At 36.0% G+C, this 66,157-nt stretch overlaps 1 protein-coding gene and 1 long non-coding RNA gene across 4 annotated transcripts in view; both read left to right on the forward strand.

The window, feature by feature from the left end:
* Positions 1–6,409, forward strand: part of LOC121411606 — a 6,562-nt gene extending 153 nt beyond the window's left edge. The window contains exons 1-3 of the long non-coding RNA XR_005969504.1: positions 1–169; positions 4,368–4,460; positions 6,032–6,409. The exon at positions 1–169 is cut by the window's left edge and continues 153 nt beyond it. This is a non-coding gene — a long non-coding RNA (uncharacterized LOC121411606). The remainder of the gene's footprint in view (positions 170–4,367; positions 4,461–6,031) is intronic.
* Positions 6,410–36,567: 30,158 nt separating this feature from the next.
* On the forward strand, positions 36,568–60,710 carry LOC121411607 (F-box/LRR-repeat protein 7-like). 3 transcript variants are annotated; one of them, XM_041604409.1, is made up of 4 exons: positions 36,568–36,779; positions 43,717–44,038; positions 53,035–53,736; positions 59,182–60,710. In XM_041604409.1, the coding sequence occupies exons 2-4, from the start codon at positions 43,885–43,887 to the stop codon at positions 59,922–59,924; spliced, it is 1,599 nt and encodes a 532-aa protein (XP_041460343.1). In that variant the 5' UTR covers positions 36,568–36,779; positions 43,717–43,884; the 3' UTR covers positions 59,925–60,710. The 3 variants fall into 3 exon arrangements, with proteins under 3 accessions (XP_041460343.1, XP_041460342.1, XP_041460344.1); XM_041604408.1 differs by lacking the exon at positions 36,568–36,779 and adding an exon at positions 36,807–38,141; XM_041604410.1 differs by lacking the exons at positions 36,568–36,779; positions 43,717–44,038 and adding an exon at positions 47,149–47,671.
* Positions 60,711–66,157: the final 5,447 nt, after the last annotated feature.

The following is a 66,157-nucleotide window of genomic DNA, read 5'->3' on the forward strand; positions in this document are numbered from 1 at the left end:
GAGGTTGTTATTGGACTGGTAGTTCACGATTTCAAAAATTAAACCGATAGCGTCGCATCACACATTTTTTTTTATTGCGAGTAGCCTCCCGAGGAGATGCTGTTTGCGACGCCGTGGGATTCCCGTTATGAAGCTGTCAACACCCGTTGATTGTCCCGAGCCAGGCCAGGTATGGCTTCGTTTTGTTGTGTCTATGTGTACTTGGTCTTGGACGAGAAAACATTGTTTTTATTTGTTGCTGAAGAAAAACACCAGTGCCATAGTCCATACCATTTGTTTCCTGCCTTAATTTGCTTTGCATTGATTAATCATTTAATGTGCTAGAAATAAAGTTCATTGGTCATGCTGATTCATTGCTGGTGGTACATGATGTTGTAGTCAACAAAAAAATGATGTTCGTACCATAACCATGATCATGATGTCTGTGACTTTATTTGAATAGTCTAAAATTAAGTTAGTACTATGAGTATGACTTGTAAAACATGATTGATCATGCTAACTATGATTCATAGTTAGTTTGATTTTGATTTATTACAAAGTGACAAGTCCACAAAAGTTTGAAAATCACAGAGAATTCAGAAAATGAACCCCCCAAAAAAATTATGTGTTTTTTTGGTCGCGATCAATGAAAAATGAGTTCATGAGAGAGTTTAAACTTTAAGCCTGTTTTTTTACCCCTCCCCCTGCATGTGGCTATCGCGAATGTGTGAAGTTTTGTGTATTTCCTAGAACTTAGTTATGTTTGTTTTTGTGGTATGAAATTGAGACAGCCTGGTTTTATTATGTTATTTTGTCACAGCAAGATACAATTTTTATTGTGTCAGTGACAGGTCCATGACAACTAATAATTTTGCAACACATTTTAATCTTTTTTTTGAACTACTCAGATTTTGAATGTGCTGAAAATGTCAGATTATAACCTTTTTATATGTACATGTAGCTCTCTATAAGAGTTTGTAAGATTTCAGCATTTGTAAGGTCCGTTTAAAAAAAAAACAGTTCAGAGGGAGGAGGGTGCTACATGTACATCAGTGCGCAACACTGGCACCGGTCCGACGGTCCCAGACCAGTAAAAATTGCTGTTTGGCCAGTAACTTTTCAGAAAAAGCCACATTTACTGGTCCGACATGACCAGTAAGAATAAGATTATATCTAAGTGATACAAAATATATTTTCTTCTCTTATGTAAATTTTAAAATAGCTCTGGTGTCTCAAAATATGGCTCTCATGAATTATGTTGTGTGTGCGTACTGTTTTTTTTTTGTTGGGGGGGGTAACAATAAAAGTCTTTATCTTTTTCTTTATTTTGACGGACCAGTAAATTTTGGGTTTGGTCCAGTAAAATATTGAAAAACTGGGTATGAACTGGTCTGACATGATCAGGTCGGACCAGTAGAAAAAAAGGGTTAGTGTGGAGCCCTGGCTACATTTAAAAAAAATACCGGTAAACAAGAAATTTGAAAATCATATTTTCACAAAAATCATTCATAGCCACTTCACTCTGTAGAACGTTTTGTTTATACATGTATTTCAAATTTGAATAGTTACATATACCATAGAAATAGTGAGTGTGTGATGACATTGCCTACAGTATAGCATCCTGTATGAGCTGCCTAAGGGATTACTCCAGTCCAAGTATCAAGCCTCATTGCATAGTCAGCATCAAGAAAATATGAATTTTATGTCGGGAAGTAAAATAGTGAAATGCCGCATGGGATGGATTATGGTAGGAAACTTAATACCCCCATCTCACTAGATGGCGATTCCGCTGCGATCGTCAAAAATCGACAAAGCGTGGTATATCGTAGTTTGAACGTGGCTTGATCTTTTCAATCTTCTCCGTCGTACCTTGATCTTTTCTGAAGCGGCAAGGATCGCCACCATCTTCTGGTCGCCACATAATTTTGAACATGTTCAAAAACTTACGTAGCGAGATCGCGGAGGTGCTAAAGCGCATCATAATCGAGTCAAGAGCGTATTACAAACGACATATTCGTAGCTGTAACGAAGCTCCAACGCACAAAGCGTAGTAGAAGCGCATTTAAAAGCGGCACCGATCGCCCGTGTTTTTCAGGCCCGTTCCCAAGACAATTCTGCTACGGGCTTCCGTTTACGAGGCGACTGCCTTGCGCTCGACACGCTTCACACCGTTTCCACCACGACGCTTTCCCTTTGGGTGGCATGTGGCATACGTTCTCAGCCCGCTGCAGGCATTCGCGTTGCGCTTTTGCTGCGCCGCTGATGACTGGCCAGCGATTGAGCAGCAACCGTCTGCGCTGCTATGAAACAACGTGCCGATGGTAGCGGATTATCACATTTTCAACAGATTACGAGGCGACACCACGACGTTTTCAAATATACTTCCCAGAAAAAGGACCAAAAAGGGAAGCTGCCCAATCTGTTATGCCGGCGGTCCAAGAGGAATTGAGCGAACAAGAGGTTATGGTGGTGGTAGAGGAGGAGGAGGAAGAGAAGGAGGAGGTATAGTAGGAGGATGAAAATCTAACTGCTGAGCCAGCTTGAAAGAGAGAAAAAAAAGACGCTCGCATGTCTTGATGATGAAATGGGTTACCTCCGCAAATATATATAAATTGAATATGTTTTTAAAAATAGAATGAATTCTAACTACAGTGACAGTAAACAATATCAAAATTTTAATTATTCGATCACTGATGTATTGATTGGGAAAGCACACTTTATGGGGATTCTGGCATTGTGCCCCCCCCCCCCTTATGAGTGCTCTCACATCAGTAGACTACTTCTTGAAAGCAAATTTGAAAGGAATTTACCTAACAATTTTGAGTGAAAACTTTTGTGGAAAAAAATAAACAAAATATAAAACATTTTTATGCTCTTTTATGAAATTCTGGATGCATCCCTCATATTAACCATTAGGCTCATCGACATCTTTTGAGTGAAATTTTATATATATTGTATATTATGACTTAAGTGCCAGCCAGGATCGGACCCAGTATCTTTTTGGCCTCCTCCTTCTACTGTCCTCGTATCAGGTCCTCGTATTCAACTTCTAATTGAAGTTGTTGTATAATGCTATAATGTATAAGTCCAACCAAATTCTGGACATCCATCTTGGTCAGAGGTTGGCAATCGACTGAAAAATGTCTCATGTGCCGCGATCAATATGCCGATTGCTTGAAATCGTTTCAAGAGCCCATCATGAACGTAACACAATCGTTCCATTCGTAGCACCACCGTACCGAGGTCCTAATTAGCGTATGGGCCTCGTTGTACGGTCGCTTTGATCGCAGAAGCAGCGCATCACATCTGCCTCAAATCGTGGCAAGAGAGTGACAGCGTCGTACTACCAGCGTATTACCATCGCCTTCAGCGCAGGTCCGTCGCAGTGAAGTTGTAGTGCAATCGCCTCGCAGGCTAAAAATAGAATTCGAGGACGATTCTGCTACGCTTTGCGGGATTTAGACAGATCGCCATGGTCGCCATGATCGCCATCCTAGTGAGATGGGGGCCTAAGATATTATTTTTGACAATACAGGTAGTTTATATTTAAAATTACCGCATCTTATTGAAAAGTCATTAGATATAACAACATCAAGAACAGAAATGTGTGAACACCTGTTGCAATGGTTATAATTCTGTTTGCTTTAATTGGCTTTGATAATGGGAGGAATTTCACAATGTAGATGTTAGTAGGCATAAGGAATTGATGGTGTAGCTACTTTTGTGATTGCACTTTCCAAAACAAATTAGCTAATACATCCACCTTCTTCGAAGTTCAATCTTTGTGTGAATTGTATGCAATCATAAAGGATAACTAAAGCTCCAAATAAACCCACAATCCAAGACTTACAGAGTTGAAACTTTTAATTTCAGATGTAAATAGTAAGAAGAATACACCAGTTGGTGTACTGTACATGTACTTTAAAAAGTGAACAAATTGAAATTTTTTATAGTTTGACTCTTAAAAGGCCCAAGTTTGACACTTTTGAGTAAAAATCGATATGGATGTGTAATTAAGTATCAGTAATACTAGACAGGTGGATCCAGGATTTTCCAAAGGGGGGGGGGGGAATTGACGAGCAAAAAAAAAAAACAAAACAACCACAAATTAGGTTTTTTTTTGTACCAGAAAAGATTTGACAAGCAAACAAAAAAAGAGTCTTAAAGTTCAAAGGAGGAGGCACACCTCTGTTTTCATGGCATTTTTACATGACATATTTTTAATTTTGCTTCTCAAGGGGGGGGGGGGCACGTGCCCCATGTGGCCCCCCCCCCCCCGGATCCGTGCATGATACTAGAGTCCCTTTTGTTTCTCCCCTAATGTTGAAATGACTTTCCAATCCACACATGCTATTGATATTCATGATCTTGATGTCTTTTACCTTTAGAGGATGCGTGAGAGATGAAGGCTATCAAACACCATGTTCTCAAGACCTTTAGGGTTGGAGCCACTAATGGCAAGGACTATGAATCAGATGGTGGTAAGTGGCTCTCGGTTACATAAAAAAAATTATGTAAATTTATATGTTTGTAAATATTTTTTTCAGTCAGTTATTTAGTGACCAATGACATTTTTATCTTGCTCTTTGATGGGCATTAAATCAGTGATGCTATGCAGTATGCACAATATATTCACACATGTCGTGAAAAATTTGTTATAAGACTGATACTTTTCAGTTTGTCAACATTCGCACCTTTAGAGTTTCAAACATTTTATAGCCTCAGAACATGATGTACATGTATGGGGTGGTCAGAGTATGAGATATTTTGGAACCTGGAAGTTGATGTATATCTCTTGACAATGCATGCTACAACTTTGAGGTTATACAATTCTGAGTACTGTACATACTGGTACATGTACTAGAAAGCATTGATACACTTAAACTTATTGTAGGGTTTATTAAATTCTTGAGCACCCTACATGTACATGTAGGCTTGAAAATCCTATCATCTAAAGAAGAAAAATTAGAGTCAAAATCAAGTACCGGTAAGGAAAATATTAAATGTAATGCCTTCTGTTTGTTCTGTTTACTCTATGAACACAATTGAAGTACGGTAGCTAACATTTTAATTGAGGCCTAATTAGATTTGTTTATATCATCCATATATCATGTAAATAATATTAAGAAAACAAATCTTACCATTTGACATAAATTTACAGATTAATATTTAGACACTTGTATGACACAGTATGTTGGTAGTGTTGTTAAACCTCAAATCAATGAATCAGTTAATCCATCTTTGAACACAATTTTCATGTAAGAAATTATTACATTCCCAATAAGTTCTGTTCAATTTTGATTCTGAATCTATCAAATTTATCATGAGTAGTGGCATGCTGGCCATTTTCTAAACAGCAAACTGTTTTTTGTCTTTTTTTTATACTTGTACATGTTGGAGGTCATTTTGATAATCATCACTTATATGTACATCAGTGAAGTTAAATATACAGTTGATAGTTTATACTGTAGATATGGTTATTTAAGGGGGGGGGGGGGCAGGGGTCAGCTCCTCTCCTATTATCTGTAAAACATGCATAGAAATGTAAAAATTACCATCAAATTGTGATTTTCTACTTATCAAGCCTCCACTTTGACTCAGCCCGCACTTTCAAAGTTGTTTTGTGACCCTAATCTTACCTCATTAAGCAGTCCTCTTAATTCCATATCCTGTTCTCTCTCACTGTATTTTGCTACTTTTTTTCTTTCCAATGTGCTTAGAAACTGTTGTATTAAGTGCTATATAAATGTTATTATTATTATTTATTATTTACATGTATGCCTGCATGTATTAAGGTAATTGAAAAAAATATGGCAGGAAAAGAATGATTATCCCTCATTGGCAAAAGTATACATAATTTCCAAGAATATATTCATTGAAATTTACTTTAAAATATTTATAATCATTAATCAACAAAATAATTTGCCTACATGTATGCTAATCTGTTTATCACTGTGTAATATCCTATATGTATATCTCTATTCTAACAGATTTAGTATTATAAAGTTTTAATATCATGTCACTTTTTAATATTTTATTTTAAAATTTGTAGGCAAGACAAACTCTAGTTTGTCTCAATCTGATCTTAGCCTGAATGCAGAGGATATGACAAGTTTCAAATCAAACTCACCAAGAACAGTGGACACTGCATCAACCTCAGGTAAGGATCTGTAATGTGATTGTTAAAGAACTTAAACTTGCCCGAAAAGTCCCAATTGTAAAGATTTGAATAACACTCCCATTATGTTGTAGTGTATTTGGAATTTAAAGTTATCTTCTGCAAAGTGCCCATTTTACAAAAGGTTTTTTTGTGTGTGTCCTCTTTCCGTTATACATTTCCATTTCTTAAGTATCGATTAAGTTTTTCTTCTCACTCAACAGTATGTGGATTTGGGAATCCAACATTTTCATATGATTATTACCAGTAAAATGGTGGAAAAAATAGGTAATAAAAAATGAACTCAGCACAGTTTTGCTTGAATTTATTTGTAAATTATGTCCTCGTGTAACGTGTGAGCATAACAATCTTGTACAGGTTACTGTTGATTTTGAATTTGTGAACTTAATGGTAAAACAACCCAGTTGCTCCCTGCATAAAGTAGATGGAAATTACAGAATGAATTAATCAATATGGGAAATCAGTGAATAAATATGGAAATATTGCTAATGAATTTCAAAAATGGGGAAGTAATAAGCCGTGCTAACTTATAAAAGAAACAATACATCCACATGAATACATGCATATAGCTGCACTGTAGACTTTACCCCATTTGACTGTGTGCATAAAAAGTACAGCACAAATTTGCAAGGTGGTAGTTACATGTATATACATGAAGTATGTTTCTGAATTTCATGTTGGCATCAGGTACTCCTAGATATGTGGATGTAAACAGATGTTGAATAGATGCATGTGCCCAATGTCAAAGGTCATATAAATGATTGAAGCTTACTTGTTATCATAGTATTCAATGTGTTTTTACATCTTATTCAGTGGACTGCATCCAAGAAAATTTATACATTACACCTCTATGGACTAGTATAGTAGCTTCACACCAGGTGGGTGTTTCATAAAGCTGCTCATAAGTTAAGAGCGACTTTAAGAACGACTGGTGATCCCTTCTTGCGGTAAGTGGTATATTGAATTGGCGATGGTTTAGCGCGTAAGAAAGGTTCACCAGTCGTTCTTAAAGTCGCTCTTATCTACGAACAGCTTTATGAAACACCTACCAGGAGTGTTCCATACACTATAATCATCAAGGATTTAAAACAAATCAAGATCAGCTGTGAATAGTGACCAGCTGAATATTATATTTAGTTTTAAACATTGAAGATTTTTTTAATAAATAATAAAATCTAAAAGATTTGAATTGAAATCCTTTGAGATTTAAAAATTAATCCTACAGATTAAAATTAAATCCAACATTTGGCTGGTCACTATTAGCAGCCAATGTGGATTTCTTTTAAATCCTTTTTTAGAGTGTATAACAAAAAGCTGTTTATAAATTTAGGCATGATATATGTGAACAACTAATAGGAAGTGACAAAATGTGAGTGCTACCACGGACCTGTTGTTGGTCCATGGTGCTACTGTATCTCAACTATATCAATATCTGTGATCGAAAGTTTAAAGCTTGTCTTTAGTTTCGATAAATCCCTCAAAATCTGGATATCGCTATTCCATTCTGTGTATGCCATCAAACAGTATGGCTGCTGGCATGAAATTAAACCTTTTTAATAGGACAAATTTCGCAACTTACAATTACATGAGTTTTTCTTTTGATCGGGTGTCAGATTGAAATAAAATATCTGCATGGTTTTTCCATAAAAACTTATTCTGGGCTGAAAATTTCAGGATATTACATGTATCTGTGTCTTAAATTTGTATGATTAATACTCAAAGATCCCTTTTAAAGAAAAATATGTTTGATTTGAATATTAAATGTTCACACAGCATCAGCGGTTGAAAAAAGGATCGAATGGCCACTACAAGTTTTTAATTTTGGAAAGTTAAATGATCTACATGCACTCAACTTGTATTCTTAAAGTTGAGTGATGATATTTTCCAGTTTTGAGTTTGATACTCGGGGCCATTTCATAAAGCTGTTCGTAAGTTAAGAGCTACTTAAGAACGACTGGTGAACCTTCTTACACGCTAAACCTTTGCCAATTCAATATACCATTTACAACAAGAAAGGATCACCAGTCATTCTTAAAGTTGCTCTTAACTTAAAAACAGCTTTATGAAACACCAACTACATGTACTTGTAGGTATAATAAAAGTTGATGTGACAGCCGGACATTATTACACATAGATCTTCAATTGAAGCCACTATATAGAGAGTTTGTTATCAGATGAGAATAGACATGTTCATCACATGTAATAATCAATTCAGCGTTCTTGCTTCATTCAGACTAAAAATATTAATGTTTTGAATAATTTGGTGATGTTGCCCGAACTCATTTCAAATATTGGGAGGGGGGGGGGCAGGGCAGGGTTTGCTGTTGTTTGTATTGATCCATGATGAAATGATATTAGATGGTGTCATATCTGTAGATTAAATACCTTCTAACTGCAACTAAGTAAAACAAAGGAATGTTTTGGGTAAGAAATTGTAGCATAGCATTGATTTATATTTCAATACAAGGACAGTTTTCAATTTAAAACTTGAATTTGAAAGATATATTATTTGATAACATTGTCAAGTAGAAATCTAGTCGAACTAATCAATCAGTCTCTGTCAATTATTGCTACAATCAATAGAGCAATGTACTATATTATACAATATTAACAAATATTGACTGATTTGAGGTGCATAGTCAAAACTGTAATCTGTGCATAGTCAAGGGTGATGGGCTCTTCATAGTGCATGACAGATCAATTGGACTCGAAGCTTCTTGGAAGCAAAATTGATATTAATTCCAAGAAGCTTCCAACAGAAGCTCCTGATAAATTCAAAAGTGGTATGAAGACCAGGCATACATGTTATCTGGTGATCGTACTTTGCACTATTTATTTTAATTGCTTGCTTGATATTCATTTCATTATACTTCTCAGTGAATAGTAGCATTGAATTATTTTGCTTGCAGTTTTAAGCAAGAAAAGTCATAATTACTTCTCTAATGAAACAGCTACATGAACTGTAGATCAGATGTATCATACAAATCAGCATTTGAACTAATTGAAGGGGAATTCACCATTGAATGAATAGAAAACGTGCTGTATGGAATTGAAAATCCATGTTATGCTCAATGCAATCTTATTAGCAAATCAAAACCTATTTCAATCATTGTAAAAATTAATCAATCAATAGTTACAACAGTATGTATTTCAAGACTGAAATATTTCAACCATGGAGCTATTAACATGTTTAAACCAAAGAAGTGTGGTTGCACCACTAGTAGAAAAGGGCAAGAGTTCAAGTGCTATTGTAAATTTTCCCCTCTTATGTTAAAACTTGTAATGGTATCATCTTTGTGTTTGCAGATTTCGATGATAGATTTAACTGAAGTAAGACAGAATCAGAGAGTATGCTCTTTGGCACTGTTTCATTTGAATTTCTAGCAGTATTTTAATGTATATGTGTAAACATTCTATTTGAAGAAATCTATTTTCAACCATTCTGCTACCATTACTAACTCTTCTGCAGATACGCGTACAATCCGTACATGTATGCTAATTTTTCACTCATTTCTATGAAAACCAATGATCAAAGTACATTTCAATTTGCTGTGGCACAACCCTGAGAACACTTGGTTCATAAACGTGCAACATAAAGCAAAAACGTGTCCCTCTGTGCTTAGAAGAATTCCACATGAATTGTAACCTGATATTCAGAACCGTTGCATGTATTTTGGATATAGAGGCCATTTTCAACCTGACTTGATCAGAAATATGGATTTGTAGACCTTGACATAGTGTCCACATTTTCCAATCATGCCAATCAAATCAGAAGTATAGGTGAGAAATCAAGTATGGTTGTGGGACAATGAGTTTAATCAAATCTGGAAGAATGCGAAAGAAAACTGTAGTGTTATCAGTTATTTAGAGAAATTTTCCTTATTTCAGTCAACAATTTTGTACCTTGAGAATGTTCCAATGCAGGTGCTATAAAATGAAGTTATTCATTCATGACTCTGTAAATTCTACTCAAATTTTGTATGAAGGGAAAGAGCCAAATGACAATAAGGGCTAAGTTTCAACATGGACCTACTAGCAGGTCCATGGTTTCAAGTCCCACTGCTTCCCTAATTTCCTTTTGCATGTTGTGTAACACTCATTCTTATCTTCCAAAGGGTAGTAAAAATGGATACTTGTACAGATTGCACTCTCAAAACACAAAAGGTAAAAAGGATGGAAAAGTGCCAAGGAATGACCCCCATTTTCCACCTTTATTAAAAATGCTGTCACACCTCGGCCCTTTTAAAGGATGATTTACCCCTTTCTACCCATGATTTTTTAAAGTGCAGAATAATTAATTTTCTTGGCTGAACTTCATGTATTTACTCACTTGATTGTTTGTTGCTAGAAGCTTCCCAGGGAGTGGAGATTGTACGTATTACTATGTAAGCCTATACATTTTCCCTTGGTCACTTAAGCCAGAAATTGACTATCAAGTTCAATTATATCTGAAAGTCCTACAAAATATGATCAAAACAAATCTATAAAAGTTCAAAACATAATTTCCTATTCATCTTGTCCACAATACACAATGAGGTGAAATCTTTACTGGACTTCCGTGACATATTACAGTCTTATGAATATGGGCTCTAGCACTGTAAGACAATAAAAAGTAGAATGTCATCATTTTCATTATGAATGGAATTAACAATTCACTACTAGTTCGCAGCTCATTTTCATGGTACACATCATTTAATTCTAAAGACTTAATTTATTTTATTTTAGTTAGAATAGGCTTTTGGTCAGTATAGGGATTATGGTGATCCCTATAATACTTTATGACCTTTTAATGGGCTCGTGAATTACTTCCCACTAAGCACTTAATAGACTGATATCCTTAAAGTGTCATTAAGAGGAGGCAAATGGCTCATAAAATCAGACAGATAAAAAAAGATCTGCTGATACATGTAGCGCTAATAGATGTCAAATTCTTACATTTCGTGTGGACATTAAACGCTCCTGTAACTATACAGTATCTGTTCAATTCAAGGATAATAGTTGATCAAAATGAATAATAATCAAATTATTAGTGATTTCTTTCAGGTCACGACAGCACTACAAATTATAATATTTTGATAAATTCAAGAGTTTATTTTGTTTATTGTTTATTTACTATTACACCTGCTTACAGCGACTCACTTATCACATGTATTTGACAGTACTAACATTCACAAGATTCAACTTGGGCAAAAGTTATTTTCTAGAAAATAAGTTATTTTTGAAAAAAAAGGATTTGATGTCATACATGTATATTATAATAATTTCCAAAAGTTTCAACTTGTGCAAAATTTGTTTTTGGGCAGAAACTGAATTCTATAGAATTCTTTTGAAATTTTCAAACTTAAGCCTTGTCCATTTTTTCCTCATGAATTGCAAATCCAAGGCATGGTTAATTAAGTTAAATGAATGGTATTTTACCAAGGTCATAGCTGTATTTAAACAGGATTTGACAAACCATTTGCTACCTAATCCCCACGTTATAATTCACTGTCAGATTTCAGGCATCTCTGAACCATAGTTCAACAATAATTGTACGGAAAATGATTTTGTTTGATTATATTTTTTAATCTTTGAAATATGACATATTTTGATTGGGTGGGGATGTTTGGATCGATTTATTGGAAATGAACATTCCTGCAGGGGTCCGTTGCAGAAAGAGTTGCGCTTAAATGCAAGTCAAAAAATCAACCGCAAGTCCAAAATGCGCTCTGTTGATAGGTTGAAAATCAAGTTGCGCATGATTTTCAGAGTTGTGATTGATTGCAACTCTTTCTGCAACAGGCCCCTGGTCACTTATGTTGAACTTGGTTGACATTATTTGTTTTATTTTGTTTCTGATTGGGTGGTGGATCATCCAGTCCGTTGAATTGAATCAAATGAATAGTCAATGTTCATCACTATAATATGCATAAAATGAAATGTATCTCTGTACTGAAATAACTATTCATTTCAAATATTTTACATAAACTAAAAAGATTTTTTTAAAAGGTTATTTTTTATTTTCCCTGGTAAAAACTGGTACTGGCAGCATCTTCTTAAACTGCCCCTGTCAGTTGAAGCTGAAGGAATGCTTTCATTGTAAACCCTAATACCATGTTTTCACTTGTCTATTACACAATGTGTGCATACAAGCAGGTAGCTAGAAACCTCATCCCTACATTCTTTTTGTCTCCAATACTTTCTTCCTCTATAATCTCTTTCCAGTAATCTTTTTAGTTCAATCTAGGAGCTTCATCATGAAGGACCTAGATGTCTCCCTGGTGTTTCGTGAGCTTTATATGTCTCAATTCTACCTGGTTTTCATCAAATTTAACATGGAATTGATATTAAGCTTGATTCAATATGTCATTTACAAGGTAGCCTAATACCTCACAAATTTTTTTTGCATAAAATTTGCTAAATCCCCATCATTCTTCTTTATATAATTTCTGTTTTCTTCTCTCTTTTCTATTTACCCCCCCCCCTTGTAATATTCATTTTTATGCTGATTCAAAATCTATCATAATCTGGTCTGCTATGCAGACTCTGAATGCCTCGTGAGGTGGGATCTGCTATGCAGACTCCTTGAATCAGCTGTGGTACACACTGCAGATGTGGGTCTACATTTGTAGACTAATCACAATCCATTGACTAGGGCTGCGTTTATGCGACCTCGATCCAGAATCATGATTTGAATAACGATTTGAATCATGATTCAAAACAGCAGCATGAATCACGATCCGACAGAATCAGCGTTTATACGACCATCTTTCTAACGCTGTTTCTCCCTGAATTCGGGCCGATCCAGTGCGCATCACAGTGCGCAGTTTGACCCAGGAAGTATAGGTCAACATTTTCGAACGTGTTTCTAACTTCACGTCGGCTGCTAGATTTTTGCTGCCGCCGGAGCTAACGCACGATCGTTTGTGCAAGTGCAACGCTTACTCGGCTTCCGAAAAATAAATCTTTTACTTCCAGAATTCCGTGTATTGTACCTCGTATTGTTTTTGATCGGGAACCAGAAGGGGTCATCACCCTCCCTCCCACCTCCCGATCGATTTTTCTTGTCTATGATGGTCCTGTACTGGGCACGAATTCTGTTAATTTTGTCTCGACAGGCGGTGCCACATCTCCGTTGAAATCCCTCCCTCGCAAGCGCCGCTGAAAGGGATCGTCTTATTTCTGTGAATCCCGGTAAGGGATGCTCGTTTCTTCAGGCTGAGCCCAAAGCACAAGCAGAGCTTTGAGTTCATCGTCAGTCCAATTTGTGAATGATTGATGAAAACAATGAAATATACAATGACGCTACAGTACAACCCCGAAGGTACAATACACAGAGTGATAATTCCCGGGGATAATTCCTAAATGCTGGCAATACTGCTACACGAAAATTAACCTGCACGAAACACAGCGCGCGCCTTTGAGTCGAACCGGAAGAAGCACGACACAATGACGTCATAGAATCATGATTCAAATCACGATATCGTTTATACGACCGATTTCATTCGTGATTCTACAGAAACGTCTTTCCAAACGCCCCTTTTTTCGTGTTTCATGTTTGTGATTCTAATCATGATTATATTCAATTTCGACTAAACGCAATCGTGATTCTGCAGAATCGTGATTTGAATCATGATTCTGATCATGATTCTAGGGTAAAAAAGTGTCGAATAAGCGTAATCTATGTTCAACAATGCTTATATTGGTATTAACAAATATCAATGTGACATTTCAAAAATACATAAAACATGACAAGTTACTGAATTATCAAACATTGAGGAAGATTATCATGTCCAACAACATTGACCCGATATGTCCCGATATAAAGGTCATGTCCACCCCAGAAAGAGAAAATCAAAAATCAAACAAGCATAACGCTGATTTTTTTAATCAAAATCGGATGTAAAATACATGTAAGTGAACATGAGTATCTCAAACCGAGATAAAATACTTTAAACAAGATTTGGATTTTCATAGAGTAATTTCAGCCTCCATAACAGTCTCAAACATTTTCTATGGCCTCCAGGTATTAGTTGCGTGAGGCTCACTACTGCATACCAGCGAGCGCATCTTTTGAATTTGGTACCTATCCTCTCCGGCCAATCCTCCATTGAGGTTTAATCTTTAGAATCCATGACAAACTATGTTCTTATCAAAACCCCAGTAGAGACCCAGCGCCACACAGAGGCCCAGTGGTCGCCTTTGTAAACCGTCCCTGAGCAAATAGAACCTAAAGACTGTTTTCACTGACAACAGGCATGGTTACAGGTTAAGTGCTATTTACCTTCAATGAGTGTAATCCTGAATCTGCTGTTTCCAACCCATTTTGGCTTGTGATCTTTGTCTGCTTTGCTTGCCATTCTCTTTGTATTATGCTTTTCACACTGCGCATAATTTCCTTAACCCCGGGAAATTGGTGGGGCTAAGGGGGGGGGTCTTAGCCCCACCAATTTTGTGGGGTTAAGCTTAGCCCACAATTACCGTGTTTACACATTGACTCGGCTCGGGTGTTGAATCCGCGAAGAAGGGATCAGAGATCGCGTTTATACGTACATATAAAAAGGCGAGTTCAACACGGCTCGCGGATCTCGAACGGAAGAAGAATTATGACGTCGCAAATTAAACGCGGGAAATTCACCGCCGGAATTGAATCTTGTCCGTGCGAACAACAACAATGCCAAAAGTGAAAGCGCGCGCAGTGACCTGGTCAAGAGAGTTCGACACGGCTTTCTGTTTACACACGAAAAAATTGCCGAGTCTGACTCGGCTCGCGGGTTGAAACCTACGATTTTGGCGGATCAAAAAAAGCGTGTTCGACACAGCTGGCGGATCACACTGATCGCGTTTACACAGCATAAAATTGCCGTGTTGAGCACGGCTCGCGTGTCGAACCCCCGAGCCGTGTCACTGTGTAAACACGGTATTTGTTTTCACACTACATTTTAGCAAAGTGGGCTAGAAAGGTAAATAGTACAGTACCATGATCTGGCCCTGCAAAAAAGCGGGGTTAGCAGGATAATTGCGGTGCTAAGAGATGCAGTGTAAAATGAAACCGGGCTAAGGAAGTGTGGGGGTAAGCATTAGCCAATCACAGAAGTCGTAGTTCCACAGTAATCATGCTGTGTGTGGCAAAATAATCAATATTCATGAGCTGTGCGATAGTCTGGGGCTAACGCCTTAACCCAGGCTAAGCAAATAGTATAGGGTTAAGAAAGACAGTGTGAAACCAAAAAAGATAGTTAGGGGTTAAGGATAGTCCGTGGGTTAAGGAAATGCAGTGTGAAAAGCATATATGAGTGCCAGGATGAGATGCCTGGATGTATGTAAAAGCCCTTGTAAGCTGCGGTTTGGAAGTGAATAATCACGTTTGGTTTTGGGATTTATTGAAAGAGTTGAGGTAGAATTGGAGTGAAATTCTTCCATGATACTAGTATGATATTCCTCATTGGCAGAGAACCTAATGCTTAGTAAGAAAGAAAGGAAAGTTTGGTGTCAGAGTATCCCTTAATATTCTTGCATCTTGATATAGGAGGTATCTTCCCTTTTTGATGTGTTCTTTTTGAGTTCAGTTTGAAAACTGGCCAAGTGTAATTTGGAAAGAACATCAAGTAAAAGTGATAGTGGTGTGGAATTTGAAAAGCATTGATTAATTATTAAGAGCAGTGAGTAGTCATGATTCTTTGAATTACTGTGTGAAGAAGAATTATTTCAAATATTTGAAATGTTCATACATGTATATATTCTTGGTATTCTTTCATTTTAAACCAAAAATATAAAAGTAATTATATCTTTTCATAACAGATGAGATACATCTAAGGATTAAATTAAGTATCGTTTTAGTTTTCTTAAAAAATGCATGTATGGGTATTGTGTTTTAAAAATGGATGCCCCCCCCCCCCTGCCTCTCGATTTGTAGATGAAGCACAAGGAGATGTCTGGCATAGTGGCATTATATCTCTTCATGCTCAATAACAGGAATGGGTTCATATAGAATTTCCTAGTCACAAACTGCAAATGGTCATTATTCATTCCCTGTTTCATTCCACTCCATTGCATTTATTATGAATGGTCTTAATGGCCTTACAGAAGTTGATATTAAGGTCAAAGGCTAGACATTAAAATGGGTTCCTTTTGTAAAGTTTGTTCAATAAATGCATTAACCATGACTTTATGTCTGATGATTTGTATTGGTAGATTGATGCCTTTGAAGCAGTTGATGACACTAGGACATGGGTAGGGGGGACTTACAAGCGGATGCAGTGTATATTTCATGATATTATTGGATTGATCTCCCCTTTCCTTCAAGTTTAAGACTAAATGTGCAGCTTGTCCTACATAAATAATTTTCCAACAGTTAAATATTTGGAATAGTGGACTCAGGCATCTGTTAAGTTTATCTAAAAAACCAGTGAGCTTTATAGAGACATCATTTGATATGTTAAGTGTAAAAGCATAATATTGTTATTATTCATAACACATAAATACAGTGTTGGTGTAAGAGTATCAAATACTGTACCTGTCTGTACCTTGACAGGAGAACCCATGGAAGCCGAGATGGCTTTGAAATGGCGTCCTTGAGTGGAATCTTGGAGGAGATCATTCTTAACTGGCAATATTGTTTGCTAGATACTAATTTGCTGTGTCATACTTTTTTGTAAAATATGATACACAGATTTAGACATATTTTGATTCTATGGCTCATTCACTTTATCTGCCATGCATTCTTTCTAACAAAGAGACCAAATTATTTATCATGTAAAATTTAACTTCATCCACAACACAGTACATCAGTGTTTACTGAACTGTGAAATGTTTTGATATTTAGAGAAATAGTTTTTCAAAGCCAAAGTGGATAATTCTCATTTGAATTGTTTGGATTTTACATACTGTCCAATGTTGAAAAAAAAAAGTATTTTCATCTTCAGTGCTCTTGTATTTTAGTTAGAACATATCTAGGGAATGAAACATTAGGCCTCTAATACCATAACTCTGAAATCGTCCTTGGAATTGATTTGGGGTGCGTTTATTCGATACTTTTACCCTAGAATCATGATTAGAATCATGATTCAAATCACGATTCTGCAGAATCACGATTGCGTTTAGTCGAAATTGAATATAATCATGATTAGAATCACAAACATGAAACACGAAAAAAGGGGCGTTTGGAAAGACGTTTCTGTAGAATCACGAACGAAAAAGGTCGTATGAACGATATCGTGATTTGAATCATGATTCTATGACGTCATTGTGTCGTGCTTCTTCCGGGTTCGACTCAAAGGCGCGCGCTGTGTTTCGTGCAGGTTAATTTTCGTGTAGCAGTATTGCCAGCATTTAGGAATTATCATTCTGTGTATTGTACCCCCGGGGTTGTACTGTAGCGTCACTTGTATATTTCATTGTTTTCATCCATCATTTCTTCAAGTTCCAAAGGCACAAATTGGACTGACGTGAACTCAGGGCTCAGCTTGTGCTTTGGGCTCAGCCTGAAGCACAAGCATCCCTTACCGGGATTCACAGAAATAAGACGATCCCTTTCAGCGGTGCTTGCGAGGGAGGGATTTCAACGGAGATGTGGCACCGCCTGTCGAGACAAAATTAACAGAATTCGTGCCCAAAGTACAGGACCATCATAGACAAGAAAAATCGATCGGGAGGTGGGAGGGAGGATGATGACCCCTTCTGGTTCCCGATCAAAAACAATACGAGGTACAATACACGGAATTCTGGAAGTAAAAGATTTATTTTTCGGAAGCCGAGTAAGCGTTGCACTTGCACAAACGATCGCGCGTTAGCTCCGGCGGCAGCAAAAATCTAGCAGCCGACGTGAAGTTAGAAACACGTGCGAAAATGTTGACCTATACTTCCTGGGTCAAACTGCGCACTGTGATGCGCACTGGATCGGCCCGAATTCTAGGGAGAAACAGCGTTAGAAAGATGGTCGTATAAACGCTGATTCTGTCGTGATTCATGCTGCTGTTTTGAATCATGATTCAAATGGTGATTCAAATCATGATTCTGGGTCGAGGTCGCATAAACGCAGCCTTGGAAGGCCAAAATGTACCCAGTGCAAGGCTATTTGGGCTGGCCAAAAGTCTGTCATGGTTGCAAAAGCTTTTTAAAAAAAGGAAAAGGATGCCCCCCAAATGCTTATCCAAACTGGTCATGAAGGTGTTTCTGTATGACCCTGGGATTAATAGGCCAGCCAACACTTTGTACCCCTTCTCTTCTAGAGTTTGGGTTTGCTTTGATCATGATTGCCTTTGATTAGGAACTGTGGTTTGACTCTTATCAGCTATTGCCCATGTAGCAAAAAGGCAAGAAAGCCCCTCCCCCCAAACGTTTGACGTAATACAGTAGAAGAAAAATAAGGGTTGTCCATGGTTGGTACATGGGTCCATGGTTAGTCAGTTTTCTTTTTTATATACTAGTCCCGGATGGGGGGGGTTTGGACGCGGACCGTGTGTGCACTCGTTGAAGGGTATCAAAAACACCGATTTTAAAAAGGGGTAGTTTTGAAAGACTGGTCAATGGTCAATCGCAGAGTCAAACATATTAAGGGTATGTCTTTTCCATTTTTTTTTAAAGACTAGCCAAACGTGTTTAGGGTATTTTTTTCCCAAAGCTTCTTCCCCGTGGTCATAATCTGGCAACAACTTGTTTAGGGGCCAAAATGTGTAAATAAAGCCCGCTAAAAACTTGTTTATGGGGTTATTTTGCCCACAGAGAAAAGCTTGTTTAGGGGGTTCTTAGAAATAATTTGGCCATGCGTGTGTACAGCAATACATTTGACTGCCCCTCCCCCCTGCGAAAAACTTGTTTAGGGGGTTATTTGCACACAGAGAAAAACTCATTTCGGGGGTGTTTGGAAATAATTTGGCCAAGTGTGTGTACAGCAAAACATTTGACTGCCCCCCCCCAACCCTGCGAAATACTTGTTTAGGGGGTTATTTGCACACAGAGAAAAACTAATTTCGGGGGTGCTTGGAAATAATTTGGCCAAGTGTGTGTACAGCAATACATTTGACTGCCCCCCCTGGGACAGTAGTGAATGTGAAAGCTCATTTTCACTTTGCTCGTGCAGTGGGGATAGAGACAAGTGCATGTGCACTGTAAAGGTAAAGGTTTACACATAAAATGGAGATCGAGGGTTGTGTATAGACGATTGTCTGCCATTTTTTATGTTCTTGACAGATGAAATCCTCAACTATTCAGGGTCACTATGAAAATGAAATGTTATCTTCAGTCACTTCAGATTTCTTTACTTTTTGGCTATTTATTATCAGTAAATGAGTGCTGGAGTGCATGTTTGAGCAATTAGTCTTCTTCTCCGCAGTTGTCACCTTTAGAACTTAGTGACTTTTTGACTCTCTTGAAGTGTTTGTAGAAATGACGTCTGTTGTCAAACCAGACTCAGGTATGTGTCTGATTAACCTGTTGTCACCTGCGTGCCCTGATTTGAATAAAATCATAAATTTATGATTAATTAGTGTTGTACAGTATCAGTAAACCAGCTTGATACATTGTTTGGCTTTGATGGGCCATCGAATTCATTGGCTTTTCAGAACCAGGTCATTGCATGGAAAATCAACCATTTCTATTCATTTTATTGGCATGAGAGCAGAAAAGTGAGGAAAACAGAATTTATGAAGATGCAAAACAAATTGCCTGATTTTATCTCTCTCTCTCTCTTTCTCTTTAGATATAAAGTTGTTTAAGTTTATATTCCCTCTATTTTAAAGTCATTGATCGATACATAATTTAATGTACAAAAAGCAAAATAATTAGCTAATTATGTAGAAATTTAATTAAATCTTTTCACAGGTTTGGAGACAACTTATCTTAATCAATCATACATAATTAAGAATGTCAATATGTACTAAAATGAATTTGAAAATTGAAATTGCAAGTCAGTTTGATATTTTTTCATCTTTACATAAATTAGAATATGGTATGATGTCTATTTCTTATTGTATAGCAAGAAGATAATGGTGGCAGTCATCCTAAGGATCAAGTTTTATTAAAAAAAAAGATTTCCCAATGCTCATGATAATTCCTGCCTGAATATTTTTTTTCCTGCTTGAGCAATATCCCAAATGAAAGATTAGATCCTGTTTAATGTGCCCTAAACACTTGTATCAAATCTTACGTTTCATGAGATCTGTAAACAGAATAAATGAATGCAGGTTTTCTTTTCTATTGTTAATCAAAGTACAAGGTCCTACTTGATTCATTTGATTTTAATTCAAGTCCAAGTTTTCTTTGTTTATTATCTCAACCCTAAAAATAATAACTATGTATAAAAGTTGAAGTTGAAGTTCAATTTATTTACATTCTCAGCATAATGACAATGTGCAGTATGTACAGAAATGACAAAAAACATTTATGGAGAAAACACAGAAACCACAGGAAAGTTTACAAAACTTGTGAGGAGTAGTTCCTGGTCAATTAAGAATTAGAGAGGGTCTATATTCACACATACATACAGTACTCTAGGCCAGGGGTGGTATGGGGAGATGGAAAAAAGTTTGCATATTCAATAAAATATGTTTTATGTACAGTAAGTATGCTGTTATCTTTAATACCCCATAATCATTCAGTATTTTTTAATGATGTAGTTTTTATGATTGCTGTTAACCTAGATTTTCAACAACAAACATTATAATATGAGACGGTGTGACTCTACTTAAATCTTTGTGAAACACCCCCTGGTGTTTAAACTACACTAAACAGTGTTGTTGGAGCACCAGTTTACACCAATGTTGAATTTATGTTGTTAAATTAAGAAATTCAACACCCATTTTTTGTGTTATTGTAACACATCATACATGTTGTCATTTTGTTTGAAGTTTTAATCAAACCCTGTGGTGTATTTTACACTCTTTGATGCAATCCTCTCACAACTCAAATTGGTGTTTTTAACACCGTATTCTTACAGTAGATTTGTCCTACAGGTACATGTAGTCCCACATGGTGTATTTTGTGCGAGGCTGCATCCTAGTTTTAGGCTTATGTACCCTGACACAACAATAAGCACTCTCAAGACCATACATGTAGTGTTGGGTCCATGCTAAGACTGACGCTTGGGATCAAGTCTTTCTTTATAAGGCGTAACGTTCTTACAAGGATTCTTTCTTTTCCTCCAAATATTTCATCTGGATAGATCGCAATTAAAGCCTTGTAGCCTATTATTTGCTCTCCTTCAGGGGGAAAACATCTAACTGATGTTTCTCTCCTCTAGAGCTTGGCTCATTTTACCTCCATTAATTGCACGTTATTTGAGCTTTAGTTATATTCTTCATCATGGTCATCTCTTCTTGAGTATTCTGGTATTATCATCTACTGAGCCGTTAGAAGGGCAAAGACTAGATCTAGCATTAGTGTGTACATGGATACTGTAATAGAATAATAGTCAACTTTGCTCAAACATGATTTGAGACTGGTATCTCTGGGTATAAATGCATTCCAAATGGAAACATAAACAAAGTATAGTAAAAGTATAGTCACTAGTGGCTGTTGATTTGTTTTTAGCCACTGATTTTTTGTGAAAATTTTAAATTTCTAGAGCACTTCTCTGATTTTTGTTTTCTTTGGATAGGCTCCTTTGAGCATGTAATCTTAAAATTTAGCAATTGGATTTTGTAAAGCTACAGATGAAGATTACGGTACATCATGAATTTTTCAACCCATTTTATAGTTTATAAGTGGTTTTATACAGACTTTTACAGAGACAAAAAAAAAACTATGCAAGATATTTTATTTCTATGGGGTACTTTATGAAATGAATTTTCATGCAAGATAGCCAATCACAAAATTCATCCAATAGAACATTTTTTTAAAATTTCATATCCTCCACATCTAGGGCAGGCTTTTACACATTCTCACCATCTTAATTGGTGTTGGAAAATCAGAAAACTGTTCACTTGAAATAAGTGAGGTTGCTATCACAGCTGATATCTGCAAATTATAGAAATGAAGTGAAATGCCTGCTTGAGAAGAGAAAGAAAAGACTGTTTTTTTACAATATGCAAATTAGTAATATGAGTCTCACTAGCCAATGCTTTGTCCCAACAACCCAGATATATGACCCAGAATTATGTATGAGGCATCTGGTGCTTGTGCTGTGTATTGTAGCTGGTACTCCGAGCTACTCTGTACACATGTATGCTAATATCAATAATAATAGTGTAATTATAAAACAACCTCATGATACGTGTACATGTAGGTATTGTGCAATGCAGCTTTCTCATACAATTTTGTTAGTAAGTTGAAATGTAATGTGTTGAAACTAGGACATTTATTATTCTATTTTTGAACCACTTATTAATTCTAATTTGATTATTAATTTATTAATCCATTAATTAATTAATTAATTCATTCATTCAATTATATATGTTTTCTGTTTTCTCATTTGATTTAATATATGTTTTTGTTTTGTATTTGTTCAGTTTGTTTTTTATCCATTTATTTATGTAGGCTTACATGTATTGACTCATTGCATCTCAGTGTGTGATATTACACAATTTCAAATCACAAAATAAAGGAAAAAAACGAAGGCAACAGATACACTCACATTGAGATGTACACTTTGAAAGGTGTAGGCTATCATCTTTTTGTATCACACTAACCTTTCTAGCTCTGTGTTTGAGATATCTTTGGTTTAATATGATCCACATACTGAAATGTGTTCATGGATTAAGTCTCAATGGCATTTTTCGTGATAAGACACATTCACCACTTAACTATGTACTGAATTATCAGCTTTTGTAAAGAATATATGAAAAAAATCCCCGTTGAGAGGAGTGTGTTCCATATTGCATACATTTCACTCGCCTATTATGACAGGGAGACAGCAGCAATTTTTCTGCTTGAATTTCAAAATTCTTTCTTCATATTAATATGAAAGGCAGGGTCATAATGCCAAGTCTTCTCAATAAAGCTATTCAAGGAGGCTGCCATTAAGCTCATCACTATTGTATCTAGGATATAATAGATTAGATAGATTAGTCTACATAGCGCAACACCCATATGGAGTTTCAGGTGTAAATCCATACATACATGTATGCAGGTGTTGTGATGCTAGGTGGGGCAGGGGTAGTGGGCAGTCAATGAGTGAAAAATAAGAAGAAAATGGAGAGAAAGAAAAAAGGAGGAAGAAAAGGGAAAATAAGAATCGGTATTAAAAATGAAAGTTTTCATTCTTGTACATGACCCCCTGTATAAAGTCAATTTCAAAATAATTGTCACATTTTAGCCATCTTGCCCCACTATCAAAATACCCTGGCATATCACTCCTGTTACATTATGTTCTCTAACCATCTTGCTTTTCATCTCTCTCATTTCTGTTTTTTGTCCAAAGTATTTATTTTTGTTTAAGTAAATTAGAATCATATCAGTATTCCAATGAAAATGAAGATGGGGCTTTCTGTCACCTTTGTTTCTATACAATATAAGATAATCTGAAAGGTATTTGACAGATTATAAGTGATATTCAAATATCATAAGCAGCATTCAATTTTTAATGACCCCTCAATAGTATTCATATGATCTTTGATTCACGTATCATTTTCAAACTCAAGCAATAATGAAAAGACGACAAAGGAACGTTCATGGTAGATTGATCTTAAAAACAAGTAGGAGGTATTCACAGTGTTCACCTACGGTACTTGAATTCTTTTGTTAATGGGTTGTAACCTGAATTAATGATGACTATATTAAAGATAGCATGCTGTTATACAACAGGCATATATATAAAGTTCTCGCATTCTTTAGAGCATCTCAGTGGGTGAATTGAATACAAGCTCAAAAGAAACTTCCCCTGTAAATCCAAGAGGACAAAAGAAATGCGGATCAATATATCGACTGGGTTGACCAATGCACTTGCAGAACTCCGCTGCGTGCCCTTCCTTCCTCCTCCTTAGCTCAAACCCATCAAGCCAACATTCAACGGTAGCCCGCTGAATGTGAAGGGGTGTACGAAATCTGACACGTACAAAAGTGTGCATTTACATGTAATGTCTGCCGTGCTAATAATACAATGGGTACATTCGCACAAAGGATGATGCATGCAAATGTTTGCTGATTGTGCTTCGAATGAATTGGGGGGCCAAAGGGCGCATTTCTTGTGCCAGACATGGAGGGGGATGTGCTGAGCTTGTGTTTGCTTTTAAGAAATTTCTTTTTTCCTCAAGACATCATAAACGTATGTGCGCTGCATGTACATTAAACATTCAAGAAGTATATTTATTTTTGAAACAGTGAAGTGTTAATATATGTTACACAATGCTGGTCCAAATATAGTCAATTTTATTGGCATGTATCCAATCAAACCCAATGGATAAAATGGAGCACCTCCATTTTACTATCATTAAGTAGGACTGATTACTTATAAATCAAAAGTTACAAATCATTTGTTTATAAGAGGAATAGCATCACTCATTGCTGTAAATAGTAGTAAAATTCTTGTGTCAGACACTCATTGGAACTCGTTTACTTTTCAATAGATTTCAAATCTTCTAAAAATTCAATAATTTTGTGAGATTGGACTGATATCTGCACACCACAAAATATGTGATGAGAAAGATTAGGTTCTGACTTCAAGCCTTTATTTCCATTATAATAATTGTTCTTGATCATTGTGGTGTGTGAGACTAGGGCTGCGTTTATGTGACCTCAACCCAGAATCATGATTTGAATCATAATTCAAAACAGATACATGAATCACGATCCGACAGAATCAGCGTTTATACGACCATCTTTCTAACGCTGTTTCTCCCTGAATTCGGGCCGATCCAGTGCGCAGTTTGACCCAGGAAGTATAGGTCAACATTTTTCGCGCGTGTTTCTAATTTCAAGTCGGCTGCTAGATTTTTGCTGCCGCCCGAGCTAACGCGCGATCGTTTGTGAAACGTTTACTCGGCTTCCGAAAAATAAATCTTTTACTTCCAGAATTCTGTGTATTGTACCTCGTATTGTTTTTGTTTACTTGTATTAAATCTTGTCGGTTCATCGAAAATGGTGTTCGGTAGCCGTACTACTGGGCACGAATTCTGTTAATTTTGTCTCGACAGGCGGTGCCACATCTCCGTAGAAATCCCTCGCAAGCGCCGCCGGTAAGGGATGCTTTTGCTTCAGGCCAAAGCACAAGCAGAGCCCTGAGTTCGTCGTCAGTCCAATTTGTGCCTTTGGAACTTGAAGATATGATTGATGAAAACAATGAAATATACGAATGACGCTACAGTACAACCCCGGGGGTACAATACACAGAATGATAATTCCTAAATGTATGTGACAATTGGCATATACCGGTACTAGTACACTGGCAATACTGCTACACGAAAATTAACCTGCACGAAACACAGCGCGCGCCTTTGAGTCGAACCCGGAAGAAGCACGACACAATGACGTCATAGAATCATGATTCAAATCACGATATCGTTTATACGACCTTTTTCGTTCGTGATTCTACAGAAACGTCTTTCCAAACGCCCCTTTTTCCGTGTTTCATGTTTGTGATTTGAAAGACGTTTATTTCCACTTTCGACTAAACGCAATCGTGATTCTGCAGAATCGTGATTTGAATCATGATTCTAGGGTAAAAAAGTGTCGAATAAACGCACCCTCACTTGAACAGGGAATGAGGGTAGATTGATTACCGCAGGAATGTATACAGTGAGGTAACATTAGATCTTGAGGTCATTGAGCTTTGTGATTGGGAATGGTATTTTTAATGTATACATCTTTCAAGAACACAATGGATCACCCCAAGTCCAACACAAGAATTAATAGGAACCACCCCTTTTAAAACAAAAAATATAAAGAAATGAATTTGTAAATCTTTCATTATGATAAATTGAAATGAATGAAAACTAATGAAAATCTAAAATGAAAATGGAAAACAGCAATGTAGGTAAAGTAATGGTGAAATCAAGAAAAAGAAATACTGAATAATTAAGTGTTACCCTTTATTTTCACAGTACATGTAGATATAAGCCTCCGAGTAAATTTACATTAAGTATTTAAAGTCATAAAAACTATTTTATGAAACACTCAACAAATTGAATGCTGTAACATTCCAAAATATGTCAAATGAAATTAAAAATGTATTAATGAAATAAGAGAAATACATTATATAAATGAAAAATGAAATGTAAAGAATACAAACAAAAGTTAATAAATGAATAAAGAATGAATATATAAAAACAAATAAAAATAAATAAGTAAATAAATGAATGACTAAATAAATAAATAATTGAATAAATAAATGAATAAATAAAAATTAAGGATGAGTGAATAAAGAAGTAAAGAAATGAAAAAAAATGGTGTATGTCGCATATTTGTAAATGTTAGTGTTACTATACCTTTAAAGTCTGCTTGAATTCAAAACTAATCAACAGGTTGGGATTGTGTTTTTGCTCTCATCTTTGAACAAAAAAACAAGTCAATAATGCAGCAAGCATGCATGTCAGATTTCTAACCGACAAAGCATTTGAAAAGATGCCTTTTTGTCTAGGTATGAATATAAAATGTGTGGTATTTTTTTTGTACCACGCACCTCTCTTTGCATCGTTTGTTAATATTCCATTTGAAAATGCTTTATGGATTTTGTGAACATTCTTATGGTTCATCAGTGCAGAACAAGAGTAGAATTATTCACTCAAATAGGAAATGTTATTCTGTCACACCTACATAAAAATTACCATTTGGAAAGGTGAAATCGTTTTCAATTTTAATATATTTGGGCCTCTGAGTTGACAGTCGGGAGACTTCCTTTCCTCATAAGTTCATGGTTAAAATGTTACCAAGGAGATTTAATGGTAAGTCTTGTTTACTTGTATATCATCTGTTTGAATGTCATTATACCTTATATACATAGGAAAAGATATTAATTTTGTAAACCTTTGTTCACACTATATCACAGAATGATCTTAGCCATCAAGGAGGGGGGGGGGGGTAGCCCCCTAAATCATGATGACTTGCTGTAAAACGTGAATATATGTCATTTGCAAAGCTGAAACATCTGCACAAATAAATCCCCATTAAGAGTATCCTATTGACCTGCCCTGGAATCCTCATTTATGGTCTTTTTGCAATGCTCATCAATGTCAATTATCCCCCCCCCACTAATCAATTCTGCCTGAGATTTTACTATTTCATGAAATGTTAAAATATTATGAATGAATATAACCTGGATCATGGTATTCCCAACAAAATTCACCACTTGCCACATATCCTTCGTTATTAAAGTTTGAAAAGTTTTCATGTTGAATGGAGCTTTTGTGAATAAAGTAATTAGAAAAATATAAGAAGCTTATCACCAATTTAACAGGTCATTGCCTATTCTTTGTGTAGTTAATGATGGTATCAGTTGTAACCCTCATTGCTTGAGCAGCCAAATTGAAAATTGCTGACTGATATCATCTTGAACAAATTGGTCCTTAAATCCATCATTTTGTACCCCAAACAAACAAGACTTGTTTCGTTCCAATAGAATAGGTTCTACTTGCATGCGTGATGTCAGTTTGTGAGTGGTCATGTTTGTATCAAATTAATGTAAATTGGAAGTGTTAATGTTTAAGTAGATATGTGTTTGGATAATGGGTGAAAATATCCATGCCATTATTGTAGTGGTGTTAATATAGAAATACATTTAGCAAGATTTAAAGATAAACTTTAAGGATTGAATTAAAGGTAAAAGACAGTAGTTGCAGCAAACAATTATTTCATGAGAAAGTCTTTCAAATCAAGGCCAATTGTCAAAATATTATCATACATCTAGATCCGGTACATTAATGCAAACTTATCTTTGTAAAAGCATGAAATCTTTGTAGCTCAAAATTGATAATTCTGATGATCACTTAAACAGAAAAGCATATGTGGGACAGTGTATTAATATTGCTTCGAAAAATACCTGACATTTGATGAAATTCCCTGCTTATTTTGCTCATTTCTCAGCAATTACGCATTTTCTTCCAGAGCTGTTTGGCACATATTTTTTATTTATACATACAAACACTTCAGTGGTAATTTCATTTGATTCTGTTCATTTTGAGATTGTTACCACAACTGGTATTATCTTTGACTTTGAGAAAGTAAGAAAAATTTGCATGTGACTTGATGAGAGGTATGGTCAGACAGTATGGAAGACATCACACATATTAATTATGATTCTAGCATGAACATAAATCATGGTAACTGCATAATCAGGGTTTTATCGATCATTCCAATGCTGTTTCTTCATCACTTCAAGCTGAGCCATTGTGTATTGTAGTCAGTGTGCAGTTTGACCAAGGAATTATAGGTCAACTTCCATGTAAGTTTTAATTGCAATTAATTAATTTTCAGCATTTTGCTCTGTGGATTTTAATTCATTTCTTGAGATATAAATATCTCCAGCCTGGATCATCCCTTTAAGAATACCACTGGCAGCACACGTATGGCATGAACATGAAAGTAGGCTGACACAATATATTCATGATTCAAATCACTGTTACGTTTATTTGACCCTTTTCAAATGTGATTTTGCAGAAACATCTTTAAAAACACACCTCTTTCCATGGTTCATGTTTGTGATTTCAAACATGATTACTTTTACTTTGGAATAAAAGCAGCCATGTTTCTGCAGAAACCTCTTACCATGTTTCAAATGGTGATTCTAGAAATTTGGCATATGAATGCACCCTTTCTGTCTATAAAATGGAAACAGATAGTTGAGGTATGTATGCCTCACACTTTACTATTAGCACCAAGCCTGCACAAGTGGTACCCTTAATAGGTGGTTTCAGACTGCCTCAAAGTTTGTCAGTTCCGGGTATTTTCTGATCAGGGAAATTTACCTTGATCAGAAACAAATATCAAAATTTTGGGTGTAAAGCAAATTACGTGCTATCTCCCTGAAGAGAAAATACCCAGTAAATAGTAGGTGCTTTCAAAATTACAAGAACTTTCGCGCGGATTTTTCCAAGGTGGCAGGTATTTTGGCAGTGTGAAAGAAAATTACGAAACATTTAGCTTAGCGTGTAGTTGGGCGCGGGCGCCTTGGGTAGCTGCAAAAGCTATCGATTTTGAATCTCTTGCCTTGCCTGCTTGTCAGAACATACTGCGCATGCTCGTAACTTTACTAACTTAGCAACCCTTACGGCACTCACACCCAACTAATTGCCGGGTTTTCATTATTTGCTTTCACACTTCCAAAATGGAAAAAATCCCTCCTAAATTCTGTTAATTTTGACAAGTACCTTCTTTTGGAATATTACAAGTATTTTGCTTTCAATTGGCAAGGGTGCACCTAGTCACATGTATATATCAGAGTGGTGAGATCACTTAATTTTTAAACCATTACTTTATTATTGCTGTAGATTGTCCTTTTGTTGAAGTGAATCATACCAAATTCTTTCCCCTGTTTAAGCTTTAATCATCATTAGCAACCCTCACCCACAATATCGTTTACCATTTTCTATATCAATTTGATATAAGGTATACATCTAGATTGATTTTATCTTTATTGTAGAAGTTTAAAAAAAATAAATGAGATAAGCCACAGAAATTGCAACTGTTTGATCATGAATTCAACAATTTTTATAAAGCCGAATAATATATGGTGTGTTTTGGGGGGACAAGTTTTGTTTTGTGAACAAGATTTAGCCCCTGCGGTGCAAAATTCCTTGCTTGTAAATAGTCTTCCAATTTTAAGATCTGTTTGTAAAACCCATAGCCTATTAGCCTAGAATCCCAATTCTCCATTTGTCAGCATCAAAGGAATACTATATATCTGATCATTTGTCTTCATTATAATGTCATACAATATGACATTCTGTGTTCATAGAACTTCTCAAATATCTGAAAAGAATGTTGGATATGACCTAATCTTTGACCCCGAGTGGGAACAGTTTGAAGACAGTGGAGATGAGATCAATGGTTTTCTGAGCAGTGGTGTAAACAGCGCCATCTCTTGTCTATTGTTGGTAATCAAGAATTGGCTTTTCATGTCACAGTTTGTGATGGTAGTACATGTACAGATATTTTAAGTATGCCTACACACATCATATTGGTGCCTAATACTTAATTGACCATATTTTCAAGCCTTTTTGGCGTCTCACAAACATCATGGGAATTTGGGAAAATTTACATTTATGTGGCTTGTTATAGCATTATGTCAGAAAAAATAGAGATGTTGAACGATTTGATTTTCTCATCAACATTCTCAAGGGTATGAGATGTTTGTTAAGGTTTTGACTTTTTTTATTTTACTAACATTGGAGACCACATGTATCTGAAGCAACTGCAGTACAATCTATTTTACTGCAGTTCTTTCATTTTGCATTATTATACCATTTTTGTCTCACCTGCATAGCAGAGTGAGACTATAGGCGCCGCTTTTCCGACGGCGGCGGCGACGGCGTCAACATCAAATCTTAACCTAAGGTTAAGTTTTTGAAATGTCATCATAACTTAGAAAATATATGGACATAAGATTAATCAAGTATCACCAAACATCCTGCACGAGTTTCATGTCACATGACCAAGGTCAAAGGTCATTTAGGGTTAATGAACTTTGGCCGATTTGGGGTATCTGTTGAATTACAATCAAAACTTAAAAAGTTTTTGGATCTGACTCATGAAACTTGGACATAATAGTAATCAAGTATCACTGAACATCCTGTGCAAGTTTCAGGTCACATGATCAAGGTCAAAGGTCATTTAGGGTCAATGAACTTTGGCCGATTGGGGGTATTTGTTGAATTACCATCATAACTTTAAAAGTATGTTGGTCTAGTTCATAAAACTTGGACATAAGAGTAATCAAGTATCACTGAACATCCTGTGCACATTTTAGGTCACATGACCAAGGTCAAAGGTCAATGAACTTTGGCAATAATGGGGGTATCTGTTGAATTACCATCATAACTTTGCAAGTTTATTGATCTGACTTTTGAAACTAGGACATAAGAGTAATCAAGTATCACTGAATATCCTGTGCAAGTTTCAGGTCACATGATCAAGGTCAAAGGTCATGTGAGGTCAATGAACTTTGGCCACATTGGGGGTATTTGTTGAATTACCATCCTATCTCTGTAAAGTGTATTGGTCTACTTCATGAAATGTGGAAATAAGAGTAACCAAATATCAAGTTATAGTAGTTTTCAAAGTCAGCACTGCTACTATGTTGAATTCGTGTGATGCAGGTGAGACGGCCAGAGGCATTCCACTTGTCAATTTCATTAATGTCCATGTATCTTCCTGTAAATTAAGGAATGTGGGTCTCACACAAATCCAGATGAAATGTAGGGAAGGATGTTTGAATCATAAATCTATTCCAGATACCCTTTTGTTGATTGAACTTTTCTATTTTAAAGAAATTGTACATTTTTCAAATTTTAACAATTTCAATGCCCTAAATATCGATGGGGGTATAAAGGTATTACTAGAAATCTGAACAGTGTACCTTTTAATTAGTTTTTTTTCTGGTTGCATGTGTGTAAGCTGAGTGTAATTTTTTACTCATTTCTGCAAATCGGTTTTGACATTAAAATTTTCAACTCTTCTTAATCATTTTTGTGTAAACTCTTGCCAGCATGAGTATCAAATTTATAGTAAAAACACATTTAAAAATTGTGAAATCTATCTCTGAAAACAGGTTTCTTTTTTCATGGGACGCACTGTATAGCTAGCTATACAAACTGTACCACAACATTTATCTTAGTCCTCAGTCACATTCAAATTATTCTTGATGGATTTTTGTCAAACATTCTGCATGAGGTGTAGTTTAGAATTTGTGCTTTGTTTAAAATAAAACGCACACAGAACCAAGTTCATTCAGCCATTTTTGACATGAATTCATTTCATAATTAATATATTACAAGGCATTTTCAATCACATTTGACAATGTATTGATTTCATGTACATGTATTTTGTCATGATATCAATCTATTACAAACTTTGGCTAAAATAATAAGTGAGGTTTTGCTTAATTTGCATAATATATAGATAATGTGGTTTTCAGTAGTTTGTCATCTCATTGACCATGGCAACCACATATATATTTGCATTTATAGTTGAACAAAGCATCATTTACCAAAATGAATTAATTTAAATGTGCGCGTACTGAACCATTAGTTCACTATTGTGTGGCACAAAAGCTATCGTTTTCTTGGATTTAAATCACAATAGATACAGAGCTTGAGTGAAAATTGGTACTGAAGTTTATCGTTGAATGAGTGATGGGAAAATGTGGAATTATTGACTCAATTCTAGCCATTGTTGTTCGTATTCTACTTTTATTTATTATAATACATAGTCCATTTGTTACGACTAGCTCCATTACAAGTTGAGCTTTGGGGAATTAACCTGCATATATGCATGGTTGCTTTTCTATTCTGAATTCTGATCCAAGTTTTTTCAAAGAATAGTCTTCATTTAATCAGGATTTGTGAGTGTGTGTGTGTAGGGAGGGGGGGGGGAGGATGAAATCATTGGTGAAATGAATTGTATATGGAATTTTAAAGTTAAGGATACTTGTGAATAATGTAGCAATAGTTATTTTTTGAAAAAAGAAACATTCATATAAATTACCTGTTTGATATAAAAAACAGTTTAAATGTTTTGAATTTTTAAAAATGTCATCTTAACTTAGAAAGCATATGGACCCATTTCATAAAATTTTGACATTGATATAACTGAACATACATGTAATTCTAGAGGATCAGTGAACTTGAACCATGTTACATTGATTGAAAATCAAGGAGAAAGGATAATGATAATATACACCGACACAAATTTTTAACCAATGCAAAAGTTGGTTTAATGAACCGGCCAATTGTTGTTAAAAATCTCTTTTCATTTTTAATTCAATTTGTTTTAACCAACACTTGATAGGTTCATATTTGAACCAATCAACAGGTTGGTTAAAATTCTGGCTTTCACGTTACCAAAATACGTGGTATTTTTTGATTGGGGTAAATTTCCCGATCAGAGAATACCTGGAACTGATGAACTTCGAGGCGGTCTGAAACCACCTATTGACTGATCTATAAATTCCCATAGGGTCTATTATAAACTGTAATACAATGTTCTGCTGATTAGCTCAAAAAGTAAAATAAATTATTACATTAAGTACCTACAGAAATTTAAGCGTGCCGCTTGCTAGTAACTAGCATGCGACTAGCAGGGCGCTCGCTTAATAAGCGAGTGCATGCTAGCGAACAGTCCCTGCTCGCTAAAAGATCGCTTAACTATTACTCTGCACGCATATTACACGCTTATTAAGCTAGCCGCATGCTAGTTACTAGCATGCCGCAAGCTAGTCGCACGCTTCCCGCAAGCTTGGAAATTTCTGTAGGGGATATATTAGCCCTATGTAAACCTACCATAAAAGTTGTTCAGTTCTTTGTATTAGATTTAACTGTAAAATACATGAAGTCTCATACTGTACATTGTTTGGTATTGCAATCATTTGGTCTATAAACGTGAGTCAAATCCCATAGGTCTTACATTTTTTTTGCTTATCCATCTCATCTACTAATTATTTTCATCTAATTTCCACTTGGCTTGTACATGTACAGTTCAACCGTCCATTTTGGCTGAACCAGTTCCGTCTAACAATTCTTGGGCTAACTTTCAATTTTTTTTTCAATTCAATTCTTTTATTTCATTTCCATTCAAAACATAATACAAAGTAATATAAAGCAATACAAATCAAGTACAATTTTATAGGGCATTCATTTGGGCATTCATCTTCAGCCAACATAAAATGGAAATTCTGTCAAATAATAATTGAACCAAGTGATCATTAGTCCAAGTGGTCATAAGACCTTCTGGCACTATGGCCAAATGTCGTATATAGCAAATTTGGACCAAAAATATTTATCCAGAATGAAGAAAGCCCATTAATAAGCCATGAATCTATACCCATTTGATTGAGATTTTGAAAGGACAGAAATTATATTTCAGGTCAGTATTGAATTATATGTTGATTATTTAATTTTCTATGAAGACTTAGGCCAAGTGAAAAGGAATCAATTTCTTCTGTATGTTTCAATATTGACGTATTCTTTACACCATGTATTCTACTAATGAGCTTTTGTACCATAAGCATATGGATAACCTCCTATTTGAAAGGTGTGTTCATACTATTTTCTTAAGCCAGAATAACAAACATTTATAAAATCAACAGTGGAATCACAAATACTTCAGGGTAGCATCAAAGCGTAACTTTTTTGCTTACCAATGTTGATTCCCTCATATTTTAGGACTTGCCAATATGCAAAGTAAAGGTCATCTTGAATTAATGTAATGCGCGTGTCTGAACTGAAAGAACTGATAGAACAGTAGTGTCATCATAGAAACATGACATATTTCTGTACCATTCAGGCAATTTTTAGCGTTTCATGTTTGTATTTTAAAAGAAATTTATTTCTATGACTGCTTCAAATGAAGATTTGCCTTGAACTACATAAACATAACTATGAAATGGTCTGACTCCTGAAGTAAAGTTTAACTTATACTATCAGGCCATGGTCTGATTATTAATTGACATTATGGGAAACTAAAAATTGAAGAAATATTGTAGACGACTAGATGTTATTTGTTTTACATGTTCTCTGTCCATGCTTTCATAGTGAGAAACTATGAAGCACCAAATGTGCTAACAAATTGAACCTTTACTCTTATATGTCACATTTAAAACACAACTTTATACACTGTAAAAACTGTGGTGTTAAAACTGACACCAATTGGTGTTAATAGAGGACCACACCCTGAGGTGTTAAATTAACACCCTAGAGATTGAACATAACACCAAAGAGTGTAAATGTAACAACCATAGGTGTTGTAAGAACACCTATAGGTGTAAAACTAACACCACCAATTTAACACTGGTGTAAAATAACTGGTGTGGTCCTCTATGTACACTGGTTAACACCACAGTTTTTGCTGTGTACCAATGTTTGAATTAAACCCGAGTTCAGAATACAGGTCGAAACCTTTTTTTTTAAGAGTCGTTGCTTGAACACAGCCATAGATTATACTTGTAAACAGCATAAGCTAACAAACATGTTTATGAAGCAATCCCTGATAGACCTATCATGTGGAACAATAGAGATGATGAGAGGTGTGTCAATCCCAGCCTGAAGGGGACCAATGGTCAATAGATGGACAGTATTGATCTGGTACGCTTCAAGACCAATATCCCTAGATTGGAAAACTCAAAAATCTATTCCCTCCAGGACACATGGTCACTGGTAATCTACTGCCGGGTGACAGTTAAAAGGATATTGGTTGATTGCTAAAATAAGCAGATAATCAGCTGCATTGATGACAGTGATAGGACTAACTACCTATCACATTGGGTACAAGTAACCTTGATGTAGCCATGGAGCGTAATAGCTCCATGATGTAGCTAATGTAGTTTTTGTGAAGCGAAGTTGATAGAAGATACATTTAGTCACACTTCCGTCTTTGAAGAACAGGGGATATACCTTATCACCTGAAAACAAAATAATGTTTATGTATCATCTGCTTAGATATTTTTCTTTGCCATATTTAAAGCATGAAGTTAATAATGAAAATAGTTTTACAGTCAACCAGAGTTTTTAAGATTTCAAGTTTATGCGTGTTAGCCTTGACCATGTTCTCATTGCAGCCCGAAAACTAATTAAGTGGAAACTAGTTTAACGTGAGCTGGAAATGCTAGTTCAAGGATGTAGATGAGAACAGGGTCTTTGTTGTAATTGCAACCCTTGTCATTCTTTTAATAATTTCTTTTTCTCATTTGACTCTTTTCTGACATGTTATTCATTAGATCTCTCTCTAATTGAGCTCTGTCTTTTCTTCTTTTACCACATTTTCACATTGTTCCCCTCTGCGTTAGTTCTAGGAAGTCTAGAATAAAATGGATTCATTAAATACATAACATTGATGGTAGAAATTTTTTTCTCAGGAAAAAAGGGACTTTAAATGTCTTTGAATTCCCACTCACTACTTCCACATATCCTGCTGTAATTTATTTTAGAATGGATGTAGACGTATTTCCTCTGAACGAAGACCCTAATTCATAGTAATTTCATTGTTGATTTTATTCATTAAAAATTTTCGGGTCTGCAAGAACATATTGAATTTCTCTTGTCATTTGCATTGGCACAGTAGGTCAGTTTGTTTTCAAACACAAAAGTGTTTGTCCTACAAATGAGACACGATGAAAGTGATCCCTCCTTCTATTCTTCCCTGTTTGCAGGATGTCTTCTTGCTATTTGGAATGGACTGTCCCCCCTTTTTTTTGTCGTAGGGTAGCTAAGGAGAAGTTTGAAGGAGGGAAGGAAGGGGGAATTTGTGTTTTGGGAGCAAACACGTTCATGTAATCCAGTCTTTGGCTTGTGGGCGTTCCATTGTGGTTCAAGATGGTACATTGGTGGGCAGCGAAGCAAGGAGCACCAATTGCCTATTGTCGGCCCTATTGTGCTAGCTGATGGGGGCCTACGTTTCTCACCGGTTCAGTTGATTGGTCCTCTCTGATCATTAACCTCAATCGTGTTTGTCTTTTGACTGCACTTCCTGGCCAGTTTGAAGGAAACCCTCTTCTCTGTTCTTACATACTCTCAAAATTTTATTTCAATTTACCGTGGCACTCCAACTCAGTGGATTGGTGTTCAAGGTATTGTGTAGACAGAGAAAGTGTTTTTTCGTTTCCCTCACTACTGAATAATTGACTTGTTGCATATGGAACACTATAGTAGAACTGTCATTTCATCTACTGCTTCTTGCCTGTTTATGAACGTCTATATACAGTGAAGATTTAAAATTTTCCTTCATCCTTTTAGTTATTTCATGCCACATTTTAGTTTTTGAAGAGGAGAACATGAGGAAAATTCATTAATTTTAATCTTCACGATGAGCTAGGGTATCAAGGGACCTGACTTGTCACGTACTACCAGGCATCCTTCGAAGTGTGATGAGCACTTAGCATTATTATCTCATCATCATCGTCATCACTATATAATATTTGGCTAATTTCTTCAGCGCTGCCTAGTGGCTAGCCCGCCTGGCTGGTGTTTGATTATGTATACGCTCATTTTGGGGATCATCGATCCTTGATGTGCAGTGATTCACGCCTGCTTAGATTAAAGCTGAATCTAATGAGATATAACCGGATATTGCATGTATGCCGACGTGTCGTCTTCTGTTTTACCCACTTCAGGTTTCCCCCTGTGTTCTTGTATGCTCTCCCCCCACACACATTTTCCAAGTCGCTGTGCTCATGTCGCGTGATCAAACCAACATGCAACAGTACTCGGCTCCTCTGTTCTTTCTCTTTTCTCCCCTCGTCACCGCTCTCTCCTCAACCCCTATTTCCAGCAGACTGGATTCCTTGCTATGCATTCAACCATTCAACAATCGGCAATCAGGAGGCATCCGTCATGGAACTCCCAAAATGATTGGAATTGATTTGGAATCGTGAGCGCTTTGAGGATGGATATGCCGTTTGAATCATCACTTCTTAATCGTGGGCTATTATTCTTGAGAGAACTACGACGTGAAAGATATTGTTTTATGGTGAGGAGAGACCGGACGGAATTAATTTTGTTAGATCAAAGTTATGGATTGACATAGGAGACGAATCGTTCTTCCAGCGACGGAATATCGGAGACAGTTTGTTTCTCATACTAAACTTGAGTCATGGTCACTAAATATTGTGCAAACATTCATTCCGTTAGAGGAAATTTATGAAACGGGCTAAATTAATTAATAATCGCTTATAGTGGACTAAGTTTGCTTTTACCGCAATAGGACGGTTATGTGCTTGGTCATTCATTGCAAAGTTGTTTACCCTGGTCAGTTATTGATCTGTTATTGAGTGGACAAAGGTATTACAACACAATAACAGATGTGAAATCAATGCTATCATCAGGACTTTCGTGTAAACACCCAAGTGTTCTCTTATATACCACCTTTTAACACCCCATTCCAGTTTTGCCCTTCATTGGGCATGGAAGCAATACTTCGTCATCTCCATATAGTAAGGATTATTATCACTATAGCACATCTTTTGCGATTTATCAATGAGCAGTATATACTTTTCGGATATACCGGTATTCTATCTTGGATTTGCGTGGTGCTTCATATTCATCAAGGGTGTTTCAAGCAATCATTGCTTTTCGGATTTCAATCATTTATTTAAGGATTTGTGAACTGCTTTCAGTGAATATGTTTTTATTGTTTTTATAATTTTATTTGTAAATTTATGTCATGTGCTGATAGAAGACAGAGCATCATTTTGGAACATCAGTTTAAGCATTTTGGAAGACAGAGTCTCTGAAGTCTATTGTGATTTGTCTCCTGTTTATTAGCGACATACATATATATAATTATGCTTGTGCTTATTTCCATGGTTGAAACAGCTTGATGATTGAGAAATTTGTGAAGTCATTATCATTGTGCATGGAGTATCAGAATATTGTCAAGTTTGTTGCTCGTGGCTCTCTGGCCATCAGCCAAGCACGGAGCGCGGTAACTTGTCATTTCTTCTGACATCTCACCATCTTGATCTTTGATCTCTACTTCTCTGCGAGCACTCGTAAAAAGGACTCCATTTCTCGGCAGCCCAATCCCTAATATCCATCATTTCATATCCTTGGAATTAAGCGCAGACTGTTCTGAAGCTTCCTGTCAGGCCCTCTTCGTCATATCAATGGTGTGCTGATTTCTTTGACACATATGAATTAGGGATCTTGAAGTAATTGATAATGAGTGAGATAGGAGAAGGGAACCTGTTTGATTTTGTGAAAGAGAAATGGATAGAGATTGCTGTGAGGGAGGATGGGCAAGAGAGTGCAGGAGGAGGAGGAGAAAAAAATTTAAATTAAGATATGAAACTGGGAGGTAGGAAGAGAGAAAGAGAGGAGACAGATTTTGAAAGGAGGGGAGGGTGTGGGACAGACAGGGGAGTGTTGGAGAGAGGAAGAGAGATGGAGATAGGGACTGGAGGGGGGGGCAAGGAGATAAGAGGTAGATTTTGAAAGATTGGGGGAGGGGGGTATGTGAAGTGCAAGACAGAAAGAAGTGTATTTGTGTGTGTGTGAGTGTGTGAGAGAGAGAAAGATGGGCAGGGGGGGGGCAGAAAGAGATGATACATATATGGAAAGGAGGAGGAAGGGATGGGAAGGTGAAGTGTCATCGTGATGACCTGTGAACTGACAATCTGCCCATCCCGGGCCATGCAGGTTAGATTTCATCAAGCCAGACTGGCAAAGTTTCACTTGTTAGCCACAAGATAAACAGGTATTGGTGAAAAAACAGGAGCTACGATTTCATTCTACAGCTTAACAATAATAGAAACTTCAGTGAACCAGAGCAGGGATTGGTGAATCGACGTATGATTTTCCCAGCTCGATCAACACCCAGGAGAGATTATTTGAAATAGCTGAGTTAGAGAGAGAGCAGAAAATATTTTGTATTTCCGGTGATCACAAGTAGAGGAAACCTGCAGATGAATTAGCGTTTTAATGTCTTAATGTAGTGATGAAGTTGCGTTGTGATACACTTTTCTGAAAGATGAAAGGGTGCTTGCAGATGTCCACCACAACAAAGTATCAGATGTAAAGACTTTTATTGATCAAAAAAGTCTTTGAACATTCCTTCTTTCAGTTTTTGACAGTGACCATCACCACGGAGGAGGTGCATGGACACCTGATGAAGATCTGTGAGGTACTACTGTTTGGAGGCGGCATCCATGAATAGTTCCTTTGATACTGAAAAACACACCTGTTATACCCCTGGACTTCGATTCATCCATGATTGTGATCAAAGGAAATACAAAAATGGATTTTTCTTCGTTCTGATACAAATCAACGTCCTCATGCTCAATTTATCCCTTTATTAAAGAGGTGTTTGACTTCATCGCCAGCCTAAACATGACAGTTGAAACTCCAGAGAGGTCATCGTTTGAAAGCATCTCCTGCTTGTGTTGCATATTCATTTTGATTCATCAATAGCTATTTTTTCCTCCCTCTCTGTCAGCGGGCATTATCGGCATCTAAACTAGCGTGATTGGACTATTTCCATCGTAATTGTCCCCTTTTTTAGTGATGTTGGTTTTATGCCAGTAGCAGTGAAATTCACACCTGGTTACATATTGTGGAAATAATTGCAGCTCGGAGGGGGCAATTCTTTTGAAAGCTTTAGGCTTCTTCTCCGTGTATATACCAACTGTTCATTCATATTTTCAGTCATTGTCAAGTCTGTTGCCAATTTTGTGTTGTGCTCAACCGTGTGGCCATGGATTACCTCAACTACATGCTTCATTATACACCATGATTATGTACTCCTTCCTATCAAGCTAGTTTATAGAATGGACACTTTTCGTTTGATGCGAATCATCACTCTTCAATTCACAAAAATCATTCCAATCACTTGATGTGACATTCTGTGGTCAGTAATTTATTTGTTTCATGCAGAGAGATTAATGGAATTGAAATAATTTGTGGCTCATTTCACCCTCTGCCAGCATCTTGATTATTATGAGACCATACGGTTAATGGTAGGCTTGAGTACCAGGTTGCATTCCCCCAGCCAATTTTTCAGCTGGAGTCATAAATCGAAACGCAAATTATGCCAAACACGCTTATTTCGGGAGAGTTTTCAAGCCCACTCTTTTCCCCTTCTCTTCAAGCCCACCCACCAACCATATCCCATATCAGAGAGTTTGACCCAGGAAGTGAACTTAGTGAGGGCATGGACCTACCAGTAGGTCCATGGTGAGGGTCAAGCTTTGAGTGTATGCAATACATTTCCCCCCGACTGGAAGAACGCCTGTAGTAGAATCATGATTATGAGCTTGGTTGCATTTAATCAGAACTAAACGTCATTGAGATTATTGTCGCTATATAGGTTTTAAAGAGGAATGAAACCTTTGGAACAAATAGGCTTGTGAAGAAACTGAAAAATCAAAGAATAAGAGTAAAGAATGTTTGAGAAAAAATTGGACAAATAGTGAGAAAGTTATGAGCATTTGAATATTGCAATCACTAATGCTATGGAGATCCTCACATTGGCAATGCAACAAGGATGTGTGATGTCACCGATGAACAACTTTCCCTTTGGTGGACTATAAAATACCCTCAAAATGTCTCTTTTTGCCTTTTCTTATGATGATACAAACTCTTTATCCATGATGTATTCTTAAAAAATATGTATTACATGCCCTCATGTAGACAGAACACATGATTTATGGATAGATGTGATAAAAGAGGCAATTCTAGTGAAATATATACTAAAGTAATGGGGAGAGTTGTTCACAAGTGACATCACACATCTTTGTCGCATTGCCAATTTGCTATCTCCATAACATTAGTGATCGCAATATTCAAATGCTCATAACTTTCTCATTATTTGTCCGATTTTTCTCAAACTTTCGTTGATCTGTTTCTTTGATTTTTCTGTTTTCACACAAGCTATCTTGTTCCAATGGTTTCATTCTCCTTTAAAAAGTCAGGATAGAATGCAGCCTTGCTCCAAATGATGCAAAGTTATCATATTATTTCTTCAATAGATTTAACATCATTGAAGCATTGCAGTCGCTTTGGAGTGAAACAAAATGGATAGAAGGGATAATCTTTTTATTCTATGAATATGAAATGATGGCCATGACCTGTGTAATGAGGTGTAATGATCACCTATAAAGTGTGAATTGATAAATGCCAATCAGGTATTGGTCGGCTGACCTCACAGAAGTATCACCTTCTTTTCACGCCATTGTTGGCTGTATTTGGTAAAACTGTTGCGTGTAACACCATGAGAATATCTTCTTAAATCTAATGTCTGGTTATCCTCCGTGTAGTTTAGGTTTGTTCTTCAAGCCATGCAGTCCTCATCTGCCATCAGGTCTATCCTTCCTCTTTCAGTTCAAAGTGACACTTTTTTTATTTCTCTGCACCATTATTTCATCATACCTATTACAGATATTCTGTCACTCCATCAGTCAAGTTTGATGTCATGCTTTGTTTCTAGTATATCAATCATTTATTTGGGTCATTTTGTGCATTTGAATCTTACTTCAGAAGCAAAACATGAATCTTAGTTCAGTGCTGAGTTGATGCAAGAGATGATTGAAATGTGAATGCACTATACACCATATTGGTTTTATTTAGTGTTTCAACCTACAGAGGGAGTCACCTAGACTTGTTCAATCATGGACTAGTAGGTCCATGGTTTAATACAGGCGTGCACTGTAAGGTTATCATCTATCATGTGATCTTCTTGTTGTGGAAATATGAATCTCCAATTTGATCTTGAATGATCAATGTCACAATGTCAACAGCAAAGCTTGTATAGGCTTTGCGTTAGGCCGTGATGTGATATATGAGGTAACGTTGAAATTCTAGGGCAGCCTCTTAATACTTGGAGCGTATAGCTGTCACCTCAAAGATTTGTAATTGACCTCCGCTGCTGCATTGGCTTTGTAAAGAAGAACGAGCAAAGGAGACCTGATGGAGTTGGGTACAGGCAGTGCAACGGCTCTCTGGAGAGAACAAGGAGAGATGGCAGCAATGCCCCCAAGTGAACAAGATTTACAGCTGTGTCTATAAACCATTCCCTTGCGGTGCCTACTGGAGCTCCCACAGCCCTTCCCAACTCCGGTTTCGGAGGCCGATGTGCGTACAGCACGTTGCGCACGTTGTCCCTGTCTCAGTTTACTCCTGCAGCCGGTTTAAATGGAAATGATCACTGATTATAAATTCTCTTTTTTTCTAACTGAAGCTCCCAATTCTCTCTCTCTCTTTATATAGCCAAGTTGATAAAGTAAAACGTCAATGTTCATCTCAATATTGCTTTGATAGGTAGCTAGGTAGACCACATGTTTAGCGGTGTTCAAGGTTGATTTTGGAAGGTTTTTCTTTTCTTGCCATTTGTTGCCTTCCGTCGACATTCATATCCAATAAAAAAATTCAGTTTTATCAAGGCAACATGAACACAGCATGCTCTACTTTTAGTTGAAAGAGAAACTTATTTTCTCCTTAATTTGTTGATATATTTTCTTCAATTGAAAATGAATGACCTGGTATTATAACAGACGGCCTATTTTGGAGGACATCCAGGTGATTTGAACAGATCTCATCAGATTTCAAGGATTACCAGGTTGGAACACTTCATTCAGACGGATCCGATCAATGTGGAATTACAAGTATTCACAGATTTAATCTATGCTTAATCAACAAAAGAGGATTCGGAGCTGCATGCTGGCTCGTTTTATTGAACCGTTCTCTGTATTTTACACTCATCTGTCGTTTAGTGTTGGTGCTTGAATGCAGGTTTTGCTGCACCTCGACTTTCTCGTAGATAAACCTGAAACTTTGTGTTTATTACCTCCTTCACCAGCAATCGCATCAAACGTCTCGACAGTTAATATCTTAGTGAAAGAATTTCCCTCGCGCTCGTTTCTTCATTTGTTTGGAGTTGTCATCAATTTAGTCTGAGTTTTGTTGACTGATATGTGTCCCAGGGCAGATCCTATAGAAACTCTACTAATATTTATATATGGTCTTACTGCTCATTGATAAATTCATTGCACTTTTTGTCATTTATTCTTTGAATAGTGAAGGCAACCATAAATACTCACGATGATCTCTGCTGACTTTTATCATCCCTCGTGATTGATGCTCCAAACACATTGGAGCGAGAACTAAGAAAAATAAGTATTTGACATTGTAAACCAGCTATAGGAGCTACCGCCTCAATGGTGCCACGGACAACAGACTTTGACTATGGTGCCTCCTGCTCTCAATGTGTTTCATGCTATGGAGAAAAGCTCAATGGAGCTATTATGTCATAAAAACTATTATATCTTGTGGAAATGTTCGCTCTTTTGTGAGAGAATAATGCTCAAGTTCGTCATCAGCAAGCCTGCACCTTTCAAACGTAAGTATACTTTTGACTTTAACTATATCTGTACACTTGATTACTTAAAAAAGGTTATCATGGAGTGAGAAAGATTGAAGATATTTTCAATAAATTTGCAATGGTGTTGATTTGTTATTTCATTGCCTTTTAATACTCCTATCCCTTGATGAAAATAGGTTTTTGTGTGTTTTGTTTCTGTGTTTGTTCTTATTTCATTGAATTGGAGCAAGTAAATACAGATTAATTACAAAAAGAGATTAAATTGTAGTATGGTATCAACTATTTGTGTGGATAATTACGCTCTATATCTCTCATTCATATTTTTGTTCCCCAAAATATTTCGAATTGACATTTGAAACATGACAGGATGGCATTTCACTCAAGAAATTTATTTCCTTGTTGGCCATTTCCTCTTCCTTCCTTTGCCTTCATGCATGCTGCCATAAAATGTTTCTGATAGGCTTTTTACACAGGATTTTCTTAACCCCGGACTATCGCTAACCCCGTACTATCCTTAACCCCGTACTATTTATTTTCCTTTTCACACATGCCAAATTGTTTTTGCTAACCCCGGATAAGGAATGCTTGCTTTTTACACACGAAACTCGCTAACCCCGGACTATTGGTAGCTCATGAATATTCACGAGCGCACTGAGGGGTCATTCGGGTCATATCCAAAATCGCTGACTTCTGGCGCGCGCTTTTTTTTTCATCGCCGTGATCGCTGTCATGAATATTCATTATACTTACCTCTGATTGGACAACAGGGCCGGCTCTGTTGCGGGGCATGAATGGGAGCGCTTAGCCCACTTTCGTTTTACACATGCGATCTTAACCCGTACTATTGCTCTTAGCACCACAATTGGTGGGATAACCCTGCTTTTTTGCAGGGCCAAATAATCCCGTACTATAGGTGGGGTCAGCCCACTTTGCAAAAACGCTGTGTAAAACGAAAGTGGGCTAAGCTTAACCCCGTACTATAGGTGGGGCTAAATTGCCATTTAGCCCCACCAATAGTACGGGGTTAAGGAAATTTTAGCCTGTCTAAAAAGGGTATGAATGTAGCTAGGGGAGGGGCTGAATGTGCATAAATTCTCAAATTTGTTGTTCATTTTCATGTTTTGTACCTGGTTAATGAAAATTGTGGGGTGAAGCCCCCCCCCGGCACCTTTATATGTATTAACTCCCCTTCTTAGTGGTTTTACAATGTATTTTGCGACCAAAAATTAATTATAACAAAATGTTCACTTTATATTGTGCTATTAATATAAAGTGAATGATAACATTGAATTCATGAAATAAAGTTAATGAATCTCTCATCTTGAACCAGGTCTTTTCGATGAATATAAATCAAATTGCATTGGGTATATCACACTAATTGAAGATTATGTGTAAAGTATACAACAACTGAACAACAACAACAACTAAACAACAAGTGCATGCCCTACAGTCAAGATTGTGTTGTGTTACTGCATTCTACATGTAGACATATTTTGGTCAGGACAGAATGTAGATTTGACCATGGTCCCAGGCAGTGCTGGTCAAGAAGTTCACATCAAGCAAAGATTTGAAGATCAAGGTAGCGTGAAATGAGATTTGGGGTCAGGAAAAGAAAACCATTGAGGTGGTGCTGCACCATCCCGAGTTTGCTCAATCTCGAGATTTTAGCCCGATCAGCCCTCTTCACGATTAATCTCGAGATTCAAGGAACCCTGTCTCCACCATCGCAAGAAGAGCGATTCCTGCTCGTGTGAGGCATCGATGCAATCATGCATGATGGTCCAACGTCGTGAATAAATAATCCCGAGTTCGTCTGCACCTACGAATTAGCGCGATAATTCGTAAAATAGCGCGCTATTTTGCAAATAATCCCAAGTTGACTTAGGATTGCAATCTCGAGATTAATCCTATTAACTAGCCGGATAATTGCGTCTCCATTGCAAATAATCTCGAGATTTTTCAGATTGGGATAATTTACCGGATCGGAAATAGCACGCTAATTTGAAAACTTGGGATGGTGCAGACGGCCCTATGCAGTTTAAATCAAGATTATTCTTGTCTTCCAATTTGAAAGGGACAAGAGACTGTCAGATTTAATGGGCGTTGAGCCCACGCAAACACAAGCTTTGACATTTTGACCCAGTTTAAAAAAAATTTGCTCGCTAGTAGTTGGTATATTTTCATAGTTTCCTAGGGGATTCTATGCTGAGATGGAGGTTTGTTATAATTGTGCCATGATTATGCTGTACGTGTCAGTGTGGAAGTGCCTGTCAAACATTTGTGCTTTCTCTCTTGGTTTTAGAATAATGCAAATTTGAAAAGGTCTTCAGAGCACCGAAGTTCTGTATTTTCTGTACTTCATAGCCAGAAAACTTGAGGGAAATATTTTTTTTAATATAAAAACACAGGGCTTTGTGTCAATCTTGAGGTCAATGAGAGGGAAGAAGAAAATATGATTGCCACGCTGCAGACAAAAGAAGATTCAATATTCAGATTTGATTTATTTTTCTACCTAGGTTCAAATTTAACAAAACAAATTAGGTTGAGAATGTTTCAACTGGAAACACTATGCCTTGGGGGGCTAAGATGTCATGAACTTTGCCTCTTTATTTCATTCTGGTGCATTCCCACTATTCTCTTTGAATTCTTTACCCCTGTATGTATCCGTACCTGTCTGGCTGCACGTTGGTATGTCTGACGAAGCCCTACCCGTTGATATCTGTCAGGTCAGACACAGTCTCTGTAAAATGGATTCTGGTGAAGCACTATACTGTCAGGTGTCATGGGTTGTACGTGCCTTTGAATGCAGATCATGTGGAAAGTTACCGTCCGATTTGACCGTAGTGTTGAGGATTTGAAACATGGGTGGAGAGCCAGGAAGATTGGGTTGTGACAGCGAAAGCTGATTTCCATTCAAGGGAAGAGCAACCGAAGTGCTTAGTTATGCCACTGTGAGGAGAATGGATTTTTTACTGGAGAGGATTTGATGGAGGTCATTGAATGGCAACATGAAGATGAAGCATCCCCTCATTACCCATGTGTACTGTAGCGTCATCAGCAGTATGAGACTGTATTAACCCATTGACTACTGAACTTTGTAATTCCAATAGGCTTTGTAAAGGGACCATTCTATTCCAGTAGGCAAGGGTTAATAGGTAGAAACATACCTTTGAAAATTGATGAGAAGAATTGAAAAGGTGCAGTTGGTTTTGTCTGATTCAACCTTGTGACTAGTTGATAGTGTCTTTTAAAACAGCACACAGGCCTATTCATTTTGATATGGAGTGGTATAAATCATCAGGCACAACAGATCACAATTCAGCATGGACTCTGAAGCGAAAGGATTACTTGCTTTAAATCATCCTCATGTTCAATGTCCTGATGATGATAATTCCTTCCTGCCACGGTGCCACCCATCGGTGTCATCACATCCTCAAAAAATTCTAAAAGTGTCCTGCAATGTCCTGGGAGACCCTCTCACAAAGGGGGATTAGAAGGAAATTAGGAACATGTGACATGACTAATGATGGTGCTTATGTTCGCCTGCTACTATGTTCTACGGGTCCATCCTCCTTCGGCTTCATGTAGTGATGTGTGACATGAGGTGTACCTGCCATTGGAGATTGTGTTGCTGTATTCTTGATACACGCAGTAAGACATATGAATATGATTATGATAATGGCAGTAATAGCATTTTTATTTCACATATTTTTGTATTTTTTGCACCTTTTATAGTTTGCCTCCTGCCCGGTTCATCTTATAACTCCCTCGTCCTTTTTCTTTACCTTTTTATTTGGTTATCGGACGATATTTCAGTTTTTTCATATATTGCACTTCTATACCCACTGATGAGCTACTAATATACAAAATATCTTCAGAAATATAAAGAAAAAATAAGTTTTTATAGTGACTAGTGATTCTTTGATGGGCACTTCAGGCATGGTTTACAGCAAAGTATTCTTTTTATTTTAGATAGTTAATGGCTTTCATTTCATATTAAAGAAAATACTTTTGACAATGTTAATTAACCTCTTTAACCAAAATAAAAGATCTAAAAAGACATGAATTCACAAAAGCATTAAACCCCTACCATGTTGTATGGGTTTAGCAATATAGTAGTATTAGACCAAATAATGTTAGACCAAGTGGCTATATGAACCTTACAAACAACCCTGTTTTTCTGCTTTGTGCTTTAATTGTATCCTGTTTTTCTGTCATATTGATTTTTTGTTTCATACAAGACTGGCTACCAAGTTGTTTTTTTTTCATTTGTCCCATGTCATTAACAAGACTTTTTTGACTATTCAAAAACCATCTGGTAACAAATATACCAAGTGTCATCTGCTCTTCATCGAGGTAATGCTGCCATGTGATTGGCTGATTTAAAATTTATCCTTCCTCATTATTAGAAAGTAATATCCGGAGTAATTTTCTCTGCTGGGTACATGAAATATTAGTTTCTAAATTTGCCCTCTGTTTATTGGGAGTCATGGTTGTTGGAGAAATTGAGTGTTTATACTTCTGCTATTACCGTGGTAACATTCATTGATGAAAGCTTCTCGTAACTTGCAATGATTAGAAGCATATATTTCAATCTGGAAAGCGGTGGGTTTGCTATCTCTTTTGAGGTTGTTTATATTAGGAATGGCTGGATACATTAGGATCGGCAATGATAATCATTTCTCAGATGTCATGCACTCTCTGTTTAGATTTCCTATGTTCCCAAAGCTGTGCAGTTTTCCACCAGTACTATTTTTTAAATACTTTATCGCAACTTTTCTGATGATTGGACTGGATAAGAAGTGGGGGGTTTTTTTAGTAGTTTTTTTTTTCTATTTATAAAATCTAAAGCTTAAGTTGTTAAAATACTAGCATTAAATGATTCATGAAAATTGCACTGAACTTTAATGCCAGGAAGACATTTTCAGAAATAAATCTTCAGAAATTTTCAGAAAATGAAAAGTTGAGGTAATTTAGGATTTAGGCAATTGTAATTAAAAGTCTTTATTCATGCCCTGAAAGGGAGGAATTTACCAATTCTTAAGTGTTTTGATCAAATGTAATTGATTACCTAATCACTCAAAATGTCTTCATTGTTCGCTCTCAGTTCAATTGATTACCTAATCACTCAAAATGTCTTCATTGTACGCTCTCAGTTCATCTTTAGTTCTATTTAAAAAATGAATAATAAACATGTAAGATTCATGTAAATTCCTGGTCATCACTCAAACTTAAAACATGTGGTGGTTTATGTACTCTGCTTCTAAAAAAGGGTTGAAATGGTTTAGTTTGTGAATGTGAATAGATATTCTAACTGGTTTTAATATGAAGTTATTGTCCATCATTGTCCATCCGATGAAATGAAACAGTGGTATACTGAGGAGATCATCAACCCCTTCTCCAATCTAAATTGTTATTAAAAAAAAAAAATCATGTCCTCAGGCATGAAGATCCTTCTTACGCCAGAGAAAGCGTAATAAAAGGAAGAAATGCAGATATTGATTTGGGAGTTTTTTTAGGACCAGTCGCCGTATGAAATCTGCCCGGAGGGTGCCAGCTGCAGGGTGCATAGATGCATAAGCTTCTCTGGTATTGACAAATACATCTGAGTAATAGCTCAGTCAAAAAAACAAAATATAATCAATGTAATCTTGGAAATCAGTGAAGGAGCGGTAGATAAGAGAAGCAAGATTACTTCTTGCTTCAATCAATTACAAATGACAAATTTGTTTTCTATTGTAATTGGTATGGCTATGCATTCATAAGTGAAGTGGAAGAATGTTAATAGGTTAGTTTATAGTTGTTCTCTCTGACTGAGGGTTCTAAGCAAGAAAGTCAATGAATTGCTTCAAGAAAAATCAAAGAAGATATGATGCATGTGAGAAAAACAAGTTGTAGCCAGTTGTTTACCTGATCAACTGTATTTGGTTTACCCTTTCTCTAGCTTTCTGTCTCTCAGTCTCGTCCTTGGTCTCCACCCCCCCTCCACATATCTTTCTTCATTCTTTAGCTCAGTATCTTTTTTCACTCCTTTTCCCTTTCATGTAACTATTTAATTTCCACCGCCCCTCTCATTCCGTTTTCCTCATATTCCAGTTTCTACCCCTCTATGTGAAGCACATTATATGGTCTCAATATCTTTTACCAGGGAAGTTGGAGTTCTCCGACTTCCCTGCTTTTACCAATACCATGCAATTTTAGAATTTATACAGAATGGTTAGTGTGCTCAGTGGCTGATCTGCCGAACGGCAAGAAGATCCATGATTACCAAATAGGTTAAAGTGATGATTCACCATGAAATCTGTCATTACCTTGGTAGATCTACCTTACATTCTTATAAACTAGGACCTGCTTATATTATCTTCTAGTTTGTAGAAAGGCAGTTCAAGTGGTTTCAGTGGCTGCTGTTTTCAGGTCATAATTTACAGAAAGGACTATATGTGGTATTTTCTCTACTGCAACTGAAATAACTGGTGTATTTTGCTAGCATTTATATGTTATGACTTGACTCCGCCCTTGGCTCTTTGAACTATTCAATTTCAATGTTGTCATAAGCTCAGCATTGGGATTTCAATAACTTCCTTGCAGTGTGAATCACAGAATACCAAGTGTAGAATTATTAGTCTGCGTGCATAGACCATGATTGAAACTTTGATCAACAAATGGGTCTAAAACATCTAGAGAAAGGTCTAGCACAAATAGAAATTTGTTTCATGAGCATGGAATGGTACATAAGTGCCAGCAATTGTCCACTTCTGGGATGCAAATTCAGACCATTTTCCTCAAACAAAACAAATTGCTCTGCAAACTTTTAAGCCTTATTACCATTTTAGGGACAGTGATTTTCTGTTTTACCGGTAAATAAAACAGGAATTCCGTTTGGTTCTTGTAATTCTTACGTAAAAATTCAAGGAATTCACCTTTTAAAAACAGAATTCAGATTTGTGCTGTGTACAATTTCAGTGTCAAATCGGAATTTCTATTTTTAGATCAAGTTAAAATGGAATTTGAGATTTTCAGAAAAGGAAAAGACCATTTTTTGAAATGGAAAATCACTGTCTCTACATTTTCGTCATATAATCAAACTTTATTTTTTTTGAGAGAGAGATACAGCATCTGCATGTAATATATCTTCAATATATTGAATATGTCATGTTCATTGTTGAAAATTCCGCAATATGGAAAATCAATATGTCTGATTCATCTTTTGTGTGGAGATATAATCACTTCTCCAAAAGATAAACGTATGTGAATGACAGAAAAAGATGAGCTTGGTTGTCATTGTTTGCCCACACAATGGTTATTTTACAAGATTTTCCATAAATATTTTTGATAGAATGTGATATTCAGAAAGAAAAACAAGATAGCGTAGGGTGTGGGCAGAAAACACATGACAGTGACAGACTGCTTGTCAGTTTCAAAATATTAGAATAAAGAATATGCAAGAAGAAGCTACAACAATTATAAGTTTTTTTTTAAATTTATTGTTCAATCAAAATAAAAATTCCCAATAATGATTAAAAAGACATAAAAATAATTGATGGAATAACAAATTTAACATTTAGATAATGATAATAAGAATAGCTTGTAGATATAATTTATTTACAAATCGAAATAATTAGAATGACGGGGCCAGCTATCATAAGCGAAAAATAGCATTCATGGGTCAGTGCAGGGACTTATGTCTCTGGTCAGTGGATGGTTCTTTACTAGTGAAATGGTCCCCAGTTTTCTGTGTTGACTGGCGATCAGTGTTAACAGCCCTGACAAAATGATGCCCTAGTCATCTAGGTTTTAGGGGAGGCATGCTTTGATTAAACATTAAAAAATGTGAAAAATGATTTGTTAGAAAACAAAACAACACAAAACAGCCTGATGTATCTATCATACAAGCTCATTGCTTGATGTATGGATTTGTAAAAATACTAATGATGTTAGAGAGCTTCTAGAGGGAAAATATTATCTGTAATATGTTTAGCACTGAATAAAGAAAGCTTGTAAACTGTAATACATTGTCAAAAGTGTCAGTTATTTACATCAATGGAGATTTTGATAGAGCCAAGCAGATACCAATACTGGTTCAAAAACTTAAGTTTTTAAAAAAATGCACTTTATATTTTTCAAGTTGTTTACCCTATCTCTTCAGATTGATGTGAAGAAGACAATAGAAATCTAATTGTGTTTCTAAGGCATGGTAAAATCAATAAATACCTGGTTTTTCACCCAAAATTGTATCATGCATGAAATGTAACAAAATAATTGACAGACAAGGTGTCAATAGCTGTGTTATATTTCTCTATATTTTCACTCTATTTGATATATTTTATTTACACAGGAGGAGATAAGTAGTGCATGATTGCTCAAAAGATTTTTATCAGCATATTTATAATAGCGTTCTTTTTGACAGTTAAAAACAAGGTTTGTGTCAATTTTTCTGTCAAGATGACTTGGTGATAAGGTCAAAAGTTCAATTTTATATTATGAAATCGTAAGCCAGTGACTCTGAACAACAAAACCATTTGAAAAAGAAAGTACAAGTAATGAACTTCCCTTTGTACTTCTCTAGGCAAATAACCATTTATGAAAAAAAATTCAATGGAGAAACGTAGCCAATCATGTTGAGGCTTCCCTTACGACACATTAAGAGTTAATTCAGTTGATGACTTTTTCAAACCAATTATTTCTTGTGAAGAATGCTTTTTTCTATTACTCTATTAGTATTTTCTTTAACTCTTTGCATACAGCTGTCCCCAATAAGCACCAACTGATATGCATTTATCTGACATATTAAGAGTAAACTACAGACTTTCCAACCTACTTTGTTTATTAGTGCATTACAAGTTATATGGAAAAGGAAAATAATCTGCAACTCAATTTCATTTTTTTTCACTCTTCAGCATGGACCTTCCATACTCTCATGGTTGGTTGGTGTGGTACATCATCATCTTGACAAAAATCTATAACTATTCTTTAACTCATAGTATTTGTTATTTTCATCCTTCTGTGTCATCTAGACTCCTTGAAGCTTGAGAACATCCCTAATGGGTCCATCAGCAAGAAGCTACCGCCTCAACCCACCACACCAAACAGTGACATCCAGACCCCAGAGTCTACCACCAAGAGCAGCCTCGCCTCCAACCGCTCCAAGAGCCCCACCTCCAGTGCAGAACTGTCCAAGACAAACTCATCCAATCAATCACCCTCAGAATCCAACTACAATGGCAACAACAATGCAGAGATTGCCGATGTGGATGACATCGTCCACAGGCAAGAGGAGCCATCCTCCAGGACGTTGGATGTCCAGAGGCCATCGCCATTTGATAGACTCACGGATAGCGTCATCACGCATATGTTCTCGTACCTATCCACAAAACAATTATGCCGCTGCTCTTGCGTGAGCAGAAGATGGCATAGGTTGGCATGGCAGCCTATGCTGTGGACTACAATACAGCTCTCTGGGAGGAGGCTGGATGTTAATTTCGCGTTGAGGGTGCTTGTGAAGCGGTTATCGCGAGAAACACCGTACCTTTGCCTGTCGGTGGTAAAACTCGTCTTAAACGGGTGCCATAGATTGTCTGACAAGACCCTGGAACTCATTGCTCATAGGTGTCCAGAGCTTCTTCATGTTGAGCTGATGGGATGTCACCAGATCAGTAATGCTGCCATCTTTCAGATCGTCTCCAGGTGCCCCAACTTGGATTACCTGGACATCTCTGGTAGGTAGCACTGAAATGAAATTATCAGGATACCTTGCACAAAATATTAGTTGAAAGTAGGCTGATCATGGTTAGCACTTTGGAAACACAGGCTTATTGTGAAGGAAGAGGTATTGGTGTCTTTGTAAAGGAATTGCATTGCAATGGAATATAGGTTTAAAATTATTCAATAATAGAAGTTTTAAGACAGCAGTATAGCACCCCTCCCTCTTTGTCTCTTAAAATATATATATGAAGTGTAATTACTAGGACATGATATGAGATGGGTGAAGAGTTATAGTGGCAGCTATGTCATTATATCAGCAATGACTTTGGTTTCAATACATTCGAACTGTTTCATAAAGACAGTTTACAATTACAGTAACTTTGCCAATATTGTAGTTACTGTGGAAGCTTTGATTTTGATTGGCTGTTGAGCTCCTGGTACCATAGTAGTTAGTTTTAGTTAACCATAATGGCAAAGCTAATATAATTGTAATTCTTACATGAAATGGGCCCCAGGATCCATTTTCTAGAGTAAAATGAAGAAGAGTAAAAAAGAAGTGTTATTTTCAAAGGGTATTTTGCCTTTTTTTCTTCATCAGTTATTAGCGAGGCACAGTCTGAATTGTCATTAAAAGTTGTCACAAGTCTTTCAAAACTCCTTGAATTAGCCATGTTAGCAGTCTTTGCCTGTCAGTAACTTTCTTTAGTAAGCTTATAAATTGCTTGAAAATCAGTCTTTCAGCTTGATGCTAATTGAGCTATTTGTATGCGACAAAACAAAAATTATTAAAAAAGGAAGAATCAATCGTATTACATGAATTCCCAAAGGTGATATTGTATTGGTTAAAACGACTGCTTACGTTTTAAGGAGATATCTTCGAAGCAATTCCCTCCATCCTCTCTGCATTGAGAATGGAAAGGAGATTAAAGAGATTAAGGTCGTGAATCTTATTCCATTTTTATAGCTAGATAATGACTAGCGTTGAACAAGCTTGTAAAGGTATTATGGATGAAGAGCTTATAGTGGTTAAGAAGCTCGATATTCAAAAGAAAAAGGTTAGGGGCTAGAATGCACAGATCCTAGCAAATCTTTTGATCATCTTAACTATCTTATTGGGTGATAATCGACCTTGATCTGTTAATAACCCCTCAACTTATGCCTGCAAAGACTTTGCTGTTTTGGGGTGTGTTCAGTTCAGGCTAACATCACAATATCATGAACCAAATGAAAATATTTTTACTGTCTGTGGGATCGTGTTCAAGCGATTTTCTTGCCTCATTTTAAGCCCCATCCTTTGGTCATCATATTTCACATTTTGGCCTAAGAATCATATGTCAGAAGTATATGCAATACATTTGTGCACTTAAACAGGCCACGGCAGTGATGGTATAGAATGGTGATTTGGATCTCCATTGCATTCAAGTGATGTTTAGAGTTAGGGTTAGGGTAACCACGATTCTTCATAGTTGCCTTTTCAAAAATGCAACATATTCAGCATTTTGTACTTGCATAACTATCAGTTTTTACTTCAATCGAATGCAGCCATGGTTTGAACTAAAAACATGCTACATATTGCTTGAACACATCCTTATTTGATATTCCTCATACCAAGTGCGAAATATCAACGTTTCAAAATACAAATGGTGAAAGTTTATTGCTGGTCAATGGAAAACATTGCTGGATTTCTAAAATCCTGTTAAATGCATCTTGTCTTTTCATAGAATCCAAGTAAACCCTCTTGAAATGATCGGATTTGTTTGAAAAAAGGGATAATGATTTAGAAGTAATCGGCTCAAGCTAGTGAGTGTGTTGAACTTTTTGGGAAGTCTCTATTTCTGCATTGACTATATATAATGGCCTTTATGATTATAATGACATGAATCTTATTTGCATTCATAATTCCAAAATCATAGCTTATTAATGCAGTGGTTTAATGATATAATTTACAGGCATCGGCCTACACAAATGTGCACATACAATGAAACAAAATTTGAAAAGGCCCAAGGGTAAAGTGTAATGCACATTCTCCTTTGCTTATTTTTGTTAATTTTTGTTTTCATTTTCACTTAATAAATAACTTAAAATGTATCAAGTTTAGATAGAAATCTGGTCTAGAAAGATGAAAGGGGTTAATCCCCTTCAAAATGGTAGATGAGTGGCACTGTTTTTAATAAGGGTGGAAAACACTGTCACTCATTGTTCATTTTCCACCCCTTTCCCACAATTTTCCCCTTTGCGTTTTTACATATGTAATAATAACAGATGAAAAAGCATGAAAAAAACCCTCTACATTCGCTGAAGACATCGATCAAGCGCGTACAGATAATAAACCCATTTGATGATTGAAATCATTCAAAAAGCTGATGATTTGAATATCTAATCCAATGCAACAGCATCAATCAACATAATTTCAGATGTAATGGCCATTTAATGAAAATGTCCATGACACTTTAAGCTGGTTCGTACATTTGGAGAAAAAAAATTCCTTCACTTCGTTTGCCCACCAAAAATGAAAATAAATTTCTCTGTGACTCCATAATTACATTTGGCTTCAGAAAGTAATACAAAAGTAGATAATTGCCTCAAAATAGGCCTGAATGTTGGAGCAGAGAGGATTTGCCAGCTTAATGTATTGTACATATTGAAAATTTCCTATTAAATGTATTTGTTTGTACTAAAAGTAATCCAAATGGGATTTTGAAAGCATTTACTTCAGTTAATGGATTTTGAAAGCTACTTTCCTTGCTCAGCATAATACAAGTACTGAAACTGAAAGCCTTTTTTTAAAGAAATATCTGTCTAGACTTAATAACCATTTCATAACCAGCCACAAGAAAAAACATCCTTTTAGTTTGATTTGTTCTTTTTAATACTGTGTACTGTCCACGACCATGGGTCTCAAAAAGCACCCTAAACACGTAATTTCCATATTCTGAAAATGCACCCCTTAACAAGTATTGGCGTGTGAAACCTATCCTTAAGTATTGGAAACAAAACGATTTTCTTGGCAAATATTCTCTGAAATAAACCCCTAAACAAGTACAGGAATGTTTTATTGTTGCGGGTCACGTTACGTACGTAACGTGCCCTATCGTGAAAAAGATATAATTTTTACGTGTTTTTTGGGTCGCGCATGGTATCCACTCGTCAATGTAAGTGGCCCCCCCCTGGACTGTCCTTTATCAGTTATCTGGGTATAATTATGTTTTTTGGTCAATGGAAAAGGAATTTAAATGTGTCATATGCATATTATTGTTATAAACCGACTGGAAACTACTAGGAACTTCTCCTTTTCATTTGCATTTTATTTAATAATAATAAAGGCTTCATTTATATAGCGCCTTTTCATCAGATACAAAGTGTATTAAAGAACGAAAGAATAACAGAACACAAATAGGGAGTATGAAACATTTCATTTGAGGGGCTTGTTTACTTTAATAAAGAAATGGTATTAAAAGATGAGATTCAATTGATCTGTACCCATTTCTTTTATGTAAAATTAGAGACATCCTCTGCAAACATAACAGAGCATTCAAGAGGAATTAATTACAAGAAACTAATGAAAATAAAGGATTTGTTTAGCGCACATATCCGCCTTGCTAGGTGCTCAAGGCGCTCTTGTATTACTTTGGCTAAGTTAGTATACCGATTCTGGTACGCACAGCTTTTTGAGGAATTACATTCTGCCGGTACCCATTTACCTCACCTGGGTTGAGTGCAGCACAATGTGGGTAAATTTTTTGCTGAAGGAAAACACACCATGGCTTGGAATCGAACATACGTCCTTGAGATTGAAAGACGAGAGTCTTAATCACGAGACCACGACGCCCCCCCATGCATTCCATGTCAAGCTTTAACATTGTTTTTATCAACTTTAATTCAGAATAGGTATGAAAATTTAATAACTCTTTTTTTGGGGTAATTATTGTCAAACCTTCATTAAAAATGTTTATTTACTGTTTTAATAAAACAAACTTTTATGTTGGGGTAAACTTGACCATTACGATTGAATCGATGCTTGCAAATTGGTCACCTAAATTCCAATTCCTAATTTTGCTAAAAATTATAGGTAAGACTGATACATTTACCTAACCCATTATGAATACTCTGATTTGAATTTGGATTCATTTGATTGGATTTGATTTGTTTTCTTCTGCATTCATGCCTTTCATGTAATACATTTTCAACAGAACAAACATGGTGACTACTTTTTTGGCATGAATCAGAGAAAGTTTACTAAAATATCATTGTGAACAAAATTATTATTTTAAATATAGCATTCACAATTTGCATAATGATTGTAATCCTGAGCAGATTGTTTGAAAAAATGAACAAACCCAAATGCAAACTCATTATTTTATTGATTAATACATTTATAGATATAAACAAAAATAGTTCATCATTTTTAGTATTGGTGATAAGGATGAGGAATGAGGATAATGACAGTGGTGAAGATGAATGGGGAATGGAGATGATAATGATAAATAATTCCTATTTTGCCATTGATTTCAGTATCCTGTTGCTGTTTATGTTTGGAATTGTAAAAGATATAGGTGTTGGGTGGGCATAAACATGGTATGGAAAGGACTGAACTTTAACCTGAACTTTGATTTTAGCCAAGAGGCAAGTAAAACACTCCCCAACAAGGGTAGAAAGAAAACCCCTTGGTGTATATTACTTCCTAAGATAGGATCTTGAAGAACAATATATCATTACCTCATGACCCAGAGGGGAGGCCATTGTAATTTTATATTCACCAACTGGCATTATTGAAGCTTCCACTATCGATTTGGAATTTGGGTCGAAAAACAGGGACTCCATTGAATGAACTTTGGGGAAAAACCTTCAGATTTGTGTAATTTTTATCTAAACTAAAATATATGAGTATTCACTGAATAGGAAGGTAATTGCATCAAGGATTTGGTTGTATTAAACTGGTTTCTTCAATGTGTATTTCATGGCTGAAAGGAGGTCAACTCTTAAGAATGACTAATAATTTTGTAAACAGTGAATCTAAAGATAACATGTTTCATTCATTCTCAATCATAAGAAATCTTTTTATGTGGGTTAAAGAGATATATCTTGTATTTTCAAAGAATTAGACAGATTATAAACAAACGAGAATGACTCGTAAAAAGTATGAATAGGGAATTTCACCTTATGTTGCTTTTAACAAAATCAGCTCAAGTGAATCGTGATGAAGAATCAGAAAGTTTACTTGGGATTTCAAGTCAATGAGTATCAGTGGAATTCAAATTTTTCCATTTGCTTTGATTTTTTTCTGCTAATAGTCAAAATAGACAACTCAGGATTGGATCTCCCTGCTAACTTTAATCCAATGTGAGGTACAAACTTGTCAGGATGATTCTATACCTTTCAGTTTATTTTTTTTTTTAAGTTGTAGATTGCTCATTAAATCCTGTTGCTTTTGTTCTCTCTATCATTTTGCCTATTTCCAGGATGTAAGCAAGTTGACTGCATGAACCTCCCGGTGGAACCTGCCACTTCAGATCCCAAAGACTTCCTGAAGCAACGGATCAACCTTCGACATCTGGACATGTCCGACTGCTCTCTTCTCGATGACAATGGCCTCCGAACGATAGCCACCAACTGTCCGACCCTGGTCAACCTTTACCTTCGGAGGTGCATCGGGGTGACCGATATCGGTGTGCAATATGTAACAACGCAGTGTCTTATGCTGAAAGAAGTCTCGCTCAGCGACTGTCCACGAGTCACAGACTGCGCCATGCGGGAACTTGCCAAGCTGGAATACCACCTCAGGTACCTCAGTGTGGCCAAATGTGAACTCGTTACAGACATGGGCGTGTACGCCATCGCAAAACACTGCTACAAACTACGTTACCTTAATGTCAGGGGATGCGTCCTGGTGTCAGACAAATCCCTGGAGGCCCTCTCAAGAGGATGCTCAAGACTCAGATCGCTGGATGCTGGCAAGTGTCCGCTGATCACGGATCAAGGCTTGGTGTCCATAGCAACAAACTGTCAGAGCTTAAGGAAGCTAAGTCTGAAAGGCTGCTTACATGTGACTGATCAGGTGATTGAGGTCTTAGCGCAAGTCTGTCCTGATCTTCAGCAGCTTAATATTCAAGATTGTGACGAGGTATCCAGAGAGGCCTATAGACTCCTCAAACGATGCTGTCGGAAGTGTATCATAGAGCACACCAATCCAGCTTTCTACTGAGTACCTTGCTATCTTCCTTCTCATATTTTTTGGCAACTACTTTTAACTATATTTATCCCACCAGTTTTCATATGTTCTGTACTAAGATATTTAGAAGGGTTGTTTCTCTTCTTGTATGTTGTAACAGTACCATTCATTTCTCACTGTATAATTTAATAAGCTTTAAAAGGTAGCCTTGAAATATTTAGAAATACACTCAATAAGCTGTGATAAATTATGAAAATAGAATTATTTTCTCAGAAGTGATTGTTTGAATTAAAGAGAAGTGAGACAAGTTATTGATGAAGTCTGTAATGATGTTGGGTGATTACAAGATTCAGTGTTGGCGTTAGTTTCGCAGTTGACGTTAAGAGGTCATGTCAAGTTTGGTGTTTTTGTTACTCCAACACCCAATTAGACTTTCAACACTGAACTTGACATGAAATTCTGGTTTAATATGACGATTTATCCCTACCGGTCATGTTAAAAACTCAACGCTAGCAACTGTAATCATAACATCAGTCTCATCTCAAGTTTGGTGTTATGACTGGTGTTTATGTTGCTCCAGCTTTATACACCAAACTTGAACTAATAATTTTAACACATCTTGTGACTTTAATTCCTACACTTGTTTCAAGTCAAGTTGTTATTGTGGTTGGTGTTTATATGTTGCCTTAACACAAACTCCTGTTTTCAACACTGACCTTGAAAATAGTCCCTCATGACTTTGTTAACCCAACATGAATAAGCCATATTTTTAGACAAATTCTACAATAAATAAGTTTTCAGGATGAACATGACATAAAATATGTAGGGGAAGGCGGGGTAAGTTGAGCATAGGGGCAAGTTGAGCCACCAGCCCCAGGCCAATAATGAATGAGTCAGACATTGTGGTGGTGTCATGTATTGATGACCCATAGCATAACCCCTTACCCCACCACATTGTTTCCAACTTTGAAACAAAAAGTAGTTTTTTAGAGGGTAAAATATGAATTTCAGCCAAAAAAGTAAAAAAGAGTGTGAAATAGATAAGTGCTTTATAAATGCACACGTCTTTAAATATAATAAAGACATGATAACAACATTATTAGTGCAGGTATGGATCTTCATTCTTGTCATAGTCTTTTATATGATGGATGCATAATAAATGTGTGGATACAAAATTATCGCACTAAGTTCGGACTGGGGTAAGTTGAGCCAAACAGCATGGGGCAAGTTGAGCCATGGTAATTCATATGGTAATGTATCTTAAAAAACAAACAAACCATAAAAATTGATTGAAATGCAGGCTGAAAGGAGCAAATTTACATGACTGCTCTTTTCCTTTTACAGGATGTTAGTATTTATAGAGAATTAGCAAGTGAAAAGACTTTAAACAAAAAATTGACATGCTGGTTCTCCCCCATACATTTTGTATATAGTTTTTGTGGCTCAACTTACCCCAGAAGGTGGCTCAAACTTACCCCATATATGGGGCAAGTTGAGCCATTTGACATCGTTTTTTTCAAAGGTCACGATGACTTTCAGTGTGGGGATAGAAAGTTATATATAGGTGGAAAATATTTCAGAAGAATTAAATTTCAAGGCAAGGTACTTATTTCGACAAGATTATTAATCATATCAATTCTAACATGCAAAAAGCAAAAACTGTCACAACTTACCCCGCCTTCCCCTATATCCAAAGAGAAATGAGGTATGAATCTTTATTTCTTTCTTTTATTTCTGGCTGATACAGTAATACCCATGAAAGTAGAATTATGTTACATTTTTCACAGACATAAAAATATATTTTGTTCATCTTTGAAATTCTTGTCTCTTTATCTAATCTTTGCTTTGGATGTTATTATGTTTTCAGATTATCTTCTTTTGTATATGCCTGAAATAACTACATTTTTTGATGAAAAGAATCTAGTAAAACTTTGTTTTATTAACCCCTTTTAACATTGCTATTATCATTCCATTTGTTAATGTAAAATGTGTTTACAAGTACATGTACTATGCAGTCCAACCTTGATAAATACTGCTATCATATGTCTTGGCCCCCCCCCCCATTTTTTTAGGGTTAAATTAAGGCATTACACTAATACATTTATTTCTTTTCTTTACAATTTTATATCAAATCTTTCACACATCATGAGTGATAAATAATATAGTCTTTGGATTTAAGTCTGAATTCAGTTGTTTGATGAAATTCAAAGACTCTATCGCACATCATGAGTGATAAATGATAGAGTCTTTGAATTTCATCAGACAACTGAATTCAGACTTTAAAATGGATTAACTTGAGATAAATGCAAATACTTAACATAGCTTTTAAGGGAGGAGTGCGTAAGAACTATAGCAGTATGGTCATGGTTGGACTGTATCATTATCTGATTCTTTTTATTCAACCAATGAACGGTGCTTGCCTTGTTAATCAAAATGATAGTACAGTATGTATGATCTATTTGTATTCATTTTAAAGGGTGTTTTAAGGAGCATACTTTGTATATTATCGGCAGTGTGGTCATACTATCAGATCTAACTTATATTTGGGTGTGTGTCACTTTATTGTAGTCATAGTTATATTATTTTCATGTGAAGATTCAATTATGTGATAGAATCTGGAACACTGTATTCTAGAATTTTTATAACCCTTTGTTTTCAAAATAATTTTCACAAAGTTTCATTTCATTTTCTATCTATGTATGGTGGATAAGAGAAGACGAAAGATATAACCTACATTCCATATTTTGCAAATGAAAATTCTAAAACAAATATGATCTCATATCTATTTACTGTGAAGTTTTATTCTGTAATTTTAAGACAACTCAAACAGTTTCTTTTATATGGTAATATTAAGCTCTTCATAGATTCATTTTTCCCCCTTTGGCAAGAAGGGTCTAAACCCTTTTACAGATGTGGATATCACTTCCACTGGAAGGAGTAATTAAGTATTCCATCATTAATAAACTAATAAGGTGTCAGGGTTGCTAGCAAAGCAATTTTCTAAACCGGTTCCTATACTGGTTTAAGAGAAATCAGTTCACGAAAGTATACTCAGAACGGGGTCCAAAAAAAAATGTAAATTGCAGTCTTGTTTAATTAATGAAGTGACAGAAACAAGTAAAAAAAAAATCATTTTGGTTTAAATGTGAACCAATGATATTTCATTACAGGCATTGTAACTCTTGAACTTTGGTTGAATAATCATTCTTTTTTTTTAAGATTCCATCAACATTGTGTATTTTTTGTAGGGTATAATATGTCTTCCTTGCCTGCACTATTGTATTATCCCACAAAGTCATACTTTTGGTATTATTGTGTTGATGATAATCGTAACCATTCCAGTCATGCACATTATAATCTTACATGAAAGTAAGGTTAGAGATTCCAATGGCAATTTTGTATAGTTTGTTATTATAAAAACAAACGTCTATATGCAGTTTTAAGAAAGAAACATCCCACCTATATCTTCCGTAGATGTAAAGGAGAATTGCTGCATATAAATATACATTGAGTGGAGATTGCTGGTAACTGACTCCAGAAGATATCTTGTTCCATTTCCATTAGTTCAAGGCATAAACCTGCAAGTATTGTCTTGACTGATTATTCACACTTAAAATGTGATCATTATGTTTAGATTATGCCAGTGAGAAAAACATGTCTACTTTAGTTTGATTTTAATATCTATTATCTTCTTTAATATATTTTCTTTGAAATTGGTGTATTTAATTGGTGTACGTGCTGCTTTCTTTTATATTTTCTCCTCCGTCCTTTCTTGTATGTGCAATGGTCCTGTGTCTGCCTTTATCTCATATTTTATTTCATTCAGAATGGCTTCTATACAGGAAGTGCACAGTTTCATAGGTCCAAATTGATTAATGGTGAATTTAATATCTTTATCATTTTAGATTTTAAAAGAATTTGAAAAATTTATAGCATTTTGATTAAGAAAATAGTTTGATTTTATATGCTAGGTCTTGCTTGATTTTTATAGTGATAATGATAATAATAGTAATAATAATCTGTGAGAGTTGTGTGTTCTTGCATTTTTACAAGATGTACAGAAGTTATGCAGGGGGGAACAAATTAGAGTAATTTAACTAATTTTTAGGATTAGGTTTAGGTTAATGTTAATTTTTTTCTCAATCTAGTATCTACATTTTTAGTTAATTCCAGTAGGCCAATGAATAATATAGCCTGAATTGACATGACATTTTAATAATACCAAAAAAATTGTTACATTGGAGAGATTTATAACTTTATAATTCACATGAAAAAGAAGAATATCAACAATCAGTTTGAGGTATTTAAAAAATAATTCAGTAATAAGTTTGTTCTCTTTTTTTTTTACACTATGACAATCAATTCATCTATAAGCTGCACATTAACGGAAAATTGCACCTACCTTATACTATCAGGAGTACTTTTTAATAGACAATCATTTTATTTCTGTTTCTAAAAAACTTTTCTTTTTATATACATACATTAAACATGTATTTCAGCATTAAGCTAAGAGAAACAGAATTTTGATTATCCATGCAGTGAAACTGAATATATTATCATGATAAAAAATTGGTCTTTATTTGGAAAATTTATATATATATATCATTGAGATGGAGTCAATAGGCTACTTTGATTTATTCTAAACAATATGTTTTTCCTGGAATCATATTAGTGACATGTTACAAAAGACTTTATACTTACCTGAAATCAGTACGTAGCAAAGTAGACCTTGTGTATGTCGGGTGTGTTGGGGATTTTGAAGGTTGTTAAAACTTAGGGATGTACACTTTCAGACATCTTCTGACTGACGATATTGTTGTATAGCATGCCATAAATACAAATGAAAAACACATGGAGTGTGAAAACAATATTTAAAGCATGTTTTAATTTTGGTAAATGTCCAACAATGTGAATATTATTGAATAGTCATTTACCATTCATATAAAGCTAACATTCTGATTACCTTCTAAAGTGATGCATCCATGGTTCAACTACTGTATGTTTTGAATGTCGCCCTCTTCTGTTAAAGATTTTGCATTGGCTTTGAGGGAAAATTTCATCCTAGGCAGGCAAATAGAGCTCAGTTTAAAATCTATAGTTGTCCATCAATATATTTTATAAAATCGTTATTTTTTCCTGTTCTATCAATCGATAGCACAAGACTGATCAACAGAAACTTTCTTAATGGGAGGGACAGACGATGAAATTTGTATTTGGAACAAATTTTGCTGTTTTTCCTCTTCGTTGGAAATTGTGCTGTATTCTTTCTGTGAATGTTCTTTTTGTCAATGTTGTGTGTAAATGTATATAGAAATTTGTTAATAATATAACTCATCCAGGCAAATGAAACAAAATGTATTGTGTATACCATTGTTCCGCAGCTTTGCTTGTCATTGATAAATATATATGTATAAGTGAGAGTGAAACTATTTCATGATGGAATGAAATATAAATGCAACATACTAATTTCGGTCTGACTTGTCTTTCATTGCGTACTTGTGCATGTATTTTCTTCCTTGAGGAAATGGAAAAGGTTGGCATTATTAGCCACAAACTACTTGTAAACATGTTTTGGGGACTTCCAAGCATAGATTTGGGTACAGATATAAACTTACAGGGCGCTACATAACTTTTTAGAAGCACTTGCCCAGTTGGGCAAGTAAATTTTTAAACAGTCATATACTTGCCCGAAAGTCTATTTCACCTGCCCGAAAAAAATCCTGAAAAATAGTTAACCTCTTCAAAAAAAGTACATGTATTGCGGTTTTATAAACCATTGACTTTTTTCTCTTTTGACATGAACTGATCTACCTTGTTATTGCATTTCTTTTTCCAAAGTGATTTTATCTTGCCTGCCATGACCAAAATTAGGGTCAATATCATATTGACCCCAATTTTTTTCCCTTTCTTGCTTGCCCAATTCGGGCAAGTAGTTTTGGTCTTTACTTCAAAACACTTGCCCAACTCGTAACTTTTACTTGCCCCGGGCAATCGGGCAAGTGCTTATGTAGCACCCTGCTTTTACACTGTATTTTCATGGAAAACCCAACTCCACATTTCTTGGTATTGCCAGGGAGCATAAAATTGTATAAACAAAAAACGTCAGGATAAAGCAGGAACTGGCACCCTCTTATGAAGATTTGTTTTGATTCACATTAAATTTAGATGATCTCAAATTCTGATTATTCAACATACTTTCTTTGTTCTACATCTCCTTATTCCTATGTCATCCAGAAAAAAAGTTGGCTTCAATTCTTTTCATTCTC

The sequence above is a fragment of the Lytechinus variegatus genome, chromosome 3 (assembly GCF_018143015.1).
Source record: "Lytechinus variegatus isolate NC3 chromosome 3, Lvar_3.0, whole genome shotgun sequence".
In the NCBI taxonomy this organism is placed as follows: domain Eukaryota; kingdom Metazoa; phylum Echinodermata; class Echinoidea; order Temnopleuroida; family Toxopneustidae; genus Lytechinus; species Lytechinus variegatus.

What these genes read in the sequence shown, in the direction of transcription:
- LOC121411607 (XM_041604409.1), top strand. Translation starts at nt 43,885, where the DNA reads ATGGTGCCTCCTGCTCTCAATGTGTTTCATGCTATGGAGAAAAGCTCA. An exon ending in CAAGCCTGCACCTTTCAAAC is followed by an intron (nt 44,039 to 53,034) that starts GTAAGTATACTT and finishes TGTGTCATCTAG; the next exon opens with ACTCCTTGAAGCTTGAGAAC. An exon ending in GGATTACCTGGACATCTCTG is followed by an intron (nt 53,737 to 59,181) that starts GTAGGTAGCACT and finishes GCCTATTTCCAG; the next exon opens with GATGTAAGCAAGTTGACTGC.